This window comes from Bidens hawaiensis, unplaced genomic scaffold (genome assembly GCF_021521415.1).
Source record: "Bidens hawaiensis isolate Kalapana, Puna unplaced genomic scaffold, B.hawaiensis_p1.1 tig00067080_1, whole genome shotgun sequence".
In the NCBI taxonomy this organism is placed as follows: Eukaryota; Viridiplantae; Streptophyta; class Magnoliopsida; order Asterales; family Asteraceae; genus Bidens; species Bidens hawaiensis.
The window spans coordinates 1-67,619 of record NW_027501884.1 but is presented as its reverse complement, the minus strand read 5'-3'; the positions used below and the strand labels follow the sequence as shown (position 1 = coordinate 67,619).

Below are 67,619 nucleotides of genomic sequence, written 5' to 3'. Positions count from 1 at the left end.
CAGGCTATGTAGTGTTAGACATAGCTACCGGGGCATGTTGTGGGCGGAAGGGGAGCCACAGTGGTTGATTTAGCGTGGGAAATGGAGGCACGCAGCACGAACAGTCCAGGCTTTACTGCAGCTTAGCATAATTACATCACATCATCATTTACATACATACATACTTATTTCATAATTACAAGTGTTGACTTGTGAACACTCATTGTTGTTTTCTTGAAACTCGTGAAATTCACCAACTCTAGTAGTTGACCCCGTTTTAAACTGCTTTTCAGGTGTACCTGAATCGGAATGATTGGGTGATCTGTTACTTGCCTGAACGTGTGGTTGATGCTATGTGAATAAAAGCAAGGGCGTTATTAGTAAGAATGTATAGTTAACGAACTAGTTTTGTTTGTATCGCTTAGACTGTTAAACAATGATAGAACAAAGAAATGTAATATATTGTAAATTAGTTTGTAATGTTTCTTTATAAACAATGTATTGATATCAGAGGTGTCTGTTACATTCCCATTTTACGCTTCCGCATTGTGCTAGTCGGGGTGTGACAGAAGTTGGTATCAGAGCCATTGGTTATAAAGTATTAGGTTATCCCTTAGGGTACCTAAAATATAACTGTAGGCTTGATTAACTCTGGGAATTAATTAAATAATAAACTAATATTATATACTGATGGATGTCGGGATGAACTTGTAGGGCAAGTGAGTTATTGTGGTCCGGAACATAATAACAGACTTGCTTGTACGAGGGAATTCTGGGAGAAATCGCGGAACGTGTGGTTAGGTAAAAGTGGCAACATATGTGTATAAAATGTAATGGGAAAGTATATATATATATGTAACACTCATATGTGTTTATGTGGAACAAGGTGTATGAATACGTGTACGTACGATACTGTTGATAATGATACATTTTACTATGAATATTATAATCATTTATATTCAATATTGATTTAAATAATAATAATAATTAAAATCTTGATAAAGCTAATATTATATTCTAATATAATTAATATTAAATTTGGTTTAATTAATTAATCTCCTCAACAATAGTTAGTCATAGCAATAGATATTATTCTTATAACTAACCTTTGTGCAGAGTCATGTCAAGGAATAACGACTACGTACCGGAAGAAGAACCGGTGATATCTATAGAGGAGGATCCCGAAGAAGAATCAGAGGAGGATCCAGAGGAGGAGGATCCAGAAGGGGAGGACCCAGAAGAGGAACCGGAGGAGGAGGAGGAAGAGGTGGAAGAAGAAGTTATATGTAGAGAACTACCCAGGAATGTGCCTGATCTATCCGGTTACAGATGCGATAGTTATCCACCCAGGTCACCACGTAGGGATCAAGGCGAAGTTAACAGTCAGTATCGTTCACCAGCTAGAGTAGCCAAATTACCCACTCCACCTATACACCTGTCGCCGACGACTTCAGCCACTGCACGAGTCCGGCAGACTGCTCGTATTCGGGTAACCCCGATTGACCCTACCTTTATTCCATTCAGATCTACCCATGACCGGGGAGGACCTTCACGCCCTAGGGTAGATACTTCATCTTCTCGTTCATTGAGTATACCTACCCCTCGTCCTGACCTCCCAAACGCAGGAAACAACTCTTGGATGGCTATCTTGACTGACCGTGTGATAGACCACTCGATAGCCATAGCTAACATTAACCGGGAGAGGAGGGACGTGACTCAGTGCCTATCGACATTACAGAAGACGGTACTGAACTTGCAGCAGTCAGATGCCTACCACCACTGGTGTTTGGATAGGGTGACAGTTCGGCTGTGGAACTGTTACTGGGTGATTACGGTGCTGTTATTTTTATGTTTGTGGCTAGCCTATCGTCTGTATGGATAGATGCGGAATATTACAACTATGTGAACATGATCTTTTGATACCCCATGTATGTATATAGTAATATGTTATGTTAATATGGGGCACAACTTTGTACATTATTACAAGCACTGACCCTTATAGGGTTAAGTCTAACAGTTACTTAGTGACAGATTTTGATATATACATGCAAGCACTGGCCTTTATCAGGCTAAGTCTATGTACCTTTTATTATCAATGTACATAACAATTTGTAAAATGTCAGTATGTTATTTGGTTTACCTGTACAACATTTATTGTGATTATTATTACACAGTGCCATAGACTGGAATTAGTACTAGTTGGCTTATATTTGTTTATCATTATAGAATGGCCCCAAAGAAAGCAAACCCTATGACTGAGGCAGAAATAGCCGAGATGATTGCTCGGCAAATGCAGGCAGTAATCCAGCTTATTGTAACACAAGTAACTGCCGGCGTAAACGCAAATATGCAAACAAACCAACAACAAAACAATAATGCTCCCCCAACCAACAATGAAACAGTTGCAAATAACAATCCCCCACCTAATGCAAATACCCCTACCAATGCAAATAATCCCCCACCGAACCCAAGCAATGACAATAACAACCCTAATCCCCCTCGAAGGGAATATTCGATCAAAAACTTCTTGGCCTGTAAACCGATTGATTTCAAGGGCACTGAAGAGCCAAACGGGTTAATCAAATGGATCGAAAAGACTGAATCTGTTCTCAATATTAGCAATTGTCCACCCGAAAACATTGTCAAGTATGTTGCTTCTACTTTCACTGATCACGCATTAATGTGGCGGAACACTACGGTACAGATAAAAGGTCAAAATACGGTGAATCGCATGACATGGGCTGAACTCAAAACACTGATGCTGGAACATTTCTGCCCAAGGAACGAAATTCAGAGATTAGAACACGAACTCTGGAGTTTGGAGATGAGAGGAGCGGATCATTTGGGATACACGAACCGCTTCAATGAATTGGCCCGCTTAGTACCATGGTTAGTAACTCCTGAAAATAAACGAGTTGAACGTTATATTTGGGGTTTAGCCCCGGGAGTGAGGAGTTTGGTGAACTCTGTGGGTCACACTTCGTTCGAGAATGCCGTGACTCAGGCCGGCATCGTAACTTTCGACTTGGTAAGAAGCGGAGTGTTGAGAATGGTCGGGGAATCATCAGGTATGAAACGAACTGACTATGGGACGAGAGCACAAGGAGGACAATCAAGCAAACGTGCACGTCCGACAATCATAAATTATGCTATAACTGGTTCCGATACGAAGCAAGACAGGTATAAGGAACCCTTGCCAAAGTGTGACAAATGTAATTACCATCATATGGGAGAGTGCAGATTACCGGTATGCCAAAAATGTGGTCGAACTGGGCATTATGCCCCTAATTGCAGAGCAGGTGTAGAGATTGTGAGCCGACCAGCCCAGACAACCCAACCCCGTCGTCCCCAACTACCGAGACCACAACCAATTCGTCAACAACCAGCTCAGCAAAACTCAACTGTATGCTTGTTTTGAATGTGGGAGCACGGAACATTTTAGAAGGGACTGCCCCAAGCTGAATCGAGGAGCAATCACCGGTCGAAACCAAGCATCGACTTCAGGTGCGTCTCGGGGACGCGCGTTTGTTATTGGGTCAGGAGAAGCACGACAAGACCCGAACGTAGTAACAGGTACATTTACTGTTTCTGATCAATATGCTTCTGTGTTATTTGATACTGGTGCCGATAGAAGCTTTGTTTCCACTAGTTTTGTATCCTTGGGTAACATGCCAGCTAGTGAACTAACAAATCCCTATACTATAGAGCTCGCTAACGGTAATTCTATAACTGTCAACCAAATAATCCAAAACTGTTCCATTATTCTTAATGACCACCCATTCCTTATTGACCTACTCCCAGTAGAGTTAGGAAGTTTTGATAGTATTGTCGGCATGGACTGGTTAACCAAGAATAAGGCAGAGATTGTGTGTAACGACAAGACAGTTAAAATTCCCTTTTCGAATGGTGTGGTGGTGATTGTAGTACAGAGAGAGAAGTCTGGTTCGATGTTACCTCTCGTGTCTCATCTCAAAGTATTGAATGTTTACGCCAAGGTTGTATGGCATTTTGGGCAAACGTGACTATAAAGAACCCTGATGAGAAACACATAGAAGAAATTCCCGTTGTACGTGAATACCCCGATGTCTTTCCTGACGATTTACCTGGATTACCACCGAACCAACATGTTGAATTTCGTATTGACTTAATCCCATGATCAGCCCCTATTGCTAAGGCACCTTACCGGTTGGCACCTTCTGAAACGCAAGAATTATCCAATCAGTTGCAGGAATTGTTAGATAAGGGTTTCATTCGTCCCAGTTATTCTCCTTGGGGAGCACCGGTATTATTCGTAAAGAAGAAAGACGGAAGTTTTAGAATGTGCATCGATTACCGAGAATTAAACAAAGTTACCATCAAGAACCGATACCCTCTTCCACGAATAGATGACTTGTTTGACCAACTCCAAGGGGCAAACTACTTCTCGAAAATTGACCTTCGATCCGGTTACCATCAAGTTAAAACCCAAGAGGAAGAAGTGTCTAAAACGGCGTTCCGAACTCGTTATGGCCACTACGAATTCTTAGTTATGCCGTTCGGACTGACTAATGCTCCCGCAGTTTTCATGGACCTTATGAACCGAGTTTGTAAACCGTACCTCGACAAATTCGTTATCGTGTTTATTGATGACATTTTGATATATTCGAAAACCAAGGAGGAACACGAGCAGCAATTGCGAACTATCTTGGAGCTGTTGAAGCAGGAAAGGTTGTATGCCAAGTTGTCAAAATGTGAATTTTGGCTACAAGAAGTACAATTTCTAGGTCACTTTGTTAATCGACACGGTATCCATGTACACCCGAGTAAGATTGAAGCCATCAAAAATTGGCAAGCCCCAAAGTCACCGAAAGAGATCCGCCAATTTTTGGGTTTAGCTGGGTATTATCGGCATTTTATTGCTAACTTTTCCAGCATAGCCCAACCTTTAACTCTTTTGACTCAAAAAGATCGCGCTTACGTGTGGGGAGAAGAACAATAAGCGGCTTTTCAATTGCTGAAACAGAAACTATGCCAAGCCCCGATACTGAGTCTTCCAGAGGGAACTGATGATCTGGTAGTTTATTGTGATGCGTCCCGGAAAGGTTTAGGGTGCGTACTTATGCAAAGAAACAAAGTCATAGAATACGTTTCTCGACAATTAAAGGTGCACGAGAAGAATTATACCACCCATGATTTGGAACTAGGCGCGGTTATTTTTGCACTCAAGATCTGGAGGCACTATTTGTATGGCACCAAGTGTACAGTATACACCGACCACAAAAGCCTACAACATATTTTCGATCAGAAAGAACTAAATATGAGGCAGAGGAGATGGGTAGAATTGTTGAATGATTACGACTGTGAGATTCGATACCATCTGGGCAAGGCTAATATAGTAGCAGATGCTTTGAGCAGAAAAGACAGGATCAAACCACTACGGGTCCGAGCACTTTGAATGATCGTCCAAACCAGCCTCACCAAGCAAATTCGTATTGCTCAAAACGAAGCTCTGAAAGAATATCACTTGGAAAATGAAAACTTGCATGGAACCGAACAAAACTTTGAAGAAAGAACTGACGAAATTCTATACTACAAAAACCGAGTTTGGATTCCCACTTTCAGTAATCTGCGTGACCTGATCATGGACGAAGCCCATAAGTCCACATACTCCATTCACCCAGGAACAGATAAGATGTACAAGGACTTGAAGGAGTATTATTGGTGGCCCGGTATGAAGAAGGATATAGCCACGTACGTCAGTAAATGTTTAACGTGTGCGAGAGTTAAGGCTGAATATCAAAAACCTTCGAGAATGTTGCACCAACCGGAAATACCACAATGGAAATGGGAACAGATTACCATGGATTTTGTAACACATCTCCCAAAAACTTCCCGAGGAAACGATGCAATATGGGTGATAGTTGACCGACTAACCAAATCCGCACACTTCCTTCCAATCCGAACCACTTATACAACCGAAAAACTTGCTCACATTTACATCAATGAAATTGTATCCCGACACGGCGTACCCGTTTCAATTATTTCTGATCGCGATAGCCATTTCACCTCTCGTTTTTGGCAAGCCGTACAAGAAGCTTTGGGAACCCGAATTGACCTAAGTACCGCCTACCACCCCCAAACTGACGGTCAATCTGAACGAACCATTCAAACCTTAGAAGATCTGCTTCGCGCTTGTGTACTAGACTTTGGTGGAAATTGGGATCAACATCTTCCACTAGTTGAATTCTCATACAATAACAGCTATCACAGTAGCATTCAAGCGGCACCGTATGAAGCGCTGTACGGACGGAAATGTAGATCACCCTTGTGTTAGACTAAGGTTGGAGATACCCAAATTACACGATCTGACTTGATTCAAGAAACCACCGACAAAATCCGTAAAATCACAAGCAAATTGAAAATCGCTAGAGATCGACAGAAAAGCTACGCTGATGTTCGTAGAAAGTCGTTATCCTTTGAAATAGGCGACAAAGTTTTTCTGAAAGTATCCCCGTGGAAAGGCGTCATTTGATTCGGAAAAACCGGTAAACTAGCCCCGCGATACATTGGGCCATATGAAGTCATTTCTAAGATAGGTCCGGTAGCTTACCGACTGAAACTTCCTGTGGAGTTGAGTTCTATTCACGATGTCTTTCATGTTTCGAACCTGAAAAAGTGTCTTACTAATGAAACCGAAATCGTGCCATTAAAAGACTTAAACATAAACGAAAAACTGAATTTCATTGAAGAACCGGTGGAAATATTAGAGGAAAAAATAAAACAATTAAGACACAACAAAATCTCTCTAGTAAAAGTTCGGTGGAATTCACAAAGGGGACCCGAATTCACGTGGGAGCGGAAATCTGAATTCAAAAAGAAATACCCGCACCTGTTTCCAAACAAAGACAAAGTTGAATAATCGAATTTCGGGGACAAAATTTTCTAACGGGGGGAGAATGTGACATTTGAGCCAAAACAAGGTACACCTCAGTACGTATTTACTGATTAAACAAATAAACGCCTTTTGCGTAACAAGCGAACGATTAACCGAACGGGTCTGGTTATGACCCAGATATCTCGGGGGGGCCATTTATAAGTGATATACGATCTATACAAGCAATATTAGAAATATGGTCTTAGTTTGATAGCAAACAAGTTAAACGAAAACATGCTCGTTTAACCACCCGCCAAAGAATTAAACGTGAAAGATAGTTACAAACCAAACATTGTGTCATCCGTTAAGCCGAAAAAGACTTACCAAACACTTATTTGAAATGTTTTAAGTGATCCGTGAAAATATTTTTGATTTTTACAAACATATAGTATGTTTTTATAATTTTACACAAAACTAGCCGAAAAACACTCGTTTTCGCGTTGTTTAACGCACCCGATAAGTTTTTCGCGCCAAAAAACCGAACCCGAACTAAATTTGGACCGGGATTTTCGTATTTGGGCTTGAGAAATCAAAAACTTGGGCCAAAATGGGCCCAAGGTGGGCCCATGATGATCCGATCGCAATCAGCAACCCCCCCCCCCTGTTTATTCTTTCACATTTAAACTAGGTTCAAGCCATTTTAACATCATTTCTTGGAAAACTCTGGACACCCCTTCTGTTTCAGCCAGAAAACTTCCAAAACCCTAAGGTAAGAGCTTAAATAACTAGCTTTTTTACTTGTTTGAACTTGTTTAATATCATAAAAACATGTCTTGGTTACTAAAAATCATTCCTAACCGTGTAAAAATCCTAAAAATGGTCCATAAACATTTTTTGATCATACACATGGTAAGGAACCTGTTTTGATAATTTTTTTGGCCATAAACACGGATTAAAGGGTTGAAACGACGTTTTTACGGTTCAAAAGTTCGTTTTTGTGTACTAGCCGAAACCCTAACTTAAGGGCTGTTATGTTGATGAAATATTGCTTGGTTTGTGATATAGGACTTGTACCTAGCTTTCTTAGAAGCACCAGAACCTGAAAACTTGATTAAAAGTCGGAAACGAGCCAAACCCGCTGAGGTAATACAGAAACACTCGCTTACGGGCTATTTAGGTTAAGGTTGTGATGTGCATATTTTTAGGACCTGAAATTTTTCAGGGACATCAGGGACCATGTCAATGAGTCCTTGTTTAAATTTGGTAATTTTTCGACCATCCGAGAATATTTGGCGAATTTATTACCGAATTGGGACGTTTATTTGGGAAAAATAGTTAAAATACTTCAAAAATTATGAAATTTTTTTGGGAACTCAGATTTGATGTAGTTTGGTCACATGTGAATTTTGGGATCATTTGGAGAAGTTTAAAGGTGTTTTGTTTATTTGCGTTCGTGTGAATTTTTACAGCCGAATTTGGGCCGAAAAGAATATCGCACGAGCTTTTTACATTCTGGAATTGATACAGGTTGTTTTGGGACATGATTTGAGTATTCAGGAATTTTTGGTGAATTTTTGGAAATTGTTTGGGGCAAACGGACGATTTTCAGACGAAATATAGCTGATAAAATGAATTTTTATAAATTAATAAATCAGTAAATAAATTCCAGAAATATTTTTATTAAAATCTACATATTTTAATTGATAAGTGGTTAATTTTCATAATTTAATGATTAACGATTAATTAATTATGCTAATCTGAATATTAAACAAATTCAGTTTTTATAAAAACCGGCAAGTTCGCCTAGTGAATCTGCGGGAATATCAAAACACCAAGAGTGATCAAAAATCATATTTTTGGACTAGTTAAGTGAAAATGAACCTTTCTATGAGAAACCTGGACAATCCGGGTGGATTGTGCGCGTTTCTTCTAAAATCAAACTGAATAAGCGGAAACGGGCCCCGTGGCTAATCCGGGACCCCAATATGTGATCTTTCGTTATAACTTAATCATTTTATTAACCAATACATTTACCCAAGCTTATTTTCCCATAACTGTTTTCTGAACGCGTAAACGAACAACTTGGTCCAGCTGGGAAAACGGGAATCTGAGCCAAGTTCAGTTTTAAGTATTAGACATTGAACAACATCACAACCTAAGCCTATTGCCACTTTCTGGGCGTTCCAGCTACACCCAGATTAGTTATACAGCCCAGTTTAGTATTGAGATTATAATAATATTAAAATATTAATATTATTATAATATTAATTATAGGAACTACTGATAGCGGACTGAACAAACCACGAGTTGATACAGTACGGAATATCTACAAAACCGTGAGTTTCATGACCCCACTTTTAAACTGTTTTACGAACTTTTGGGGTGAAAAGCATGTTTGCTTATATCTATATACTTATCTGAAACATGTGATGATGTGAATTATCTAAGTGCTAACACACGAAAGTCCCCACAATCACAGTGATTAATTTCGAGCCGGTGGCTTGTGAATAGTACTATTGGTTTGACAAATCCAAACGGAATCGGCCTGGTTGCCGTGTCACATAGCGCCGTTTGCACATGACCATATTTAAACATACAGGCTATGTAGTGTTAGACATAGCTACCGGGGCATGTTGTGGGCGGAAGGGGAGCCACAGTGGTTGATTGAGCGTGGGAAATGGAGGCACGCAGCACGAACAGTCCAGGCTTCAATGTAGCTTAGCATAATTACATCACATACATCATTTACATACATACATACTTATTTCATAATTACAAGTGTTGACTTGTGAACACTCATTACTGTTTCTTGAAACTCGTGAAATTCACCAACTCTAGTAGTTGACCCGTTTTAAACTGCTTTTCAGGTGTACCTAAATCGGAATGATTGGGTGATCTGTTACTTGCCTGAACGTGTGGTTGATGCTATATGAATAGAAGCAAGGGCGTTATTAATAAGAATGTATAGTTAACGAACTAGTTTTGTTTGTATCGCTTAGACTATTAAACAATGATAGAACAAAGAAATGTAATATATTGTAAATTAGTTTGTAATGTTTCTTTATAAACAATGTATTGATATCAGAGGTGTCTGTTACATTCCCGTTTTACGCTTCCGCATTGTGCTAGTCGGGGTGTGACATATATATATATATATAGAATATTTATTTTTTTTAAATATATGTGGAATATTATTTCTTTTATTTTTAATTATTAAATTATGTAAATTTACAAAACTACCCTCATGTGCAGGGCATGTGACCAGATTTAACGAGAAAACTTAACTGGGTTAGGGTCAAAGGACAAAACGTGATAGAGTTTTTGAATACAAAGGATGTTTTTTGCCATTAAATTTGCGAAAGGACAACCATTGAAAAAACGTGCAAACATAAAGGACTAGTTTTTATGTTTTGTCTATTAAATTAAAAAAATATTTTAATAAATAAACAAAAACATTGTCTAGCCCTATTGGAAACGTATTCAGGCTGTCGGAGCCGATCCAGTGTGTTGTCTCTGGGCCGGCCATCTAGAGTTTACAGATCCATAATTTTTGAATTCACTTAGTTTTCACCTTTAGCATAAATTAGGGCGGAAAATATGAAATTAACATCTGAATATGGTTAGATTTGGGGGTGAACGTTAGTGGTGGCTGATTTGGTGAAAGGGGAGGTGAAATGGCGATGGTTTCAGGCGATGCTGGTTGCGGAAACAATGGTGGTTACTGGAGGTTGGATAGGAGCTGGTGTGGGGTGGTTGCCGGGATGGTTTCACACACCCCAACCCCCTCGCTTTTCTCTCTGTTTCAACAAATCCGTCGCTGCCGGTTCATTCATGTGTAAAGTCACTCAGGTGGTTTCTAGTGGGAGTGGAGGTAGAGGTGGTTTTCTTTGTCGCAAAATACGACGGCAGTGGTGGCTGCCGAAGAGCTTGGTGATGGTTGCCAGAAAGCTTGGTGGGAGGAAGAAGAAGAAGAAGAAGAATAAGAAGAAGAAGAAGAAGAAGAAGGGGGAGAGAGAGAGAGAAAGAGAGAGAGAGAGAGTATAAATATATATTATTTTTTATTGTTTTTGTTTATTTATTAAAAAAAATTAATTTAATAGGTAAATGACCAATTTGTCCTCATGTGCAAGGCACATGACCCGACTTAACGAGAAAAATTAACTGGGTCAGGGCCAAAGGACAAACGCTGTTGGATTTATAAACGTAAAGGATAAAACAGATCAATTTTAAAGATAAAGGACCACGAATAAAATTTGAGGTAAAGATAAAGGACAGTTTCTGTAATTCTTTCATTAGAAAATTAGTTCCCTTGGTGCTTTGAAATTGGATTTTATAGAGAATTGAGCTTGTAAAAACCACGTCTATAATATATATAAATGAAACCCCTAAAATCTTATGTGTCGTGATGTGGTAGCTCTCTCATTTTATGAAAGCCACCGGATTGCTTGATTTTTAAATGGAGGCCTCTTATTAATTTAACTCAAATTCAAGGGTATGGATCTTACTAAAACTAGATAGCTCTTAAACGAGTTATAACATCTCATTAAATTAAAAATTAATCTTACCAATTATTTGATATGAAAATCCTATAAAATAAGGATATAAAATTTAATATCTAATTTAAAAAAAATAATAATAAACAATTTTATAGTAAAAAACAGAAGCAGGTCATGGGTCACCAAATCCAGATAGCTTTTAAATATGTTATAACATATCATTTATTTATGAAACACTTTCATCATCAAACCCTAAGTATATTATTAACTTTCTTACAATAAAGAAAATTAAAATCCAAAAAATAAATATTAAAAAATAAAAAATTGTAAAACAACCTTTTTCAAGCCATCAGATTGCTTTATTTGTAAATGAAGGCTTCTCACGCATTTGACCCGAACTCACATGTAAAGGTCTCACCAAACTTAGATATCTCTTAAACGGGTTATAACATCTCATTTTATTAAAAATTAATCTTATCAAATATTTGATATGAAAATCCTATAAAATAGGGATATACTAAAAATTAATATCATATTTTATTTAAAAAAAGATACTATTTATAATTAAGAAACAATTTTATAATAAAGAAAATAAACAGGTAATGGGTATCACCAAACCCAGATAGCTTTTAAACCGGATTACAACATATCATTATTTGTGAAACCATTTTATCATCAAACCTCAAGTATATAGATTATTAACTTTCTTACCATAAATAAAATTAAAATCCAAATATATATATAAATATTAAAAATGAATAATGTAAAACAACCCATGAAATAATTAAGAAACAATTTTATTATAAAGAAAATAAACGGGTAATGGGTATCACCAAACCCATATAGCTATTAAACCGGATTATAACATATCATTTATTTATTTGTGAAACCATTTTATTATCAAAGCTCAAGTATATTAATTATTAACTTTTTTAAAATAAATAAAATTAAAATCCAAATATACATATTATTATATATATTAATTTGTAATGTCGGTTCATACTCTCAATGTTACTGTTCATTGCCTTTTTTGCTTTGTTTTGTTATACTGATGGTTCTATGACTATTACATTCACTGGGTTCCACGTATCTCCCACCTCTTGCATTTGCTTCCACCTGTTACATTCATCTAATTGTATATTATGATGTAATGATTGTGGTCAGGTTTCAATTTGGAACCCTAGGCACCGCGGTGGCGGATTCGTTTATTGCTTGAATTTCCTGTCTAGGCTGTGATGACGCTCCGTTATCTGGATGGCAACTTATGTTGCAACATGACGGAGCTCTGAGCCTCACGTAATTCAATAATTTCATCGAGGTTTTGATATGTTTGGGTCGTTTTTTTCCGGTTTAGTACGTTGTTGTTAGTTTAGAGGAATGCGTTGCATTTGAGGTTCTCGGGTTTGAGTTTTTCGGGACTGCAGTTCAGGTTTCAGGGCTTTTTTGTTTGGTATTAGGTTGGACTCATTGAGGTTGCCACAAATATCTTATTGTTGATCGTATATTCTGTTTATTAAAATTGTAGATAAATTGATCTCCAAAGGTTTAGAACACTGAATAGTTAAAAGTGTTTGGGTTCAATTGGCTATGGCAAGTCTTACGTTTTAGTAAAGTTTATGACTGTTATTATGTTAGTTTTGATCTAATTGCTTTAATGTGTCTGACTTATGCTTTGAACATGGTACCCTTTTCGTATTATGAAAACTCTTAGGTTATCTAAGATAACTCGAATCGAGCCGTCGTTCTGTACCGTTTGATTTATTTTAATTCATTTGGTGCTATGACGATGGTTTGAAACCAAACTTTGGATTACTTTTGTCACTTTCCAAGCTAGGATAATAAAAGCCAAGAAAATTCGATTAACTCTCGATCACTAAGATCCGAGCTTCACTTACGGTTTCACAACCTGCAGGGGGTCGAAATACTATTATAAATATTAAAAACGAATAATATAAAAAGCATATTTTGCTTTTATAGGATAAAACCAAGGAAATTTAGAATAAGCGTCCACAAAGCATATATTGTCTTCCAATTCTGTTAGTTTTCTCCTAATTTTTATTCTTTCCATTTTATTATTACGAAACAAAAATTTCGAATCCAAATAAATAAATAAAATAATATATCCATTAGCACAATTTGTTCCTAATTATTTAACTATTAATATTAATTTGTGTACTTATAATAGGTAAGTTCAATCATATCTAGGCTCAAAAGATATATATATATATATTTTTTTTACAATCTCTAATATTATTAAGTATACAGCATTACATTTTCAACTTGGTTAGAGCTTTCTAACCTAATATTATTATTATGAACTACTAGGTACATGCATGAAGTTTTGGCCGAATGGGTTTACCGTCAACAAACTCCTTTTTTCGAAAGGGAATTTATCAAACTAAATGTGGTGAAGAAGTATACAAAACTTAAAAATAAATAGGTTGCTAGCTCAATAGCTTATCATACCCAACACACACCCATTGTATATTTGTATACCATCTTTGTTCATACTCCAAAATAAACTTCATTCAGACTAATTTGTCCACGCTCCAAAATAGGTTTTGATATGTTCATACCAGAAGGGCTGTTAACGAGTCGAGCTAGGGTGATTCCAAGCTCGGGCTCGAAATTAAAAGAGGTAACTTAGCTAGGCTCTAGCTTGATTTCGAAGTTTAAGATCGAGCCAACGAGCCGAGCCATGACTCGAGTTGAGCATGGGTCGATTTTAGCTTGGTTACAAAAATGAGCCAACTCAGCTCAGAATGTTTCAAATCAAGTTTTTTTGCTAGTTTTGTTCGAGCTTTTATCAAGCGAGCCACGAGCCCGTGCCTCGAGCTTTTTGAACAGAGTGAGTCCAAAACCTAACCAAAAATATTGGTTAAAAAAACAAGCAGTTGGTTCAATCAGTTTGGTCTTATCGGTTTTTCCGGTTATCATTCGTTTTTCCGGTCTTATCGGTTTTTTCCGGTTTTATCGGTTTTGAACAGAGTGAGTCCATACATTTTAAGCAAAACCGATAATATATATAAATGCCTACAAAAAAAAAGATGATGTGTCGCGCTCCCCGCCCCCCCCCCCCCCCCCATATCAAGACACCCGATTGCTTGATTTCAAAATGGTGAGCTCATTGATTTTACCATATTTAGACCCATTTATCTTATAAATTTCACGGGTCTCGTGGGTCACCAAACACGGATAACCCTTAAACGGGTTATATCTCATTTATTTGAGAAAGTGTTTCATCATCAAACAATAATTTTCGTGAGTTGCGAGTCTCACCAACCCCGAATAGCCCTTAAATGGGTAATATCTCATTTAAGTTAACTAAAAAAACAAGCAGGTAATTGGTCTCAACAAATCCGAATAGCCCTTAAACGGGTTCTAACATCTCATTTATTTACAAACTCAGAGCATGGTTGGAATTGAGTTTGAAAAATGCTTATTGGCTTATTTGTGTTTTCAAAAAGCAAATAAGGGGCTGTTTGGCAAGTGCTGAACCATTAAGTGCTGAACCAGTAAGAGGTCTGAATGATTAAGAGAGTTTGAGCCAGTAAGTGCTGAATTAGTAAGTGTTGTTTGGTTGGACGTCTGAATGATAATGCAGAATGACTATTTTACCCCTCTGAATATTTTGTTATGAATAAAATGTATCTAAAATGTGTTGTTTCATCAGAGTTCTCTGAATGACTGTATTGAATGATAAATGATTATAAAAGGAAAATACAAAACATCATAGATATTTGAATACCTCATTTTCAGGTATTAAAAAAACCCATTTTTTGTTGTTGATTTTATATTTTCTAATCAAAACTCTATTTCTAGCATAAAAACTTCAATAAACAAGGGTATAAATATTGCATAGATGTAAAATAAAAACACATAAAAAAGTAGATTTATAAACCACTAAATCGTCTTCGATTAAGTTGATCATTTCATCGAGTGAGCTCGACATGAATTCATGTCTTTTCAAAATCGTCATGGAATCCGTCCTCAACATAGAACCACAATTAACGCATCGAGCTTTGCTTAGATAGATCATCATTTTACGTAACCCGAAATGAAGCCAAACAGGTGGTACTCGAGCTGTAGAACCCATGCCCGCAGAAGATGATGTTTTTTCTTTTACGTTTTTGATCTTTTTCAAGTGTTGTGATAAAAATTTAAAACCAAACATCAACCAACTTTTTATATCAAGTATAGGGGTGTAGCAGTACATTAAAACAAAATTAAAAAGGTCAAAAAATAGTATCTAACGGCTATAAATCTGTTCTAACGGACTGATTTTGAAAACCTACACATCCCAACGGTAATACCCGGTTTTGGTATTTATAGAACCTGGGATAGGGCATTAAAAATCCCGGTCTGGCCTGGCAAAACCTGTGCAATGCTGTTAGCTTTTTCGGGCTGCACTATTTTTTTTTTACTTCAAACTCAATATTTTTTGCATTAAAACAAGATGGTAATATATAATTAAATAACATAAAAGTGCATATATATTAGAAACTTAAAAATATTACAAAGAACCATCATAAAAACTAGAAAAAGTTAGATAAAAAATAAATAAAAACAAAGATAGTTCACTTCCGAATTTTAACTTTTTGACCCGTTAAGGCATTAAATCATCTTCATTTGGTAATTCATTGTCTTCGTTTAGCTTCCTCTAGTGGGCTCGACATTCCCATTTCGGAACTGATCCGTTTGAACTTTTAAGATTGTGACATGCTTGCAACTCGTAGATCCGGAACTGATCCGTTTGAACTTTTAATCATTAACTTTATGTTGTAATACCAAATATATCCTCATAAACCTGCTGCAAATAGCCCGTAAAAGGCAAAACTTGGCTTGTAGTTGTTGTCTAAACACAACAGCACTTAACTGCCATAATTTGATTTCCAAAACTAATCTGAACCTGCACTGCATGTCCAACCTGGAATGTAACCTGTTAACGAACAAATATGAAACTACCATCAATTCCATCGATAGAAAATTGCACTCTTAACTAATTCACAGCCTCTTTAGACTTATTATGCAACAAAACTTAACCCCTAATCGTTTCACATGCAATTTGATTCACAATTAACACAAAAATGCAGCCAAGAAAGTGATTTGACTTAGCCCGAAAATTGATTCCAATTATGCAACAAACTTAACCCGTAACCGTTTCACACGCAATCTGATTCGCAATTCACACAAAAAATGCAGCCCAGAAAGTGATTCGAATTAACCCGAAAATTGATTCAAATTATGCAACAAACTTGACCCGTACACAGCTCCAAAATCTCAATATCGCTACACATTCTTTTAACATATTTTTAATTTGAATTTGAAGTTGAAGTTGTCAGCATTCAAAACAGAAAGAAATTGTATTGATGAAAAACATTAAAAAATGTATCCAAATAAGATAATTCCTTAAACCGAAATACGTTTTTAAGAACATATGGAAGTACCATAAAAAGCATGAAAACACAAGCTACATTAGAAACATTTACGCAAATTAAAATTAAGGAGCACCTCTTAAAGATTGGAGACAGTAAATGATGCATATCTATCACGAAGGAGATAAATGATCCCTTTATAATTCATAAGTTACAAATAAAATAGCCATTTGAGGTAACAAAACTCACCAGGAAGATCAATTTTGTAGTCATGGACTCTAGTGAGTTCATCAGTAGTTACCACATATTACAGGGTTTTGAAAACCCCATATTGCTTTATAACTTGAACTAAAATTAGCATAATTTGAACTAAAAGTAGCATAATTTGACATGACCCAAATCCCCAATTACCAGTTACCACAAACATTCACTCCAAGGATTAGAAATTATATAAAAACCCTAAACACAGACTGAAGCTTGGCGAATAACAAGAACTCACCTCGTTATCAACAAGCTACTCCGGCAGTTCAGCGGTTGCCGTTCTTTACCTTCTCCCAATTCTACAAAAGAATCCGTAAATCAATGAACAAAATTACCAATTAATGAATATAGAAAGAAAAAACAAAAGAATCAATATAGGGCTTACCAATTAGGATTCTATTTAGAGGTAAGGGTAATCATTCAGCCTGGTTTTAAATGAAAAAGATGCTCGTTTAGCCATTCAGACCAAAGCTTTTGTTGAACCAAAGGCTGAGGGAACAGACCTGAATTCAAGAGGTCCATTTAGAGGTAAACAAAAACTTAAAATATGTTTAGCAATCATAAAAAAAATTTTATGTTAGCTTTTTAAAATGACTTTTTTGAAAAAGCTAGTAGACATTTTTCTAACTCAATCCCAAACATGCTCTCATTCATCATCAACCCCTAATTTAGGATCTCTCCTCACATATTCTCCCTCGCCAATCTATCCTCTTCGTCACCGGTTAACTTTCGATTATCACCCACTATCATCAACCTCCCCTCTCATACATCAACCATCATCGTCACCTACATCAACCGCCCCTTATTTGTTAGATCTCCTGAAGCGCCATTATGATCAGTTCATGGACATAAACGAGCATTATTGAACAAAGGTAAACAATCGTAAATGAACATATATGAACGAGCGTAAACCAACACAAATAATCATAAACGGACATAAATAAACACATTCAAATGAACACAAACGAGCAAATATAAAACATTAAATAGATGATTCATTCAATATTTCATCCAAAACGAAACATAAACGAGCATAACCAAACATAAAATGATCAAAATAGGTCTAAGTATATTACAAACTTTCTTACAATAAGTTAAACTAAAATGCAAAAAAAAGTATATTCATAATATTAGAAACGATAAATGTAAACAAATAACCCTTAATACGGGGCATAAAAGATAGTAAATACATATACAACTATTTAAGAAAAAAAACCCTTAACCGCATACCATAGTGATATTTAAAATCTACCTATTTTAATAAAAGAAAATAATTTGTGACACATGTCACTTTGAGATTCATTCCTAGCAAAATTTTCCGCTCAAAGTATTTTCTATTTTTAATGAAAACATACTTATGTCGTTGTAATCAAAACATATAATCCATTATTTAATTAAATACTAATTACCTAAATTATAGAGATTAAAAATATAAGGGTATTTATGTCAATATAATTAAAATATTTATATATTTAATGAAATTATATCTACTTTTTTTATTAAAACAATTTGTCAACACTTTTAAGTATAGGAGATGAATGTGGTAAAAATCAATGAACGGTATTTATAGTTCCAAGATGATAAGCCAAGAAGAAATTATGAATGAATACAATTTTATTCTCACATATTTAATCAACCTCTATAGATTCATGGAGTTTTCATTTATCTCTTTCGAAATTGTAATACAAAAGTGTGTTTTTATCATGTTAATTTTATATATGATGTTCTTTTTTTATGTCATTAATAATGAAACATATTATCATCTTTTGTTAGAATTCGCTGTTTTATTAAAAAATATATAATTACAACTTATAAAATCAATGGTTGCATCTTTTCGTGATTATAAAGAAATTACGTGAGAATGCACCACGTATTGTATGAATATTCCATTAGAAAATAAATTTTAACTTATTAAATTTTGTAATTTGATAAAATATAGGTTATTTGTTAATTTAATTATTTGATTTTATAGTTTAATTGTATTTCTTTTAAGAATCACATGTATCACACGGGTTCTAAAGCTTTAACCTTAGTGATATCCAAATGTACATGTAATATACATATCATGTAAACTTAAGTACCTAACTGATTTTGGAAAGATTTAGAGCATTTCCAGCAACTCCACTATCTCTACATCCATAATTACATTAAAAAATACGATATTTTCTCTTTTATATACAATTAAATAATACTCTTTTACATCTTTATCATTACATTTTTTCTCTCATCCACTTACATTCACTTTGAAATATATTAAAAAATAAATAGATGATGAACAGTTTTTCTTCAAATTTACTTATCTCTTAAAAATTCTCTCTCCGTTAGTCACAACCGTTTAAAAAAATTTTAAGATTTCTCTCACAATATTATAGAGGAGTTGTTGTGAATGCTCTTACAAGCACAACATATAACACGCTCATATATGTATGATTTTGAGCATACACAACACTCAGGTCCATAGCCAGCATGGCTGGTCTAAACTTACGAACCAAACCCCATTTGCACCGTTGTGTAATTCTGTAGAGTTGGTCTATGTTTCCAAACCTCATTTGGACAAAGTGGCGGGGACTTCCTCTCTCACATACAAATATTAAATATATAATTTTAATATTTTTAGTGATGGTTTGTGAAAATTTATTTTGTAGAAAAACTAGAGAATTGCGATTGATGTTTGAATTTGATGTGATACATTGAGAACGCATTGTAAATGCTCTAAGAGCGTGCGAGTATTTACAAAGACACGCTTATGTAAATAAAAAGTATGGTTGGTCTTAAATTGGAATAATCACTTTGATCTTTAAAAGTATAAACAAACTTCCCGCCAAACACTCCAAATGATATACATTACAGCTCTAGTAATTTAAACCAAGTCTGAAAGCTTAGACCTACAAATTACAAATCACATATTCACCCAAAAGGAAGCATGCTGTCTATTTTACAAGCAAACCCAAGTGTTGATCCAAATCAAATACAAGACAAAAAAAACAAAACAAATGTGCAACACTTTGTTCTTTCATTCCTTCTACAAACCAAAACTGTATGTTTAACCACTAACCACATCACGATAGTCACGATCTAAGACGCCTAATCCTATCACAATCAACACCTCAATCGCAACGAGGCCACATTTATACGCTCATACAAAGTTTAATGAAAAAACCATGATTTGATAAAGATAGACAGAGCAAATTGCAAGACGCATGCAGCAACCAAAACAATGGTCAGGTCATTCAACTCTACATGAGACTTCAAGTTCAACCCTACGAAAGCAGCTGATGCAACACCTGCGATGAGTGTGATGGTCCATCGAATAAAATCCACAGGGATAACCAATAAAAGCTGGATGAATTCACAAACCAAAACTATATCAGATATGAACTATAATTTTTTTTAAAATATGAAATAATCATGCGTGATAATACGTATTACATGGAGTTGTAATAATAAGATAATCTTATATATACATTGTTAAAACACTTATATTTAAAATATGACAATTAGTTAAAAAGCACAAGCATGACGGATACTTACAGAGCTTATGATGAAAATGAAGAGAGAGTAACCCCACATGCACCAAAAGTGGATAAGGCCAACTTTTGAACCAAAGTACTGAAGCAACAAGTAAAATCCCAGTGGAACTATAAAAGCATAACCATAAATTACCATTGCTGAAACCTGGAAGTAGTTCACATCAAAGCTCCAAGAAATGCTAGAATCGGATTTTCTACTCGTCAAATATGTGGCACAATTACCAAACGAAGCTATCACAAATACTAATGTGGTGGAGATCCAGATAAGCCCATATCTAAATACAAACATTAACAAACAATAAAAGAAATCAAAATTCTCAACACAACTTGTGAATAATATTAGGAAACGTGTAAAAAAGGAACATTACAGATCTGGGTTAGCTTCGATTTTCCTAAAAAAGTCACCAGTGGGATACAACGAACTTGTTAATCTGTTGACAACATCATCTGTGTCAACATTAAAATATTGTGCATAAGATGAGACACTAAATGTTCCATTCGAGTTATTGCCAGGTGGTGTTCCATTTCCATCTGTAGATATAAGAAAACAAAAAGAGCATTCCCAGTAAAGATTAATGGTGTTTAGAATAAGAAAAAGATCAAGATCATAATATGGGTTGAAACCAAATATAAAAATAAATCCAACAATAACTTAACACCACACTGCCTATTATCGATTAACTAACATTAGTTACTTAGCTACACAAAAATTCTTCTATTTGGCCTTTATATGTAGCTACTTAGCAATAGTTATTATTAAAAGCATAATATCTTATTATGAATGCTATCTAAGCATCTTTTTAACATAAAATCATGCATTGATATAATTGCGGTCAAAAGACTTTTAAGATTTTATGGTAGTGTTTGAACCAATGACATGGAAGTCATCTATCAAAGACAAAATTGTTAAAAACTGCAAGAACTCCCCAACATGTGCCAAAAGTGTAACTTGCTCATCATGCATGATAAGGTATCATGTGGTATGGATATAGCACCTGGAAGCTATCTCTCAATACCACAGGGACCTAAGAACTTGGACAGGTTTAGACATAAATACAACCCGCGTTTACATTAAAGGCATCTGAAAGTGTTAAAATGTTGGCACGGATAATCAAGATATCAAAAAGCACTTGTGATGTAGAAAGCAAGTGGAACAAAACTATTCACCAACTTAAAACTCGATTTGCCAATGATTTCTCTTTGTTATCAACATGCCCAATTTGATTCTCTATAGACAGTGTCAGTAATTGACACGTCACTTCTTAGAGCCAACATTTGTATGTTAGCACAATAGGGTATCTCACGAGTTATACGATAAAAAAATATGAAAAAGGTTTCATAGGCATACACACTAGACACTGACACGGAATTCCACTTCCACAAGTACCTAAGAATTACCACATTAAAAGATAAAGTGGAAAAATGAGATGTCTTAAGATGAGCAATCTAGAATAATAATCGTCATACAGGAAAGGGTTAGCTATACAATGCATTTCCCTTTTGCTTGTCTCTATTTGCAAAAAAATAAAAGTTGTATAGAACTAAAAGATTAATAGATGCTGTAGATACAGACAGTTAAATAACTACTTTTTCCCGCATGGTTCAGTCAAATATTTTCTCATGACATGCACAGAGTGTCAAAGTATGATTTAACATACCACTTGGAATAGTGAGAGTCTGGTATCCCTGCCCACCACTACCACCACCACCACCACTACTGTTAGGAGGAAAGATTTACATATTTGCTTCAGGATCTGCAGAGCATTCAAACAATAGAAAAATATAGTACACGCTCTGAATTCAACTACAGTTCAAAAAAGGCTCCAACAGCAAGAATACTATATTGTAAAAGAGTCATATACCATGTTGTATAGCGGAAGCCCGTTCTTCAGTTATGACAGCCTGAACATAATGTTAGTTGTATTTAGTTATAATTAGGGTTTTAGCCCATATAGTTGACTAAAGCCCATGGGCCTTTTATGGGTTGATAGCTAGGGTTTATTTGTGTATAAATAGATGTAGTTGTTTATGTATTTCTCACACCTTCAAGTAATAAACATTACTTTCACTACAACCATCTTCTTTACATGGTATCAGAGCTACGGCTCTCGATCCAAACCCTAGCCACGATCTGACCAGAACCCGAGTCTGACCAGTCGTCACCAGCAGCCTTCAGATCTGAAACAAGCCCCTGCCCTGTTGTTCTGTCCTGTTACGAAATCTTTTTTTTTTCCGACCGTGAAAGTACTGTTCACCGACGAGCACTGTTCATGCCGGAATCACTGTTCATCGGAATACTGTTCACGCCGGAATCACTGTTCATCGGAATCACTGTTCATCGGAATACTGTTCACTGCCGGAAGTTACTGTTCATTTTGCCGGAATTTCTGTTCACTGCCGGAATTACTGTTCGCTGCCGGGATTAACTGTTCACGACGATTAACTGTTTACGCCGGAATCTGTTCCCGCCCTCCACCCGCACTTGTTACTGTTCACAGTCAATTTTCAGTTTCGTGTATCACTATGGGCGAAAATACATACATGTATACATTTACTAAAGAGGAGCATGATCTTATTCAACGGTTTCTTACCTCCCAGTTGCCTCATCCTCAAACCAGCTCGGCACATTTAGGTAAACCTTCTAGCCTTGACTTATCATGGGTGATTGATTCTGGAGCCACACATCACATGACTGGGAATCGGGGTATTTTTTCTAGTCTTCAAAATGTTTCCCATGCACCGGTACGTCTTGCCGATGAATCTTCATGTCCCGTTCTCGGCATAGGATCCATCAGTAACTCGGAAAACCTAAAACTGTCTTCTATCCTATTTGTTCCTAAATTTCCTACCAGTCTTTGTTCAGTGAGTCAGATTACCAAACAAAACAACTGTTCTGTGACCTTTTACCCAACTCACTGCGTTTTTCATGAACTAGGAACAAACCGGGTAATTGGTACTGGTTTTGAATCAGGAGGTCTCTATCGTATATCCCCGTTTTCGCATCCTGTAGCAAACTTATGTGATTCCGCTGTCAGGGAGGCTCACTGTCGGTTTAGGTCATCCCTCTACAGCGGTTCTGAGGCAAATGCGACCAGATTTACCACTTTCGTCTTTTAATTTTCATTGTGAGTCGTGTCAACTTGGTAAACATACCAGGCGTCCCTATCCCCCTAGGGTGCCCAATCGAGTCAGTTCTTGTTTTGAACTGTTGCATTCTGATGTATGGGGTCCTTGCCCTATCAAATCTACGTTGGGTTTTGAATATTTTATTACCTTTACTGATGACTATTCTCGCACTACTTGGGTTTATTTGTTGAAATCTCGTAGTGAGGTATTTTCCATATTTCGAGAATTTAATGCTTATGTTCAAAACCAATTTAACACCACCATTAAAACTTTTCGATCTGATAATGCTAAAGAATATTTTTCCACCGACTTTTCTTCATACTTAAAAACCAACGGCATTATTCATGAATCATCGTGTGCTTATACATCTCAACAAAATGGTGTGTCCGAACGCAAAAATCGTCACATATTGGATGTTGCTCGCACAATCATGATCCAATCACGTGTTCCTCATCGTTTTTGGGGAGATGCTGTTCTCACTGCAACATATCTGATTAACCGCATGCCCTCAACCGTTCTTCATGGTAAAACACCGTTTTCTGTACTATTTCCCAACGATGATCCATTTCCTCTCGCACCTAAAGTATTTGGTTGCGTCGCCTATGTTCATGACCATAGTCCAAAAACCATCAAACTTGATCCCCGAGCCATTCGTTGTGTCTTTCTTGGTTACTCACGGGTTCAAAAAGGGTATCGATGCTATAGCCCATCACTTCACCGATACTTTACCAGTGCCGATGTCACTTTTCACGAGTCTCCTTACTTTCTCGAGTGTTCCACTCCTGTTTCTGACCCGTTTCCCGACCTCGATATACCCACATCTCCCTTCATCCCCACCATTCCTGTGTCAATTCCTTCTACCGATCCAATCTCTACTGATTCTGACCCACCGACAGAATCTCCGCCACTGCTTTTCACATATGCTAGGCGGGGTAGGGGTCAAACATCAGCGACTCTTGATTCACACCCTGGCCACGACCCCGAAATACCCTCCGATACTCCGTCTACATCTGAGCAATCCACACCTCTCACTAATACATCCTTACCCGATCCAACAACTTCTGTTACACCCGTTTATGATCCTCCTGGTGCCCCACTTCCCGATATACCTATTTCCTTTCGCAAGGAACCCCGGAAATGTACTCGTTACCCAATTCAGAACTATGTTGCCTACACCCACCTATCTCCTGAATCTCATGCGTACACCACTACCCTTGATTCCTACCCGATTCCCAAGAATGTGACGAGCGCTCTCGCTCACCTAGGATGGAGACAGGCTATGGAAGATGAAATTGGGGCTCTAAAGTCCAATCATACATGGGATCTTGAAACACTTCCTAAAGGGAAGCGTATTGTTGGTTGTCGTTGGGTGTTTACAGTTAAACTACACCCGGATGGCTCTTTACACCGCTTAAAGGCTCGGTTGGTTGCAAAAGGGTATTCTCAGGCATATGGCATTGATTACGATGAAACCTTCTCTCTGGTTGCTAAAATGCCATCTGTCCGTATTTGTATCGCTCTTGCTGCCATTAATCATTGGCCGCTCCATCAGCTTGATGTCAAGAACGCCTTTCTTAATGGTGTTCTAGAGGAGGAGGTATATATGGAGCAGCCCCCAGGGTTCGTTGTTGAGGAGGAGGCCTCGAAAGTTTGCAGACTACGTCGTTCTCTATATGGTCTTAAACAGTCTCCCAGGGCATGGTTTGGTCGATTCTCTAGTGTTATGGGACAGTTGGGATGACTCGGAGTGCCTACGATCACTCTGTCTTCTTTAGACACCAGAAAGGAAAGAGGATTATCGTAGTTGTTTATGTGGATGACATTATAATCACAGGTGATGACGAGGTCGGGATTATCGAACTCAAGCAGTTTCTTCAGTCTCAGTTTCAGGTCAGCGACTTAGGTCGATTGAGGTATTTCCTTGGCATAGAAGTATCCCGCTCTCCACAAGGAATACTTCTCTCCCAACGAAAGTATGTTCTTGATATGTTAACTGAATGTGGCTTACTGGGTTGTAAACATGTTGATACCCCAATGCTTCCTACAAAGAAACTCCTCCCAAAGGAAGGAGATCCAATGAAAGATCCTGAGCGATACAGACGGTTGGTTGGTAAACTTAATTATTTAACCGTCACACGACCGGATATCTCCTTTACTGTCAGTGTTCTGAGCCAATTTATGGCTACACCATACACCGGTCACTGGGATGCTGCCATTCGTGTCTTAAGATATCTTAAGACCTCACCTGGCTTGGGTATATTATACTTCGATCAGGGTCATTGTCGTGTAGGTGCCTTCACAGAAGGAGATGGTCGGATATCAGGGTTCTCAGATGCAGATTGGGCAGGTTGTCCGATTTCTCGACGATCTACCACTGGATATTGTGTGTTTGTTGGGAGGAAATCTTGTATCATGGAAGAGTAAGAAGCAACACACGGTTTCCCGGTCGAGTGCCGAATCGGAATATAGAGCCATGGCAGATGTAACATCAGAGATGACATGGGTCCGTCGTCTTCTCAGAGAGCTCGGGGTTGTTTCTAATGACTTGATGAGGTTATACTGTGATAGTCAGTCAGCCATTCACATAGCCAAGAATCAAGTATTTCATGAGAGGACAAAACATATTGAGGTCGACTGCCACCTTATCAGAGATCGAGTAGTAGGCACACAAACTGATCCTCCTTCCATTCAACCAGTTCATGTGAAGACAAATTTTCAGCTAGCAGACATTCTAACTAAACCGCTCCGGAAAGCTCAGATAGATTTTATTTGTAACAAGTTGGGCATGATTAACATCTATGCTCCAACTTGAGGAGGAGTGTTAGTTGTATTTAGTTATAATTAGGGTTTTAGCCCATATAGTTGACTAAAGCCCATGGGCCTTTTATGGGTTGATAGCTAGGGTTTATTTGTGTATAAATAGATGTAGTTGTTTATGTATTTCTCACACCTTCAAGTAATAAACATTACTTTCACTACAACCATCTTCTTTACACATAACAAAGAAATCACATAATTACTTTATAATTATAATTAGTGACAAATAACTTCTTCATGCTTATACGTTAACAAAAAAAGAAAGACACATTTACTTTTCATATTCAAACTTAACAAGTGAGCTTTAGCACATCCTAAATCAGGCAATACATGTTTCAAATAAGATGCATTTAGTAAATCAAACAGTCCAACCAGTGTTGCACAACTTGCTATGCGCTAGTCGGACAAGCGATCAATCAGATTGGAATTTATATGTAATTTTTCAAGTATATATATATGTGTGTGTGTCTGTGTGTGTATACAAAATTTTATATATGTGTGTGTGTGTATGTATACAAAATTTTATATATAAACTTTTCAATTTGGATCAAATAGCGCGAGCGATTAATCGCCGTTAGTTTTACAAGCATGAGCCGAAGATAAAGGGTCCAGTAAGCAAATAAAGTATACAACAAGCACCGCCATATCATTAATTCAGTTATAGATCAACGTGATGGGACGGAGTGCATTGGTATCTCCGACTAAGAAATAAAAATAAAAAAAAAATCAAACAAAACAAAAGAAAGGAAAGTTGAGAAGCATAAACTAGAGAAGGATGATAATATTGTTTGACTGTCTAATTACTAGGGTAACAAATTAAACTAATGATTGTTTTGTTACAGTGATGGTTAACTTAAAGTCAATTAATTTATAGTGAATTAAAATTAAGAAGATGAATACGTACCGGAACGGAACCAGGCAAGTGGCTAGTAGGAAGGCTGGTGTAAGACGGTTCCGCCATCGAATCAGTAGTGTATTGTATGTATTTGTCAGGAAGAAGATGATGAAATGAGGGTTTCAGCAAAGCATACCAGTGGCTATGGAATTTGGTGGAGATTGGAGTTTGGTTGTGAAGCCCTAATTTAATTAATTAATTAATTAATTAGGAAGCAAGCAACTGACTGAACCAAGGTGTCGATGGCCACGCACGTTCCCTCTTACTGTTATCATCATTACTCTTTTTTTAACAAAAACCAACTTGGCTAAAAAACTTATAACTTGTCACATAAATAAATATTAAATTAATCTTCAATAAACAAATTTATTTAGTTTAGGTATTATATAATAGGAAATACACAATTATCTTTCTGTTAAATTAGGATTTAACGGGTTGTGCATCGGCAAACCTAAAGTTTTGTTTTAAACAGAATCGGTTTTGTTATTCAGGGTGTGTTTGGCCTAGCTTTTATTTTTTGGCTTATGCTTATATTTTAAAGTAGCTTATAGCATATTTTCTATTATTATTTGATAAGTTTTTTTTAAGTGTTTGGATTAACTTATATTCAAGAAATTGATAATAAGTTGTTACATCCATCATTCTTTAATTTGTTATAGTAATAAGTTGCTTATAATTATTAATCCACCACCATTTGAAGGCAAATGCGTAACTTATACCATTACACAAATAAGTTTTTTCAAATAAGCTAAAAAAACCATCTTCAAATTAGCTTATATAAGCTTATAAGCATAAGCTTAAAAGGCTAAACCAAACACCAAGTTAAGCTTATTTTGTATAAAAAAAAAGCTAAAAAAGCTAAGCCAAACACCCCCTCAAATAGGTTACAGCACGGCTTATTACTCGCTTATATGTCATTTAATATTTCATTTTATTGTAATTGTTTGTGTCACACCCCGACCAAAGGCGGCGGAACATGCCGAGGTGTAACGATTGTCCATAAGCACGACTAATTAAAGTGACAGTATTTAATAAACTCATTTCATTTCACAACATCGAAAATGTCACATAACAATTATCCATAAAATAATCATAAACAAGATATCACAAAATATGACAAATTTGATATTGTTCATTTTTACTAATATCCTAAGGTCTTTGATGTCGTTTTCTTCACAATCATAAATCAACCAAGATGCAAACCTGCAACATTTCATAAAATAAAGTTTGTCAACACAAAGGTTGGTGAGCAATTCATAAGTTTAATCATATTAGTATATAATAAAGATAGCCACAATACTTGCATACGAAACGATAAATAAAAGTGGTAATTTGGATAAATAGATATCGCTAAACACATTAGCGACACCTAGCTATAAGGGGATGCCAAATAGTCTAGGATTTTATAGTTATCGTTAATTGCATTACGTTAACGACACCTTGCTATAAGGGGATGCCAAATAGTCTAGGATTTTATAGTTCCACCAACCAAAAGCGATAAACACATAGGCATATAAGCATAGAACACTAAATCGAGCAATTATTTAGGTAAAGTATATAACTACGTTTGTGGTTTAAGATTCAAATATAAAGCATTTTGTTGAATAAGTATGAAATGTCACCCCCAAAATAAAAGATGGAAAATGGGGTATGAAGTACTCACCCTCAAGTAGTAAACTTGAAAGATGATAGTTTGGAGATTTGTCGGAACGACGAGTTTAACGCACAATGCCTAAAAAAGAAAAGAAGTATTGAATTTAGAAATGTTGTCTTGAAGGTCTTTAAACAAAATAAATGTTGAGAAATGTAAATAATTAAAGTTCAAGGTTTAAAATGTAACTATTTAAGAATTTATAATAATAACCCTTTAAAAATGTAAGTTTGCTCGAAACCGGGTTAAAGTATCTAACCTTAATATTTACTCGACCTATGTTAAGTAATAAGGTGGGTAAAATGCAAGAATGCAAATCCCTTTGGAATAAAGATACTAAAACGGTTTTTTTTATCGAGTGTTCGGGTTGTCGGTTCGGGTCTTGATAATTGGTCAAACCCAAAGTCAACTTTCCAAAATATTGAATGTTATGAGATAACTCAATAAAATTTAATAAGACTTAACCAAGTATGTAGTTTCATTGTTTTAGAACTAACAACGCACGTTAAGCGAGTGTTCGGTTTTGTCGGTCCAAACTTTGTTATGAGATCAAGTTGGATCCAACATTTCCAAGTACTTAAGAAAATATTTGAAAATCAAATTGTAACTTTTTATTAAAGAAATATACAAGTCTTGATGGCTAAAAAAACACACTTGTGTGTCTTAAGCGAGTAAGAATCGGTTTGGTTTCCACATGTCCAACCACTAAAGAACGTGTATAATAATGTACAAATAAAAAAAAATACTTTAAGTTTTACAACCAAAAGTTAACAATAAAGTCTTTAAATAAAAGTTTGGTTTTCGGTTCGGATCGTGTTTCGGGTTAAGACCGAGGTAAGATTCTACAAACCCATATCCATAGAATTTGTAAAAATGATTTTAGAAACTTAGATCTAACAATAAGTATGTTTAAACAATTATTTAACAAAACTAGTAACAAAGTTCGGTTTACGGTTTAGAGCTATTTACGGTTAAACCGAAGCATAGACTCTTAAAAACCCATAACCATGGAACTTGTAAACATGACCAACAAACTAAAATAAGCAAGATTAATATGTATGAACAAGTTATATAGATGTATATATATCAAAGACACGAAATCCTCCATGAAGCCTTGCCTTATGAGGTCCGAAACCTCACCGACCGGAATCGGAGAAGTAACTACCAAAGGTAAACAAGGGGTGTATATTATATATATATATTGCACAACCATAAACAAGTATTAATAAGGCTACATAAACTAATTAAGATGAAAGACTACAAACCTTCAAGAACACTTAAGAAGATAACCTTGAATCTTTGATGTTTGAGAGAGTTTTTTTTTTTTTTGAGTTGTAGCAAGGGAAAATGAAGAGGAAAGGTGGTGTATATATAGGGTAATGTTGGTGGTCAAATATGGGTGTGAGACACAAGAGTTTTCATGCAAAATGGATCAAGACAAAAACACAAAACAAAAAAAATAATAATAAAATAAATAAATAAATAAATAAAAATAAAAATAAAGGTAGGATGTTTTCAAGACCCAACAAGTGTGAAACAATATTGTAACATAAATTCATCATTTTGATTATAACATAAGTTTCAGTTTACAAATCGGGTCGGTTTACATAATAAACAAATACAAAAACGAATACAAATAAGACCCGAAATTGACGAATGTCACAGTATCCCCTACTTTAGGAAATTTCGTCCCGAAATTAAGACGAAGACGATGCTGCGAACAAATGTGGATACTTCTCTTTCATTTTGTCTTCTCACTCCCAAGTGAATTCCGCGCCGCGCCGTGATTCCCATCGAACTTTGACTAACCGAATACGGCTACGCTTGGTTATCTTCTCGTTGCGATCCATGATCTCAACGGGTCGTTCAATCAAGACCATCGACTCATCGACATGTACTTCGTCGAGAAGTATTTGGAGATTACCCTCAGCTAAGCACTTTTTAAGATTTGAAACATGAAATGTCGGATGAACAACGGTAAGTTCTTCCGATAGTTTGAGTCGATAAGCTACTTTTCCAACACGCTCAAGGATTTTAAAAGGACCAACGAAACGAGGAGCTAGTTTACCCTTCTTTCCGAAACGGGTTACCCCCTTCCAAGGAGATACTTTTAGAAGGACAAGATCGCCAACATTAAATTCGATTGGTTTTCGCCGTTTGTCGGCGTAACTCTTTTGACGACTTCTAGCGGCTAGGAGGTTCTTACGGATTCGATCAATAACGTCGATGGCTTCTTGAACCATTTCGGGTCCCGTGATTTGAGCTTCACCGACTTCGTTCCAACTAATTGGAGAACGACATTTACGACCGTAAAGAGCTTCGAAAAGAGCCATCTCAATGCTCGAATGGTAGCTATTGTTATAAGAAAACTCAATGAACGGAATGTGAGAATCCCAATTCCCACCGAAATCAAGAACACATGCTCGAAGCATATCCTCGAGAGTTTGTATTGTACGTTCGGATTGACAGTCCGTTTGAGGATGATAAGCGGTGCTAAGATCGAGACGTGTTCCCAAAACTTCTTGAAGTGAACGCCAAAAATGAGAGGTATAACGAGCATCACGGTCAGAGATAATAGTCAATGGTAAACCGTGTCGGCACACGATTTCTCGAACATAGATTTGAGCAAGCTGCTCGACAGAATACTTCTCGCGGATCGGAATGAAATGAGCAGATTTGGTCAAACGATCGATGATCACCCAAATGCTATCGTTGCCCTTTTGGGTGTTGGGTAATTTAGTGATAAAGTCCATAGCAATGTCTTCCCATTTCCAAACGGGAATCGGTGGTTGCTCGAGTAGACCAAAAGGTCTTTGATGTTCGGCTTTAACTTTTGAGCAAGTAAGACATTTAGATATGAATAACGCTACGTCCTTTTTCATACCCGGCCACCAAAAGGTAGCACGAAGATCGAAATACATCTTATCCGCACCGGGATGAACAGAATACCGCGAATTATGAGCTTCGTCGAGTATACAAGTACGAAGGTCATCGCGATTTGGAACCCACAAACAATTGAGAAAGTACAAAAGACCATCGGGTTTGGTTTCGAGTTGAAGTTCGGCTCCACATGACATTTCGTCGTACATGTTACCTTCTTCAACGGAGGTACGTTGAGCTTGGAAGATTCGAATTTGAAGATCGGTTTAAACGACAACGTTTAGAAGCAGAACGGATTTAACATTAACCTTTCGACTTAGGGCGTCGGCGACAACATTCGCTTTACCGGGATGGTAACGAATTTCGCAATCGTAATCACTAAGTAATTCGGCCCATCGTCGTTGTCTCATATTGAGATCTTTTTGGTCAAAAATGTGTTGAAGGCTTTTATGATCGGTAAAAGCCTCACATTTCGTACCATAAAGGTAATGTCTCCAGATTTTGAGAGCGAAAACAACGGCACCAAGTTCGAGATCATGAGTCGTGTAGTTCTTCTCGTTGACCTTAAGTTTCCTTGATGCGTAAGCGATGACTTGACCTTGTTGCATGAGGACACAACCAAGACCTTGATGAGAGGCATCACAAAATACCACGAAATCGTCGTTTTCATCGGGAAGGGTTAAAATGGGAGCATTGCAAAGCATGTCCTTGAGAGTACAAAAGGCTTTTTCTTGCTTCGAACCCCAATCAAATGGTTTTCCTTTATGAGTGAGGGAGGTAAGAGGCAAAGAGATCTTGGAAAAGTTTCGAATGAAACGTCGATAATATCCGGCTAAACTGAGGAAGGATCTAATTTCCGTGGGTGTCGTTGGAGTTTTCCAATCCTTAACGGCCTCAATTTTAGCAGGATCAACATGAATACCTTTTTTGTTTACGATATGTCCCAAAAATTGAACTTGCTCGAGCCAAAATTCGCATTTGGAGAACTTGGCTTAAAGTCGTTCGTTTCTAAGAAGTTCGAGAATGGAACGCAAATGATGCTCATGTTCGGCTTTGGATTTGGAAAAGATGAGAATGTCATCAATAAAGACAATAACGAATTTATCGAGGAATGGTTTGCAAACGCGGTTCAGGAGGTCCATAAACACCGCGGGTGCATTTGTTAACCCGAAGGGCATAACCAAAAATTCGAAATGTCCATATCGAGTACTGAAAGCGGTTTTTGGAATGTCTTCTTCGCGAACACGCAATTGATGATAACCTGATCGAAGATCGATTTTGGAGAAGCAAGTTGCGCCTTGAAGTTGGTCGAATAGGTCGTCGATTCGTGGCAAGGGATAACGATTTTTAATGGTGAGTTTGTTAAGTTCCCTATAATCGATGCACATACGAAACGAACCATCCTTCTTTTTCACGAAGAGAACAGGAGCGCCCTAAGGAGAAGAGCTAGGACGAATGAAACCTTTATTGGAAAGTTCTTCGAGTTGGTTCGATAATTCTTGCATTTCTGACGGGGCTAAACGGTAAGGAGCCTTGGCCACGGGCATCGCTTCGGGCACAAGATCGATTCGAAATTCAATCGGACGAACGGGTGGAAGACCGGTGACATCGTCGGGAAAGACATCGAGGAAATCACGAACAATAGAAATATCTTTGATTTTCCTTTCCTTTTCGTCTTTTGTCGCCAAGAGAGCTAGGAGCGGAGCATACTTTTGGCGTAAGTATTTTTGCGATTGAAAGCACGACATGAGATTAAGCCTTCTCGAAGTAGCTTTTCCGAAGACCTTAAGGATTTTACCGTTGACAAGCGGAATGCGAATGAATTTATCGAAGCAAACAACTTCGGCACGGTGCAAAGATAACCAATCCATGCTTACTATGACATCGAAACTTCCCATTTGCATCGGGATGAGATCGATGGAGAATTTATGGTTAGCAAGAACGAGAGTACAATCGCAGACGACGGAATTTATGGTGATGGAGTTCCCATTGGCGACTTCAATAGAAAACGACCGGGAAAGCTTGGTTCGAGACACGGCAATTTTCGACTCAAATTTCAAAGAAATGAAACTTCTATCGGCACCCGTATCAAATAAAATGGAAGCCAAATGTTGGTTCACTAAAAACATACCGTTCACAATATCGTTTGCCGCATGAGCTTGATTAACATTCATCATGAAAGCTCATCCTTGATTTCCTTGGTTGACTTGAGGTGCTTGCGGTGGTGGAGGAGGTGGTGCGTGTATGGCTTGGATGGGTTGGATGAGTGGTGCATTGTGTTGGGAAAGTTGAGGTTGGTAGGTTTGAACTTTGGTAAGCTTGATTTTGGTAGTAAGGTGCGGTCATGGTTTGGTTAGTAAGGATGAGGCGAGGACAATTGTTGCGGAAATGGTTAGGGTCACCCCAATTGTAGCAAGCTTGGGGTTGTTGAGGTTGGTTTGGTAGGTAGGGTGCATATCGGTGTTGAGTATTATGGGGAAAAGTTCTTGATTGGTTTGGTTGGTTAGGTTGGGTTCGTTGTGCGGATCGGCATGTGGTGTTGAGATGACCAAGTCGTTTACAAACATTAATAAAAAACATGTGGTTGAGAATGGGTTTCTAGAGTTTTCACAACTCAAGTGGGTTTTCATTTTATACTTAGCCTATATATATATATATATATATATATATATATATAGGCTAAGTATAAAATGAAAACCCACTTGAGTTGTGAAAACTCTAGAAACCCATTCTCAACCACATGTTTTTGATTAATGTTTAAATCTTGTGGTCCACAATTAAAGTGAATAAAAAATGTAAATATAAATATAATTTTTTCTCTCTCCTAAAAACATATATAAAAATTAGAAAAAATGTTAAAAAATAGCAAAACATTTTTTTTTATGTTTCGATGTTTTGTATTAAATGTTACAACATATATTACATATAACAAAAAAAAACAATGTTACATTGGGTTTTCGTGGGTTTTCATTTTAACCTTACCCTATATATATGTGTGTGTGTGTGTGTGTGAGAGAGAGAGAGAGAGAAATGAGAGACAGAGCCCCATCACCGCGACCGTCGTCACAACGGCCGTTCCCCCTTCCGCGCCCGTTTTAACCGCGCCCCTCCGCGGTGTTCCACGCCCTCATCACCCCATCCACCGCGCCCATAGCGGATAGCCTTAGGGACCAAGGGGTAACAACTAACAAATAATTGTTTGTTTCGTATAATCATAAAGAGAAAATTACTGTTTGCGTCCCTGTGGTTTTAGGGCGTAGGCACAATGAGTCCCCGAAATGTTTTTTGAACTGGTTGAGTCCCTGTGGTTTTAAAAATGAACCATTTGAGTCCCTGTCATAGTGTCACTAACTAAAAATGTGAGATACTATTTTACCCTTATTTTTGTGATCCGTATGAGTCCTTGTGGTTAAGTGATTGTTTAGTTTTAGTCCTTCTTTAAAAGTTTCCTCCAAATTAAAGATTGATCACCAAACATAACCAATCAACCAACCAAACAATAATCAAACAAAAATAAATGAATCGAATTTTTTTTAACAAAAATAAAAAACCAAACTTTTTTTAACAAAAATAAATGAACCAAACTAATTTTTTTAACAAAAATAAACGAACCACAACTTTTTTAACAAAAAATGCGAACCAAACTATTTTTTTTAACAAAAATAAATGAATCGAACTACTTTTTAATAAAAATAAATGAACCAGACTACTTTTTTTAACAAAAATAAATGAACCGAACTATCTTTTTAACATAAATAAACAAACTGAACTACTTTTTTTACTAAACTAAACGAACGTAACTACTTCTAAAATAAGTAATCGAATCGAACTCCATCTTATTACAAGCTACGACGATATTTTTGTTAAACATAAGTTTGGTTAGCTTATTTTTGTTTTAAAAATATTTAGGTTCATTTATTTTTGTTAAAAAAAGTAGTTCGTTTTTTTTTGTTGTTAAAAATAAGTTTGTTTCATTTTTTCTTAAAGTAGTTCGATGTTTGTTTTTGTTAAAGCGAATTGTTCAGTTCGTTTAGTTTAGTAAAAAAAGAAGTTTGTTTGTTTATTTGTATTGAAAAAAGAAACTTCGTTATTTTATTTTTGTTAAAAAATGTTGTTCGATTTGTTTATTTTTGATAAAAAAATAAGCTTGATTTGTTTTTCTTTTTTTTTTTGGTTAAAATGTAGTTGGATTCATTTATTTTTGTTAAACTACATGAACTAAACCGCTTGTTAAAAAAGTGGTGCAATTCGTTTAGTTTAGTAAAAAAAGTAGTTCGATTCGTTTATTTTTTTTAAAAGATAAGTTTGGCTTGTTTATTTTTGTTAAAAACATAAGTTCGGTTCGTTTATTTTTGTTAGAAAGGTAGTTTGATTCGTTTATTTTTGTTAAAAAATAAGTTAAGTTCGTTTATTTTTGTTTAAAAAGTAGTTCGATTCGTTTATTTTGGCTAAACGAAATGAACTACTTGTTAAAAAAAAGTGATTCGCTTCATTTAGTTTGATAAAAAAATTGGTTTGGTCCATTTATTTTTGTTAAAAAGTAGTATGGTCCGTTAATTTTTGTTGAAAAGGTGGTTCGGTTTTTTTTTTTTGTTAAAAAAAGTTAGTCTAGTTCATTTATTTTTGTTAAAGGGGAATGGGACTCAACGTGACCAATTATAAAGTTCAAGGTGAAAGAGCTTGGTTGAGCACGGAAAGGATCTAGAACTTATGATTACGACGATACATGATGTTTGGTTATACGATTAAAGTTGATATACGTTATGATCGATATGAATGATGTGAGAGAGTGAATTGGCAGAGTAACGAGAGAGGATTCATAAACAAACTGAAAAACTTACATTAATGAATAATTTACAGCCTATAAATAGGGGATGACCACATTCGTTAACTTAACAGTTAACGAATGTGTCATTCGTTACATTAAACCATACGAATGAACTCTTCATTCATTAATACATTTACCATATAACGAATAGCCCTCATTCGTTATCTCATTTATTAATCTGGGTTAACAAATGAGCTTACAGATTAGACGAATGTGTTACATTCGTTACGGGATAACGAATGTAACTTACATTAGAGCGAATGGTCAATTTAGCCATATTTACCTTAAGATCCCTATACTTTAAACTAATTACATTAATGCCCTGATAAAGACTGAGACGTACAAAACGTGTATCAACAAACTCCCCCTCGTCTCGAGCTCTTTATCATACGTTAGCGTTGAAACATCTTTGTCTTCCAATCAACGCATCTATGAATCTTGTATGCGTAGCAGACACGAACAACCCTCTGAAACTGCATTGCAAGATCATAATCCTTTACATTAGCAAATATGATCTGACTTGTGAATAACGCATCGTTGTCAGACTCAGATAGATTGACCAGCCACATCGGATCAATTACACGTAACGTCTTCGTGCGTGAACCCTGGCCATAAATAATAACCGCTTCACCTATACGATTATCATAATACCAATAATTAAATGAGGTGAAGAGACTCTGAGGGAATATCTTCATCGGAACCCTCTTCATCGTCTTCGGCGGCTTCACTATTAAGATTAACTTCCTCCATCCCGTGCGTGCATCTATCTCGTCAATATATTTGTGTGTCGGCACCTGAGGCTAAAAGAATTTGAAACCAAAGCGGGTTTCATGCAATAACTGCCCGTAGAACCAGCTAGCCCATTTATCGTCTCCACGATTAACAAACGGACGATTAGCTAAGATTCGTACATCCCATCGAGGCATAGATAAAATATCGTGTGGGCGTTTGAAATAATAAATACCGTGCTCCCACTTAACGATATATACCTTAAGATCTTAATCGTACTGCCAGGCCGCTATATCACCTTTAACATCTTTAGCAGGCTTGTACTTCTTCATCTGGTATGCAGATTCCTGAGCTTTCTCAACTTTCACATCTTCTCGGTCATAATATCGAAAAGTCTTAATCATCTTATTCATCTTCTCAACGTTATGCTCAAACATACCATCAAAAGCACGTTTCCGCTTCTTCTCTATAGTGGACACACGGCTCGATTCTGCAGCTTTTAACTTATCTTTTTCTTCATGTAATCGACGCTCTACCGCATTGAAATGCTCAGTTTTAAAGAACGGAATACCCGAGTCATTGTTATTATATATGTAAAACTCCGGATATTCTTCAGCAGTAACATCTTCCACTTCCACTTCTTCAAAATCAGGTACATTTCCGTGAGGAATACCTATATCAGTACTATCTTCCATCTCCACATCCACATTCTTACCCAATTCCTCAATCTCATCATCATTTAGATCCAGAAGCAAGGCAATTTGTTCTTTTGTTAAATAATGATCAACAAATTCACCTTCTTCGATCTCATCAGCATTCACCATACTGTATAAAATCCCATCCATTCCTACAAACAGAAGCATTTTAGCCGAAATAACATCTATTGGCTTGGCTCTCGTGTAATCTTTATATGGAACAATCTGTAGATTACTAGCTTCAGATCCACCACCAACACTCGCATCAGTCTTATTACCCGCCGACGGTGTGGAACTTCTGCCCGGTTGCTGATCTACCCCACCCCCTGCACCATCCTGATCGTCTTCATTATTCTTCAACTTCTTTAATTCATCGTCTTTGCATGTCAGTTGAAGAATAATCTCATCCTGTTTGTCTAACCTCCCCCCTGAGCAGTAACTAGGGCTCGAAGTTCCTTATTATCACGCTGAGCCGATAGAAAATGCCTCAGCAAATTCCGTTGCGCTAGCTCATTTGCAGCTCGATCTGCTTGCACTTGAGTGTATTGTAAATGCAACAGATTCATCATGTGAAACCATTGAGCATGAGGAGCCATGTGATAGAAATTAGGATGCACTGGTTGCATAGGACCCTGAGGACGACTGAATGACATAAAAGAGTGCTCAGGCCTCGGCAACGGTGTTGGAGTAACAGGAGTAACAGATGTCGTTGGCTGTGGTGTAGGCATCTTAGCCAATACAGTATGTAATATGTCTCCAAAATGAGGATCAGGCCTCACAGTAGTAGCCAAAGTCAGAGTTGGAGGCATTGGAGACGTAGGCATCTGCACAGGTGTTGGAGAACGAGGAAAATCTGTCATTATAGTAGGAGTAGGAGATCGTGGAATCTGTGGAACTTGAACTGGAGCAGTAGAAGAAATAATAGGAGTAGAAACAGCAGTAGCAGGCACAAACGGCTGACTCGGTATCTCAATACCCGAACCCCTTCTGACTCATTGTTTCTTGAGTTTCTCCTCTTTTTCCATCATCGGTTCTTTACCTTTACGCTTACGCTTCTGTTCATAACTTAACTCGGCTTGTGGTCTTGGATCACCATCACCATCACCACCTTCACGTTCTGAATCGGAATTGTCATGAGCCCAACAATCATTAGGTGGCGCGACATAATCAATATTCGCTAGATGACCAATCAAACATTTATACCTTGGTCGATCTGCCAAACTCTGACCTCTGTACGATCTCAAACGTCGCATCGTCTCTTCATTCATATGATCTAGCTTCATCACGTCTGCTTGATCTTTTTCCAAGTCAAGCACCAGATCATTTATCATCATTTTCAAAAATCTGGGATACATTAAGAACTTATGTCTGCTGGTGATGTTTTCTTTCAAATGATAAAACACCAATTCGGAGAAATTGAATGGTTTATTCAGCACTAGAGCCACGAATGCAGGTTGTAGCATCACCCTGAACTCGTCGAAACCTCCTTTCCGACCACCCAGGCAATGAATAAGAACATGAAGCAGATACTTGTATTGTTCACACAAGTTCGCTTTGTTGTACATTGATTTGCCTAAATCTCCATTATACTTTACTCAGCCGAATAATCCTCTGATCAACGCTCGATCAAACTCACACCTATCATCAATAGTATCGTGAAAACCCAGTGAGTCTCATATAACCCCAACATCTATCACTACCCGCCTGTTCTGAACAACCACTTCAATCTGATTTTTCGCTTCATTAATTCTGGCTATATTCCAGAATTCCCTGATTATTTTCTGATAAATGACTGTTCGGGTAGAGATGGCCTTGTAGATTCTTGAGCGGATGAGAAAACTAATCATACCCCCAAAGATAGGAGTATCTTCAAAGTTCGGCTCTAAAAACGCACATATGTTGTGGCTCTTATTCCAAGACAGTGCCATTTCTGTTAAGAACAAACATACATTAGTAAAATATTCCAAAATAATCAAACTGTTTAACAAATAACAATCACATTCGTTAAAAACTGTAAACGAATGGGACATTCGTTATACATTAAAAGGTTCATTCGTTATCTTTAATGAATTATCCTTAATCGTTAACCTATTCGTTACAAGTAACGAATCACTCCGATTCGTTATACTTTAACGAATCCAATCTGATTCGTTATGAATTTAAACAATCCATTCGTTACCTTAACGAATCAGACAGTCACTCGTTAACTGTCTTAACGAATCAAGCTACATTCATTATAAAGATAACGAATCATGCTTCATTCGTTATGAAAATAACGAATCAGTCTAGAATATCTGTTTGACTAACCTGAGAGTCAAAATACAAATAATTTTGACTATTTATAGTCAAAACCGTCGTGTTTATATCAGAATATGTTAAAATTCCAAACAATCTGTACGATTAACCATTGAGTTTGTGTTCGAAAACCAAATGCATGTAATAATCCATCAATTATCGATTCAAAGGTAATCTCATATATGAATATTATCGATTTCTAATTATTCAATTAAGTTTCACGTATTTAATGAATCAGTTTGACACTTAAACCACCGATAAATCTTCGTGAAACACATATGACGATTATCGTATTTACCTGCTGATCACAAAGATAACAATCAATTAAGCAAATATGCAAGTAATGGATTCTGATGAAATTTTGGCAGAGTTTCGTTTAGAGAAGGCAATGGAATAGGAAGTAGGTGAATGAATCGTCATTCGTCTAACCTTGGGATAATATCCAATAATTTCATGCGAATCGAGGTCATTCGTTCAAAATTTGAACTAACGAATGGCCTCATTCGTTAACTGTTGAATCTCATTCGTTAAAATTTTTAACAAATCTTCTCTCATTCGTTAAATTGTTAACAAATAACTAAGTCATTCGTTAATCTTTAACAAATAATACATTAACCATTCTCATTTGTTAAATGTTTAAACGAATGTCTTCCATTCGTTATGCACAACGGAAGCGAATGTCTATATAGCAAATGAGATAACTCATTCGTTATATTTAAATAACGAATGGCTTTACATTCGTTAAACATGTTAACGAATCACCAAACCTCCTTAACAAATGAGAAAAATAATTTCTCATTTAAGGAATTAAATAATCATTAAAAACCAAATTAGGGTGTTCAATGAATTAAATTAATCAATTAAATCCAAATTAGGTTTTAATTGTATACATTAAAATTCCCGATCAACAAGTATCGGTACTGATTAACTTAAACGGATTTTTACGTTAAAACATCAATTGTTACCAATTGAAAATACGTTAAGCACGATTTAACTTAAATTTTTTCCGGGGTTTAACTCTTTTTCCTTTTCTCAATGATTAATTCGCTAGCTTAGCAAATCAAACTAAAGCAGAAAAATAAAAAGAATATAAAATCTTTTTGTATATTTTGAAAATTTTCAAGTAGCAAAGAACTAAACACAGTAAATGAAAAGCAGTACATATTTTTGTGAGTTGAGCAAAGAATTATATTGACGAAAATGTCACTAAGTAACACTTCAATTTCAATGGTTATTATACACGTAACCCAACGATAATTGCAGATATAATTGTCCTTTTAAACTTTACACAGACTTGTCGGAAACCTTACGATGTGCTTTAATTTGGTTCAATTAGACACAAACCATTTATGGACCCCATCAATCAGATATAACATTTCTATCTCTTATACAGTGAATATCACATGTACGTTTTTCTTTTGATTTTCCAAATTTTGATTAACTGTGACTCATGCAAAAATAATAAAAAGAAAATAACGCAGAAGGTTAAAATTTTCCCTTAAGGTCGGTACGACTACACGCAAATAAGGTTCCATTTTAACAAAATAAAAAGTTAAAAATAAGCTGAAATTGCATAAAATCTTAACTCTCAATTCGGATAATACCGTATTATCGCGCGGAAAAAGTCCAAGATTTTATACGAAACACCAAGTAAAATAAAGCAGAATACCCAAATATTAACCCTCAGGTCGGATAATCTTATCGCGCAGGTGAGGATCCAATATTTGAATAAAAATAAAAAAAAAATAAAGTTGAATTTCTTTGCAAAATAAAATAAAAACAAAGCAGAATTTTCTTCAAAAATGAAAGCATGCACACACAGTAATCATTTTGACTTTTGAGTTTTCTTTAAATCAGATATAGTATCAATCTTTCAAGATGTACTTCCACTAGGTTCGGCATTCATTATCTTTATATCTTATTAGTTCCTATATAGTCTGTCAAGCCTATCTTTGCATATCATATTGATGGCCTTACGGTAATTTTTAATCTAGTTTATCCATGTACTAGATCAATCCCGTCAATGTACTATCATTTTCCCTTTTTGCTTCATAACTCAATTTTGAGGAGCATTTTTCAATGTTTTTGAATTTTTTCAATATTTGAATGTTTTTGGAGTTTATAGAATTTTTCTATGCAAACGAAAACACAATATTTTTGTATTTTTCTATTTTCTCCCCCTAAACAGTAAAAATTGAAATAACATAAAAAAAAGGATCTAACCAAGCTTTTGAATTTCTATGAAAGATTTTAAACCATTTATACTTAGCAGATATGTAAAACGTGTTTTGTCAAATGCCTTAGTATAAAGGTCAACCTTTTGAAAATCCGTATGAATTTTATCAATGGATATTAATTTCTTTTCAAAACAATCATGTATAAAGTGATAACGGATTTCAATATGTTTAGTTTTTGAATGTTGAACCAGATTTTTGGTGATAGAGATTGCAGCAGAATTATCAATAAAAATAGGAGTAGTAAGAAACTTCAAACCATAATCCCGCAAATGTTGCTGGATCCAGAGAACCTGTGAACAGCAACTCGAGGCCACCACATACTCCGCTTCGGGTGTTGAAGTTGAGACCGTTGTCTGCTTCTTTGTAACATCCCGAAATTTCAAGATAATATTAATTATATTACTTAATAATAGAGGGAAAGTTTACTCGGGTTATCAGGAAATAAATAAAAGAATAGGAGTTGGTATGGGTCGGGCTAGTGTCGGGTAATGGACGTTGGTTATGGATTTGGATTAATTGAGATGGGTTAAATGAGAATGGGCCTCGGGTCCGTGGGCTTAGAGGGATATAAATATCCCATCCCAAACCCAATCTTTCATTTCCACCTTCTTTCTTCACACACTCAAAACACACACATTCTAACCGATCAAGATTCAAAGCCGAGACCCGAGATTTTGTTGATAGATCTGAGTTGGTAAGGTAAGAACAAATCCAACAAAGCTAATATTACTGAAAATGGTTAGGATTGGATGGGTTAACCGGACCCGAAACCCAAACTGCCCAAATCGGACCCCTAAAACGTCGATTTTAGGCCGATTTGATGGTTGGGATTTGTAGGCGCCGATCATACGATTCCGTGGGTACCAAAATCGAGTTATTTGGCTAAGAAACGAAGGAGTTATGGGCAAACAGATCTGCAGCGCGATAACTTCGCCTGCAAGATCAAGTTCGCCTGATGAACTTCGCCTTCAAGCGTAACTTCGCCTAAGGTTTAACTTCGCCTGAAGCCAAGTTCGCCTAAGGTTTAACTTCGCCTGAAGCCAAGTTCGCCTAAGGATAACTTCGCCTGAAGCCAAGTTCGCCTAAGGTTTAACTTCGCCTGAAGCCAAGTTCGCCTAAGGTTTAACTTCGCCTGAAGCCAAGTTCGCCCGAGGTTTAACTTCGCCTATAGTGAAGTTTGATTAGAAAATAAATTATAAAGCGATAAGTTAAAGTAAGCTAATACTAGGCCACCAGATTAGGTCAGGCGAGTATTGATACGTGTAACTTGTACAGTTAGCCGAGCTCAGTTAAAGAGGGGATTTACAGCTACCAGAGAAAGAAGTAGAATTCAGGTGAGTTTCTAGCCCCATTCCTTGTTATGTTTTCGGGGCTGTGTGCATACTCGATGTGTTGTTAATACATTTATCCTAAGTGATAAGTGTATGTCATATGTGATATGTGTGATAGATATGAATGATTGTTTGTCGGTACGCGAACGATCTTCGGATATTGCGCGTACTGTCAGGTTAAAAATAAAGGTACGAATATTATATATCGTAGATGTATGAATATTTCAAATGAATACTTGTCGGGGCGTGAACGATCTTCGGATATTGCACGTAACGACAAGGGGTATGGTTGTTAAATGAATGAGGTAAAGAATGCCTAGAGTGTTCTTATGTTATAATGTAAGTATGTGTGTATAGGTACACGAATGGCATGTGAGTTCCACGTGTGATATGTATGAATGATTGCTTGATGGTACGTGAACGATCTTCGGATATTGCACGTACTGTCAGGTTGTAACGTTATAAATATGGTAAGTATGATATGTATGTTTATGTGTATGACGTAATAAAGTTAATAAAAGAAGGAAATGACGGTTGTATGGTTGTATGGTTACGAAAAGGGTACCGAGCCCTAATAATACTCGAGGTATGATGTATGGTTGTATGGTAACGAAGAGGGAATCGAACCCTACTAATATTCGAAAACCAAGGGACCAGACCCTTATAATATCTGTGATGTTAGGGACCAGACCCTTATAATATCTGTGATGTTAGGGACCAGACCCTCATAATATCTGTGATGTTAGGGACCAGACCCTTATAATATCTGTGATGTTAGGGACCAGACCCTTATAATATCTGTGATGTTAGGGACCAGACCCTTACAATATCTGTGAGGATAGGGACCAGACCCTCATAATATCTGTGATGTTAGGGACCAGACCCTTATAATATCTGTGATGTTAGGGACCAGACCCTTATAATATCTGTGAGGTTATAGGGCGAAAGGCTCTTTAAAACGTATGATTATGAATGTAAAGAAAGTATGTAAGTAAGAAAGAAAGTATGTAAGTAAGAATGAAGGTATGAGTACTTATGTGTGTATGAAAGAAAGTTATGAGGTTAAGTACGTATGTATGTAATAAGGTATTGTATGGTATTGTATGATTAACTAGAACTCACTCAGCGTAGCTGACTTTTAGTATGCACGCAGGTGAGTAGGATGAGACAGTTGGCTTGAGTGGAGGACACATGGCAGAAGACTAAAGCCTGGCATCTGAAGATCTGATATGTTTTATAAGTTATGTTTTGATTTTGAAAGACTAGAGGAATGTTTTAAGACATGATTATGAATTGATATGTAATGTTTTATGAAAGTTTTATATTCCGCGAAAAGTTTTAATAAACTCTGATTTGAAGAACTGTGTTTATGAGTAAATCCGACGTTAAAGTAGGGCCACCGGGTTCGGGGCCTTACATTCTTACACTGCCAGGAAACAAGCCGGTTTCCTAAGAATTGATATCTTGTCGTTGTCGATTTGAAATTGATCTTGCAACCTCCATAGTCCGAGTCAGTAAAGGCGGTGAGATCGAACTTATCGTCTTTGGGGTACCATAACCCGATGTCTGGAGTTCCCCTCAGATAATGTAAAATACGCCTTACTGCCGCCAGGTGAGTCACTCGGGGACTTGATTGATACCTAGCGCACAAACAGACAGCAAACATACTGTCCGGTCGAGAAGCAGTCAAATACATGAGTGATCCAATCATAGCTCGATATAGGGTTGGATCTACGGTATCCTCCAATTCATCCGGTGATAAATTGTGTCCCACGGGAAGAGGAGAAGAGGGTATTTTGCCATCGGATATCTTGAATCGGCTCAAGACATCGTTCACATATTTTGTCTGATGGATAAAGATCTCGGCGTCAGACTGGTGAACTTGCAAACCCAGAAAGAAATCATTTCTCCCATCGAACTCATCTCGAATTTTGTCTGCATCGTTTTCTCGAATTCTTTGCATAAACTATCGTTTGTCGAACCAAAAATAATATCATCCACGTAAATTTGGACGAGGAGCAGATCATCACCCATATTCTTGTAAAATAACGTACAATCCACAGTTCCCCTCTTGAATCCACTTTCAATCAGATGGTCAGCCAACGTGTTGTACCAGGCTCTCGGGGCCTGATGCAAACCATACAGAGCTTTGTTTAAACAGTAAACATGCTCAGGAAAGTCTTGATCTTCGAAGCCAGGAGGCTATTTCACGTACACTTCTTCATGAATTGCTCCATTCAAGAATGCCGATTTCACATCCATTTGATAAATTTTGAAGTTTTTGTAGGCTGCATTGGCAAGAAAGATTCGTATAGCCTCCAGTCGTGCCACCGGAGCATACACTTCAATATAATCTATGCCTTCCTGTTGATTGTAACCAAGAACGACCAATCGCGCCTTATTTCACACGATAATCCCACGGTCGTCCTTCTTGCACTTAAAAACCCGCCGGTTGTATGCCGAGAACATCCGCTATCCAATATCCATTTTTGACTTGATACGAACCTAGATGTACCCTGCACAAACAAGTAAAATGATTAGTCCAAAAAGGCAGCCCAAGCCTCAGTCTTGGGCTCTCCCTTTGAAACTTTTGGAGAACTTAATAATTTAACACACGTATTCGGTACTTGAGAATAAGTGGCAGTTTTCTTAGTTTTCTTCTTAAGATAACCATCACGGATTCTTCCCGAATCTGTGTTTGAACAGATGGGTTGAGCACGATCAACACATGTGTTCAATACATTAAGTGCATCAACCCGAATTACTTTCCTCGGATTGATGTTTGAATACATTATCATAGAATCATCAACTTGATTTTCCTTTGTGTTTGAAAAAGGTTTAGTCTTGCAAGTTGAATAATCTTTGATATTGTTGATCTTTGCTTTGCATAGTCTTGAAACATGACCCGGTTCACCACACTTGAAACACAATCGAGAGTCTAAACTTTGTGGTGATGATGTACCGGTCGGTTGTGATATCAAAGTTTTAAGATCATCAGATTTAGGTGTCTCAAAAGTGGTCTTCTTCGGTGACTCATGTTTTAAACCTTTCTTCGTTTTGTAAAATTCAAGATTTGTCAAATTCGATGAATTTTCCAAACCTGACGATTTTATGAATTTTATAGGTTTGAAAACATTTGTTTTTTGTTTTTGAACATTACTAGTTTTTAATTGAAAGAATTCCTTCTCAAGTTCAGTCATTTTAGTAGTTTCATCTTGAAATACACTTTCAATCAATTATGGTTTAAGAAGATTCAATGGAACTTCTTTGTCTGAGAACACTTTTGAGAGACCTTTTAATTTAAATACTTTTCAAGTTGAAGTTTTCAATGGAGGATTAATGAATCGCATTAATTCCTCATCAGACATTGAAAGCTTGTCTGTGGAAGTTACATTAACATGTTCCTTTGGAATTACTTTAGGAATATCCTTAGGAACACGTGAATTGTTTGAAGAAACACTTGAGGATTTTGCACCATAAACAGCTTTTTCAAAATCTTCTGGTTCACACAGAATGTGATTGTCAATTGGAATGTCCTTATTTTTAACAATCACATCTGTTTCAGTCAGCTCCTCAATTGAATCGTCCATTTCATTTTTGGTAAACACCTTTTTGCTTTCAATATTAACTGGTTCACGAGTCGGTTCAAATGAATCAACATTTTCAGGTTTCTCAGTAGGCATATTTAAAGAATTTTCTACCTTAGGAATGCTACTGTAATCCTGATTAAATGGAGGAGGAATTTCGACATATCCCAAACCTGCTTTTCCGTTCTTTTTATGTGAATGATTAACCTCGATTATTTCGTTCAACAGAAAAGAAAAATCTCTGAATTTACTAAGTTTATGATTTAATTCCATTTTTTCTTGTTCGAGATTGGAAATGCAAGTTCGGAGACGAAGAATCTCCTTTAAATGTTGATCCACTTCAATAATTTCACAATGTACCTTTGCTTTAAGATCATGATTACTATCTGATAATTTTTTAATTTTCAGATTAGCTTGCTCAAGAAATTTTGTCTTTTGCTTATAGCATTCCTTGATCGTAAAGTAATCATTAGTAAATGTATTGTTTTGAGTTAATGTTGTTTCAAGTTTGGCTTTTAACACAGCACACTCAGAAAAATCCACCATTATTGATGCAGGTTCATTTACATTAATTTGAGGTGTAGGACATACCTCATCAATCTTAGCCATGCAGGCATAAGATTCAGTTTTCTCAGGAGTTGATTCTGGTTGAGATGACAGAGATTGATCACTGTCAGTCTCCGAGTCAGATGAATCACTACTCTTCAATACATTATCGCTACTGGCATCCTCAAAATTCTTCACAGGCTCAACGATAGCAATGTTTTCCTGGTTTCCCAATAAACGTTGAGACCAATCAACTCCGTCATTTACCAATAAAGCTTGAGTAACAGGAGATTTGTCTTGATCACCAGAGCCAGCAGTGTTACTTTTATCTCCTCCAGATGAAGACTTTGTAGAAGAACGGTCAGAATTACGTGAGCCAGAATAATCTTTCCTCGGCTTGTCACACTATTTGGCAAAGTGGCCAAATTCACTGCAATTATAACACTTGACTTTTAACTTATCAAATCCAACCCTTTTGTTCAACGTGGGAAGATCTTTTCCCGTTCGTTGCATGAATCTTTTAACCTTTCGAACAATCATGGCAATGTTCCACTTCAAATCCATAAGCTCAAGATCATCTGGGTCGATTTGATCGTAATCCTCATCTGTGAGATCGCTCGTAGCAATCTTACTTCCCGCCAGTTGTTCATATGAAGTCATGAATGCACATACAAAAGCGAACTGTTGTTCAGCTTCTTGTAAATTAACCTTGGGTAAGCTTGAAGTATGAGCATTTGAGTTGCCAGTTACACCACTCGCCATGAAACATACATTATGGGGACTGTTTACGTTAGGATCTTCTTGGGATTGAGCAAAAAATGCATTAATAGGCACTGAGCTTGTCGCATTATTTGCTGGTAATGCACCACCATAAAGTAACGGGTTTTGAGTTGACGACTGCTGATTTTGATTTTCTTTCAAAGTAGATTGACATTTAAGATCGAATTCCCTTTATTCGATCTTGTTAATGAATTGTACAGGAGTCAGTTCAGGTTTCTGAAAGAATCCGTTCTCTTTAAGCACAAACAGGAAAGTCGAATAGTCTGTAGGTAAAGCATTCTTCAAAGTATCAATCTTGTCTTGTTCTGTTGGCTCAAGATCAACAGAAGACATCTCAACAATCAAGTGGCTGAAACGGTTGATCATTTCTTCTATAGTTTCATTTTTCATCAGAATAAAGTTTCTGAAACGGAATTTCACTAAAGTTTTCTTGCTTTCGAGAGTATTGCCCAAACTTCTCGTTTTCAAGGTAGTAAACAGTGAAGCACAGATTTTGATCGTACTATATTGATGAAAAATATGTTCTGGTAAAGCCATAGTGAGTGTAGAATATGCTTTCGTCTCACTTTCAAAGTCCTTCAACTCATGTGTCTCATACTCTTTAAAAGATTTTGGAGTCCAACTCGTGTTGCCATAGTGAGTGCAGCATAAACATCATCAAGAAAACGAACACTGCTAGGATGCACGGATCCCAGATGTGCACGGAATCTTGGTTCCCAACGGGCAAAGTCCGATAGTTTCAACAGCCTGGGACATTTATTATGACTGCCTATCTCGTTATCCATCGTCAGCATCTGTTGCAATAAGACGTTATGTGACGCTAACGCATAATAAGATGAATTCTGAGCAGCCATGATAAACCAACTGATAAACTTCAGGGATTAACAAAGTTTACTGTTCACACGAATGAAGCTTTTCACATTCGTTACCCCTTTAACGAAAGAGCTAGTCACGAATGATTTTTAACGAATGGGATATTCGTTAAAACTTAGATACTTTAACGAATGGGATATTCGTTAAAAGTTGATTACTTTAGCGAATGTCTAAGATATTCGTTAACAAATGAAAGTTAACGAATATGGCTTAACGAATCAGGCTTAACGAAGAAGGTTGAACGAATAAGATTTGATCTTAGCGAATAAGGTGACGAATGAAATTGAAATTGTAACGAATGAGCGGTTAGGTCTTAGCGAATGAGGGTAACGAATCAGTCTTCATCCTAACGAATAAGACTTCATCTTAACGAATAAGTCTTCAACGATTCAAACTTCCAATTTCAAATTCGAACTCATCCGAATCTTACTGAAACTACTTAAAACTTATATCAAAACAATCCAATACCAAATCCGAACCTATCTAGCCATGTCCGAAGTCACAAACATTCTTCAATAAGGTTCAATTTAACGAATAACCAGTCTCTGGTTTTGAACTTCAATTAACTCACAAAATCAATCAATTCATATTCGAAATTGATCAATTGATTACGGTTTTAACTCGATTATGTATGAAGATCAGATCCAAGGCTCTGATACCACTTGAAAGAACTTGGTTGAGCACGGAAAGGATCTAGAACTTATGATTACGACGATACATGATGTTTGGTTATACGATTAAAGTTAATATACGTTATGATCGATATGAATGATGTGAGAGAGTGAATTGGTAGAGTAACGAGAAGGGATTCATAAACAAACTGAAAAACTTACATTAATGAATAATTTACAGCCTATAAATAGGGGATGACCACATTCGTTAACTTAACAGTTAACGAATGTGTCATTCGTTACATTAAACCATACGAATGAACTCTTCATTCGTTAATACATTTACCATATAACAAATAGCCCTCATTCGTTATCTTATTCGTTAATCTGGGTTAACGAATGAGCTTACATATTAGACGAATGTGTTAAATTCTTTATGGGGTAACAAATGTAACTTACATTAGAGCGAATGGCCCATTTAGCCATATTTACCTTAAGATCCCTATACTTTAAACTAATTACATTAATGCCCTGATAAAGATTGAGACGTACAAAACGTGTATCAACACAAGGACTCAGAGTGACAATGTGTGTGTGTGTGTGTGTGTATAGGGGATGGATCATGCGAGAAGTGATATTATAGCGAGAAGTGCGAGAAATGAATCTAGACCATTGATTATGTTTAATCAATGGTCAACAATAGAAATGGCATTCTCGTAAATAAAGACACATATTTATGACATATTTTTAATTAAAAAGGGCATGCATGTCTTTTATGGTATTAGCCTAATTAAACCAGGCATTAATGAATTCGTCAGTTATTTTTTCTAGCATAATTAATGCTCATAAGATGATTAATACTAGTTAAATACATATACATGATACATAAAAACATACTCCAACTTGTCTCAAGTGACTACACGACATTATTTTTACCTACACTACATTAGATATTTCTACACGACATTAGTTATGACAACACAGCATTTGAAAGTGTCCCTACACTACATTAAATATGTCCAAAATACATTAGTTATGACTACATAACATTTGAAAGTGTGCCTACACTACGCTACATTAGTTTTGCCTACACAACACTATATATATCTACACTACATTAGTTATGACTATACGACACTTGAAAGTGTGCCTACACTACATTTGAAAGTGAGCCCACGCTACATCAGTTTTGCCTACACAACATATGATATTTCTACACCACATTAGTTATGACTATATAACACTTGAAAGTGTACCTACCCTATATTAGTTTTGCCTACACTACATTTGATATATCTACACAACATTAGTTATGACTACACAACATTTGAAAGCAAGCCTACATTACATTAGTTTTTCCAAGACTATATATGATATGTCTACACTACATTAGTTAAGACTATACAAAATTTGAAAAGTGTGTATACACTAGATTACGTAACTTTATCTACATTACATAAGATAAGCCTACACTTCACATTAGATATCAAATAAAAAAAATTAATTAGCCATGTATTAGAATAAAATGATTTTAGATCAAATGAATTTTAATTATTCGAATTTTAGATGAAATAAATAACAACAACAACAATAATAATAATAATAACAACTTATCATTTGTTAGTAACTTAACATTAATTAAACCATTAATGAGTATTAGTTACAAAACAAAACATTTTAAATTTTACTAGCACACCCTTTTATTTAAATAATAAGAAATTTAAAAAGAAATCACGTGATTGGTTATAATCACTTCTCGCACTTCTCGCTCTAAGAAACACTTCTGAAAAAAACCAAATCCTATATATATATATATATAAGTGAAATGTTGAATCTACCCCTGAAGCTAACACTAGTAGGGACTCAAATGGTTCATTTTTAAAACCACCGAGACTCAACCAATTCAAAAAAATTTTCAAGGATTCTTTGTGGCTTCATCCGGAAACCATAAGGACGCAAACAGTAATCTTCTCAATCATAAATAAACTCCACGCATAAGGGGTATTTGGTTTTGTAAGAAGGTACAAATCATTCTTTTTAAAAATTACTCATTGTCACTTCCAAACACAACCATTTGATACTCTAAAACCAAGAGTCTTCTTTAAAACTCTAGATGGCACATTAGCCAGGCGTGTATGTGTTCTTATTCAAATTTGTAGAAATACAAGATTTCTTGCAAAACCAACATTAACACGCCTAATTATTAGATGAGGGTGGGCTTTTAGCACTTTCAAAGTGAAAGCTACCATTGTTTAAAAAGACATAATCCCACTATTATAAAAACGTCTACTAACACTGGTCTAAAAAATGATTTAAAACGGTGTGAGTCCAACCGTTGAATACAATGCAGAGCACCGTTTTATTTTGAACGTTATCCAAACCCGTTGTAGATAAGCAGGAAACTAGCGTTGTTTTATAGACAAAACCTTTAACAACGGGTTTTAACCATTATTTTAAAACGGTTAACATCTTCACAATAGATTCCATTAATATATTCACTACTTGCAACGGTTCTACAAAGACCCGTTCAAAAAACTTAAAATGTTTTGCTTATAACAACGACTATAATACTAAACCGTGGAAATACTAAACACTTTCTTTTTTTTAATAAAAAAAGACGTAATTTCACACCGGCTATGATGTAAACCATTTCATAAGTTTAAAATAGTTGGAAGTTGAAACAAATGTATTTATAGTAGTGATTTAAAATTGAAAGAGAAATGCATTTATAATAAATGGTTTTTAATAAGGTAGGTGGTCCATCTGTCAAGTAATAAGAATTAATATCAATTAAATAAGTTAGGTATAATCATAATAAATCATATCAATAAATAGAAGATCGATCACTTTGCAAATTTCAACTTGCAAACATACTCCTACATTATGTATAATTTCAACTTGCAAATTTCAACTTGCAAATTTCTACCCGGCCACTTTCAAAATTCTTCAATAATTTCCTCATGCAAAATCCTGCCTTCACCACATTATGTATAACATTGTGTTATGTCCTCTTCCAAAGCCACCTCACTATAGGTTCTTGAAGTTTTGTTGGAATTGGTGGTCTCGAAAATATAATACCTTTTGAACGACCTCTTGTCTTTTTCGATTTGAGATTGATTCCAGACAACGAGAAATGGAAGGCTATGCACATTGGTGGGTGGATACAATGTGTTGACCTGCCATGTTTCCTGGATCTCTAGTAGATCTGGAGTTTTATGCTTCCAATGGTGTCCGAAGGTTTGACTTTAAGAGGGTACTTGGCTACGCTTTTGAAATTTCTTAAGGTTAAGTTTAGCCTAACACCTTCTAAGACTGATGACTGTAACATTTTCTATTTTTCAAATCCGAAAACCCGGCTCGTTTAAATTTTCATATTTTCATTTATATTCGTTTGCGTTAAATTTTATTAAAAATTAGGTTTATCTATATTTTTGAAATATTTTACAAACTCAATTTCGTGTATTTTATGCTATAATTACAACTAAATAAAGTCCTTGGACAGCTTATGTAAAAAAATCAAAGTTTTGAATTCTCCCACCCGTCGCACTACGCAACGAGGATTCCTCAAGTCGGTCGCGTTACGCGACTGTGCGTCAGATTAGCAAGCGTATTATTGGTTCATTTCGTGTCGGTTTCATTTATTTTGGCAACCCGATTTTGGGTATCTTCTTCCTAGCATTATTGGAATATTCCTTGGCATCATGCAAAAGGATATTCCCTTGATTCTGAGTAAGAAACAAGAAATGATTTAATTTATTAAAAATTAATTTCTTTGACCATTTTAGTTATTATGCAATTAATACACATTTATGGCGCTTTCTTCCCCTCAAAGCTCAATCAAACTTATATAAACGACCCTTAGCTTCTGCTAAATGATTGCTCCAACTCAATTTACCTCCAATTCATGTTTTTGGTGCTCAATTGCTTAAGTTCTAGACAGTTTGACTTTCATAAGTTCTCAAAGTTTGACTTCTCTGGTTCTAACCATTCCATCCACTTTTCGGGTAAGTGTTGAATATAAAGATGTTCATTTTAATATTCTAAACAAAAGTCCTCAATCAAGGCGATTTAATAACTCAATTTTGTTTTGGTCCTTAGGGTTAATAAAAAAGTAACTAAAATTGAGGATTTTCAATTTCATCACTTTCTAATTAAAATTAGCTTTCGCTCCAGAAGAGTTTTAACTTTGTTTTCACATTTTACAAGTGACGGACTAGAACATGAACCCTAATGCACTATTCGGATTGTGACCCATCTCAACTCGCTTAAATCTTGTTTTATTCATAACTTGAGAACCGTATGGAGTTTTCACGTGATTTCAGTTGCTAAATGCTCGTTTTTAATTATATTGTCATTTGTAAAAGTTTTGGGTTTATTTTATTGAGATGGCTGAGCTCATTTATTTCCACATCCTCATTTTATTTAACTCGCCTACCACTTTAAGATGAGTAATCACACTCCCCTTTTTCTATTTTTGTTTTAGGGACTTTATGTGTACACAACTTTATTATTTATTTATTATACAAGTATATACACAAACACGATTCCACTATTTGCATATTGTGATATTACTTGATTAGTTGCTAAATGTTATATGACTATGCGTTTACAGTTTTTATGGTTGGTTGGTATATCATCCTCATCCTTATCCTTATAGTATGATAATACATCGTCCGAGTAAGCATGTTCGAATCTAGTGGCATGCTGAAAAGAAACTTTTATTTTCATGTTTCGCTAGTTAATGTAATACACATTATCGCAAGGAATTGTCATTTTTATTATTATATATAACTCAAAACTTATGTTTTGCTGGAGATTCGTATATATCGTCATGTAAGTAATGATATATAATGTTAGATTGCTCATCGGAAACAGATCGTTGATCTTATCGTTAGCATCACAGATGAATGCTAATATGCATTAGTGAAATCATGTAGATAAACACATACCAGCGCAAAATTCCAAAGACTATTTTTGTTTAGAAATTCTTCCCAACACTAAACCTTTGTTATACTAAATCCTTTGTACCATTGAACTAATTTTGTTAGTTTTAGAAATATTGTTTATTTATATTGAATTATTATGTTGTATATAACCAAATAATAAAATAATTAAACACATTAAAAATTGTTTGTGTTTTACTTTAGTTAACTGGTCTCACAAGTATCATATCTAATATTGTTTGTTCGTTTATATTGTAACAATTACTAACAACTATCTAAAAGCACGCATAAATATTATAAAGAAATTATCATAATTATAACTAATAATAATATTAATAAAGATAGAATATTTACAAGTAAAAAAATAAAGAGTATATATGTTAATCAATAGCTGTCAATTAATCAACGTTACAGAAAATAAATAAAAATTGGCATGTGAATGAGTTTAACAAAGCGGTCCTTTGGGTAGCGACCAGTTGTATCCCACAAATGAACAGAACCACCATCGCCAGCGGCCCAGCTGTCACTAAAAGGTGTTGGCTAGCCCGTGAATAATCAAGCACCCTCAAGACATGAGCTTGAACCATCATACAAGCATCTAGCACATCGGAAAACAGAAGTATATAAATTGCAAACACCAATATGAACTAAAAAATAGATAAGAACACACACCTGCCCATTAGGATCCTTGAGTTCCGTAGCCCTTGCACCCGATCCAAGATTGTGAATAATAAGATCGCCAGACAGACTAATAGAAGCTAAATGTTCATCTCTGCAGTTATACTTCAGGTCTGTTATTGTGTCTGTATGACCTTTTAACCACTTTATACATCTCTTTCTTTGCACGCATGTCATAAAATACCACCTGTCCAGTTGTTGTGCCAGCTGCCAGTGTTTCCATAATCTTGAAACGCCACTGATGAAAAAGGTAACTCGTATGGTACGCAAAATGAGTGTCTTCTTGATCCCGAGTCAAAAGTGTACAACTTTTTATCAAGTCCAGCACTAGCAATTATCTATCTGCAAAACCTCCAAAACATCATCGTATATTATATCTTTTTGATTAATACATAATATTATTTTCATTATTTTCTATCATTGAAAGCAAACTAGTAAACGAACCAACATTCACTTAGCTGTTCACAAACAATTCGACAGCAAGTTCATTTATTTAATAAATGAACAAACATGAACGTATGTCATGTTAGATCATTTATATTCGTAAATGTTCGTTCATTTAAACATGTTTATGCTTGTTCGGTTGGATTCATTTATGTTCGTGAATATGTTTATTATAGTTTCTAGGCCCATTACAATTTTGTCTAGTGTTAATAAGTTTTTAGGCCCATTAAAATTTTGTCTAGTTTGAAGTTTGAACAACTTTTTTAGGCCCATTACAAATTAGTCTAGTTTTAATAACTTTTTAGGCCTAATAGATTGTTGCTGAAATTTACTTTTAACTGGTTTGACGAATTAATTTATTGCCAACCAAATAAGCATCGTTTTTTAAGTATTTTATTTTCTTGTATGTTAATATTTTTATATGCTAATTTGACGAATTAATTTTTTGGGTTTTACCCTCAAATTTTACCAGTGGTGTCTATATCGTAACGAACGCAGTCGGTACTGACCGAATTCATGTCGACTCATCGTCATAACGCTCGGGTTTTACTAACGTCCGGTTTTCAACGCTGGGATTTTGCCAGCTGCCCCGATACAACAGGCCGAGTAGAAAAACTAGTTAGAAATAATTAAGAATTAACATGTGACAATTTGAAGACACCTGATTAAATATAAAGGGAGAATTTATTATATAAGTAGGTAGATTAATAATAATAATAATAATAATCATAATAATAATAATAAAAGAATTCAAAAAGCATCTTTCCAAGGCAGCAACGGAAGCCTATGATGCACGAAGCTCTTTCACTTGCTGCTGCTAATATTATTATTATATTCCTCTGATTCAGCTTCTTCAATGACACAAGGTACTAGCTCTTTTTTCAATTCGTGATTGTTTCTTACATGAAGTGAAATTGACTTGTGGATTGGTCTTCTATTGATGAATGAATAAGGATATGATGAAGCCATGGAACAACACAAAGCTTGGTGATTTTCTTTACACGTATGTTAAGGCACTTATTTGCTATATTTGTAGCTTATACATAGATGCTATATCAAAATATCAAATACATGATCATCCGCTCATTATGTTGATTATAATCTTTTATCATACCTTGCATATGGTGATACGCTCAACCCACCATGAGCGCAACTAGAGAGAGAACCAGCCACCAGAGGCCCATATTTTTCACTCTATTAGACAATTTTTGCATCTACGGTGACACTTCTAACAAAAGAGTTTTGTACTCCGATTCTTTTTTTTTTTTTTGGTATCTCGGGCTGTATTTGCATGAAGCAATCTAGGTATAGAGACAACTCTGTGTGTGCATTCTTATTTCTATCATAATCTGGTTGGTTACAGGGATCAACATGTGTGTTCACAGAAGCTATACTGCATAATTACGGCTTTCACACAGGGCTCTTCACGTCTCCTCACCTCATTGATGTTAGAGAAAGATTTCGCTTGGATGGGTCAGTAGCCTTACAACTCTAAATCATACATCTTATCATGATATTTGTTTATTTTTTCAAAATGTTTCATTTTATTATATGCCCAAAACTCTGTAAAGTCCAATCAAAGAAATTTCAACTTTAGAAGGTGATTTCAGTTGATATCTTTTCTTCTGTTTCAGAGAGGACATTTGCATAGACAAGTTTCTGGAATACTTCTGGTGGTGTTGGGATAGACTTAAGGCATGCTTTCTAATCTATGCACTATATGCATGTTACTTGTATAGTTGTATTAGCTCTTCTCATGTTTCTAGAAGGCTCACTATTTTGTTTGAATTTTAGAAAGCTTGTCAGTCTTCATATTTGATTTACTAATTCTTATTTGTTCATGTTTCTGTGTGCAGTAATGATATGCCAATGCCAACTTTATTCCACTTCCTTTCTTTACTTGCTTTCAAAATTTTTGCAACCGAGCAAGTACAGACCATATTTTCTGTTACAGAATTCAAATCCAGCATTCATCATCATTCTTTTACTGACAAATACATAACATGTGATTACAGGTAGACGTTGCTATTATTGAGGTTGGATTAGGAGGAAAAAGGGATGCAACTAATGTGGTATGCAGATCTACTAAAACAAAATTCATCATTTGTTACATACAAATATATTTGTCTAATATAGCGCACACGTTTTTTACAGATTCAATCGCCTATAGTATGTGGTATCACACCACTGGGGTATGACCATACAGAAATTCTTGGTATGTCCATTCATCAATTTATTTTATATTAATTTGTTTTTTTTCCAGAAATCAGTTATTTTTATCTTTGTAGCATTTACATTGTATAGCTGAAGTTTGAATATTATAATATTCATATTTATATTTATATTTATATTTATATTTATATTTATATTTATATTTATATTTATATTTAGGCTTGTAAACAAACTGCACGAACGCGAACAGAGTATGTTTGTGTTTGTTCGATTTAACTTTAACTGAACAAACAATCGAACCCCGAGCAACTAAACAAACAGGGTTGTTCTGTTCATGTTCGCTTGTTAAGAAAATGAGCGTGTTCGTTTATGTTCATTAGTGAACAATATAAACAAACAGTTTACGAACGTATATGGACAAACATAACTAAAACATAGATGAACGAACAAATGAGCTAAAAACCAATTAAAAGTGAATGTGAACAACAATTTGTTGGACTTAAAAAGTTATTAGAGCTAGACTAAATTGTAGTGGGTCTAAAAAGTTCAAATTAATAATATTAACGCACGTAACTGAACGAAGTTAAACAAGCATAAAGTAATAAAACATAAATGAATGCGAATGAATCAACATAAATGAATTCAAACGAACGTTCACAAACATAAGTGAACGAACGAGACATGTATTCATGTTCATTCGTTTAACTAAATTAACAAAAACTTTTGTTCATTTTCTTTTATTAAATAAACTAACGTATACGAACTTCTCGCTGAACAGTTCAGTGAACATTTGGTTCGTGTATACAGGACTATTCATATATTGTATAATTATGCATGACCAGGAAATACTCTTGAAGAGATTGCATGGCAGAAGGCTGGTATCTTTAAGGTAGTATTCAAAAATAACAATTGTTGCATTTTCTCTTTGTAAAAATTATTATAATTATTACAGAAAGGTGTTCCTGCATTTACTGTTTCTCAACCACCTGAAGCTATGAAGGTACTTAAAGAAACAGCTTCCCAGTTAGATGTAAGTTAAGTTTCTCTTAACAGTTAAAAGTCACTTAACTGCATATTTACCAAACTACCCTTTTGCAGGTGTGCCTTCAAACTGCAAACCAGTTGGATGGTAATTTGTTAAATGGGTTACATCTTGGGCTTGCAGGGGAGCATCAATATGTTAATGCTGGGCTTGCTATCATGTTAAGCTATACGTGGCTTCAGAAGACCGGTCAACTTGAAGACAAACCCTTGGATTTGACTGTAAGCACCATAAAAGGGAAACGGGTCAAACATTTAACTTTTAGTTTGGGTGAAATGGGTCGGGTCGGTGGGCTGACCGATGAACGCTTTTCTTTTTCTTCTTTGGTTTTATAAATAATTAGTGTTAGTTATTAAATATCACTAAGAAACTATATTGTAGTATTTAGCCTTGTAAACGAACTGAACTAACATGAACAACTAAGCTGGCGAGTTTTCTTGTCCGTGTCTGTTCGTTAAGAAAATGAACGTGTTCGTTCGTTAACAATATAAACGAATGAACATAACTTAGCTAAAACAGTAAAGTAAATGTGAACAGCAATGCCTTGGTCCTAAAAACTTATTAAAACTTGACTAAATGATAACGGGCCTAAAAAAATTAGATGAATATATGTAAGAACGAACTTGAACAAATGCAAAGTAACAAACGTAAATGAATGCATACAAATGAATTTAGATGAACGAACATTCACGAAGAAGGCGCGTTCATGTTCGTATGTTTATTAATATTTGATTTGTTTTGAGAAGTTCTATAATTTATGGTTGGATACAGAGTTGTTTGCCTGAGCCGTTTATTAAAGGGCTAACAACCGCAAGTCTACAAGGACGGGCCCAGATTATTGTTGATCGGCCTTGTGATAGTCAAAGTCAACGAGATCTGGTGTTTTATTTGGATGGAGCACATAGTCCTGAAAGCATGGAAGTTTGTGCAAATTGGTTTTCTCATGCAATTAAAGATCACAGGCCAGAATCATGCTCCAAAAAAGGAATCCAAACAGGTTAGAAGCAACAAGAAAATGCCTTTGATTGTAAAATTTAATTTATGTTTTTTAATGATTAGGAGTAAATTACATGGATAGTCTCGGTGATTTGGTCCAAACTTTGGATTTCATCCCAAAAGTTTTTACGAGCTTAGTCCCCAACCACTTAGTTTGCTTTTCATAAATGGTCACTGGGTCAGATTATTATTTTGCCCTTTTTAAAAGTTACACGTTGACCCTTTACCATTCTACTCTATTGTAATTATTAAAAGAGTACATCATAAAGGGTTAAAGTGTAACTTTTAAAAAGGGCGTGTAGTGCAGTAATTATTTGCTAACCGGTTTAGATTGGCGTGTAGTGCAGTAATTGGGGAGTAATTTCCCAAAATTGTTTACGGTTTTTTCACATTGTCCGCATATGATGCCCATGCAAAAAGTGCAGCTACTGCTGATAATACAAATGCAAAGGTAAAAACATGTTGAATTTGCATATTAAATTTGTTTAGCCAAATCGTAACTATAATCGAATTTCTGGTTAATCGAACCATCATAATTGCTTGATTCAGTTTAAGTCAGTTTCGGTTAATCAGTTTTTCATATTGGTTCGGGTCAAAAATGGGTCGTTTTAAAAAGGTATTGGTTTGGTTAGTGTCAAAATTGGGTGTCTTAAGAAGTTGTTGGTTTGGTTCTGGTTAAAATGAGAAATTTTAAAGTGGTATCGGTTCGGTTCGTATCAAAAGGAACCATTTTAAAAAGGCGTCTGTTTGGTTCGGGTAAAAACGGGCCATTTCCAAAAGGTATCGGTTTGGTTTGGGTCAACCCGGGTTGATCGGGAGGTCTGTCAAAACGTAAATTAGTGATTCACCGCAAACCGAACTGTTTTCTACCATTGGGAAATTTTGAAACCTTGCGACCGAAAGTAAAAAAAAAAAATGGTTTCGGTTATGAAAATCACCCCCCCCCCCCCCTATTTTGTTAGGTTCTTACTAACACGTTTAAAAAATTATGAAGTTGCTAATTTCATTTTCTGCAATCTGTTTTAACTTTTTTTTTACTAAAATTATATTATATTTTGTTTTGGTTGGAGCTTTGATTAGACTTTTAAATCAAATTTCATGAAGATTAACTTAAAAATATGATAAATGGTTAAATACTGCATGTATGGAGCTCTAAAGGAATTCATGGAGTGCATATGCCATCATAAGTGATATGTTAGTGAAATAAGTTTGGTTAATAATTTGTATGCGATTTGTGATTCAACTTGAACCGAGATTGCCATTATTTTATTGTGTTTTTGAATCCCGCCGCATAGCGCAGGTTTCTACTAGTAAGATTAAATGTAAATTAGGTGATTTAAAACCGAGAAAGTTTTATGGATTTTTAGAACGGGGGATTATAAAAAGATGTGAAATAGGTTCATGGTTATAACTTTCACTATCAATCAACAAGTAAAGTATCACAGCGAACACTTTCATTGGAAATTTATCAATGAAATTGGTTGCAGGGATCAACATGTGGCTATACTACGAAATCATGTCTTTCACATCTCTTCACCTCATTGATGTTAGAGAAAGATTTCGATTGGATGGGTGAGTAGCCTTAAAACTCTGTTAAATCTAACCCGAGTGACTATTTCTTCTTCTTCTGTTTCAGAGAGGACATTTGCATAGAAACACTTCTGGTGGTGTTGTTGGGATAGACTGAAGTAGGGTTGTGCAGAATACAAAACCCGACCCGACCCGATATAACAGAAATCCAGAGACCGAATACTGAACTGATGGGAATTATCGGGTATCGGTCTTAAGTATAGTCGGTCTCTCGGTGCTTTGCATACGGACCGAAAACCGAAATTTACATTCACTGTTTCAATCAATTGTATTATGAATCATGCATAGAAGACCGGGATACGACAAACTCCATTCAATTGACAAATGATTTACACATACAACAACAACAACAGGGGTCTTTATCAGGTGAATATTGTTCATTTATCTTCATGCTAGATTATCATTTTTTTCAAGAATTTTGAAGTATATGTTGAATTTGGCCCATGATTCTTCAATTTTAATTGATTAGTACAATATGACTTCTCAATTTTGGTGCTTAATTGATCACCATAGGCTTGATTTATTGTTTGATTTAGCATACCCTCCAACTGTTTGATGAAATGTCTTAATGAAAATGTGGTTGATTATGTTTCCTGATTATTTGATTAACAATTTCTTTTATATAGAGATGTAATGAACTAATTACTAATATAATCAATTCAGTAACGAAACTAATGAAAATTGAAATTCTTGTAAGATGTAATGAACTTTCACAATATTATAGTTAACCAAAATGTTAAATGGTTATATTAGAATCATTTGACATATATATTTATGTCTTAATAGTGTATCTAGGATGTCTAACTATATCAGAGAGTAGAGAGCATAAATTCAAATAGATGATTAAGCAATCAAAAGGTGTTCTTTAAGACGTTCGCAGCCACTGATTAATTGATCTCTGGATTACTCTGGCGTGTTGAACATCTTTTATGATATCTTATCAATGAACATATTCCATTCTTCTTCACGTCTGCATTGAAAACTGAAGAACAGTGCTTGCGTCTTGCCTTTTACATCTCGTCCTCATCAATAAATTGCTCAAAGTCGGTCCAAACATTATAACTTGATCTTTGTTTAACGTTCATTTGGATCCTTCTAAGTAAGATCAACAAGAAAAACAGAAAATCGATTAAATTTGAAAGAAAGATTCAAAGAAAGAATTGTTAATATGTAATATAGCATACCCTTTATATCTTTGCAAATATGTGATTGTAGAATGAATGAATGATAATACTTAAGCTTATTCGATGACTTCATCTACGGTTAGCAATTGAATTTTCTATTGATCTAATACAGTACATATTTACAAAGGAAAGATTTTAAGAAAAGTTGATGTCTTTTAAGGAGTAGTAGAGCATTATTATAGTTTCATGTCAAATTGATACATGTGTTGAAGATGATGTCGGTTTCCTAAATTTTACCAGCAAGGATGAACTAACTGTGTTGATCAATAGCATGTATTCACATCATTTAAAATCATTACACACATAACTAACTAAAACAGTTTACTTAATATCTTGTAAAACCAATAGTTGAGTACCTTTGCTCAAAATCAAACTTTGATTCCAGCATCTGTTTTTTATTTATTTATTTATTTATTTTTTGTTGTGTTAATTTGATTTTTAAGCATGCATTTTGATAATTATCAGTTTCTATTTTTAATAGGTTAGAGGATTAAAGTCTAAAAGGAAACGAGATAAGCAGCAAGGACTAATATGGAAACCAAATGCAAATATGGAAACCAAATAAGAATGGAAACCAAAGAAGTGTTTTATTATAATTGATGATGATTACACAATTTCGGGTCAGTCCTTAAATAGTTCGGTCAACCCCGGATCTTGGCCCGATACACGACCCGAAACCGAATTGCCATGGATATCTGACCCGATGAAAAACCGAATTTTAAAGTGCAGGTCCAGGTTTCGGGCTTTTTTCGGTTCGACTTGTCGGGTTTTTCGGTTCGGCCCTATTTATGCACACCCCTAGACTGAAGGCATGGTTTGTAATCAAGGTATATTATATAATAAATGTTATTTACACATGAACTCTTTTCATGCTTCTAAAAGGTTCACTATTTTTTATGAATTTAAGAAAGTTTGTCAGTCACACTTGAGAATATATTTCTGTAAATACTTTTGTTATTCAAATATTTGAATTACATCTGAACCTTGACTATTTTCAACCTTTTGATACAAGTTAGATGATATAAATGTTACATAATAAATGTAATAAATGTTACATAATAAACATTTGATACCAGTTAGATGATATTAAATGTTACCTAATAGCTTTTGTTATTTTATTTAAGAATAATATTGTTTTTCTTATACATAATATATTTTTATCTTTTTATTTAAGTACGTTTCATTTTTTCTCATGCCCCTCCGCTTTTTGTGCACCTAGACTAGACACCAGGTGAGGCTTATGCGTCTTGAGTGCACCTAGCACATTTTATAACTATGATTACAACCACAAAAGACAATACTCTACATTCTTACTAGTAAAAACAATATAATTCACACTAACAATAGTTAATAGAATAACATATTCAGCAATCTTCAATTGAATTGAGGTCAACATTTCCTATACATGCTCTATGACTCAGCTGAATAAAGTCAAAGTTGACTTTTCTCACCCCACCCACAACTACAACTTCAAGTACATAACCAAAATCAAAAACTGAGTCATCCAAACAAGCTGTATCAACTTTCAAGTTAAAACCACGCCACTTGACTTTTCTTACCACAAAAACCATCGGGTTCTCGTAATATTACAAAGAAAACCATACTGTTATGCGAATATAGTGTGTTCCTTTCTAGTATTTCACAAGAAAAATGGTTAAATTGCACCCAAAAACCAAATAAAATGATTAAAACCTTTAAAAATAAATCGACACACGAGTAATTAGCTAATGTTCACAGCAGCTGGCGGAGTTCTTGGTTTTCTTTGCGTAACGATTTGATTTCCTTCATAAGTTCTGCTTGTGTTTCCAAAATCGAGCTCATTTGATTTGACATTTGCACCTACATGAAGAACATTTAAACAAGTGACAAAAATAACATAAAGTGTTAATAGTAAAGATTTGCATACCTCCTGCATATGAAATTGCCTTAAAACTTCAATGTGAAGGTTTCTAACATCTTCATGAACAGATTTCTGGAAAGAAGCAAGAGCTTCATCAAGAGTGCCTTGAAATAGTTGAAGTGAGAAAGAAGAAGATCCCGGTTGCTGTGGTGAATTAGAATGCACAGGTGATTTCTGGGGTTGTGTGTCAATACCCTGTCAGTAATATGAACACTATAAAAAACTAAAATAATAATAACAAATGGCTTTCAATAAAAGGAAAATCAAGTAGTTGAGCCGATGTATGTCAGCCCATGAAGCATGATCATTAGGGATGTAAACGAACCAAACGGGGCATGCTCATGTCCGTTTAACTTTAATCAAACATAACGATCACATACAAACAAGTAAACGGATGGAATTTTCTTGTCCGTGTCCGTTCATTAGCAGTATACATGAACGGTCCACAAACATGATCAAACAAACATAACAAAACAATGATGAGCAAAACATAAACGAATATAACTGAGTGAAAACCATTTAAAAGTGAGTGTGATCTATCTGTAAAGACCTAAAAAATAATAAATCTAGACTAAATTGTAATGAGTGATATTTTAATTTCATAAAAGTAAATTAAATATTAACAAACATAAAAAAAGTGTAAAAAGAAATATGAACGAACATAGATAAAAAAACATAAATGAATGTAACGGACATTCGCAAAATTAAATGAGCGAATGAGACATGTGTTATATTCATTTGTTTAACTAAATGAATAAACAATGTTCGTGTTCGATCATTTATCATATAAACGAATGTCCCGCCAAACGGTTCGCGAATAGTTCATTGAATGTTCGAGTTCGTTTACAGGCCTAACAATCACAGCAAATGACATCTTTTTTTTGTGAAGACGAGATTAGTTTTTGTGAAATAAGAGTATTAAAAGAAAGGGTAAATTGGTAAATTTACATTCACAGCCGGAGGAATTCCCAATTCTGTGGCAATCGACGCCTCATGCCTCGGTGTAAAGCTATTCAAAATCTCTTCTCCGCGTTTCAGACCCATTTTTCTTCATTTTAGGGGACCCCACAGCAATAGCCGTCCCGTCACTAAAAGACGGGTTAGTACTTATCCTCTCAGCATAACTTGTAAACCTTCGGGTTTGACCCGACACAGGTCCTGAAGATTCTAGATTCCCCTTCAAACCAAGCGAAAGAGAAGTCGACCCAAACGGGATATCAGGATAAGCTAACAGACTCTCTTGACTTGAAGATGTATCTTTGACCCGAAAATTCAAACCCGTTTGACTCGAAGGGAAACTCAGATCCTGAAGTCCAGTCATCATTGACCCTGAAGATAAACCAGAAGAAGACGCCAACGTGGCAAAACGAGAGGCTACCGATCCTTGCTGACGTAAACGATGCACTCCACCACCCCATGCTTCAGGAGGCGTTATCGACGACGGTTCATCTGGTTTTAATGATAATGATTGAGACAGGTGTGTGGTTGTCATCCTGAAATTACTAATTATTAGGTTCTAACAATATGCCATATATTAGAGTCGTTAAATACTGATTAACGAAATGTACCGAAGTCGAGCTCGGTTTCCAATCAAAAATCGGGTGAGAATCACCAGCATCGACTGGAGGCGGAAATCTTTTCGATGAAGGAAACAACAATAATTTATCAAAAGGTGTTGTCATTGGTTGAACTTCCACAAGTGGGGAAAAGACATCCATTTCATCCTTCAAATTAAAGCCACGTGGCGCCTGTAATCTCCCCAATCCACCAACCCTTAAGCTTCTCAATGGCGTTTCCACACCTGCTGCAGATATATCAGTACCACCAGAAATTGCAGACGTGGTAGAGTTTCGGGAACCGGAAATTGAAGTTGTAGATGTTGCTGATGAAGGAAGCGGGTCCGGCATCACAATTGAATCGTCCACTGTACCCGCCCATGAGAACCGTATTGGGTGTGCAAGTTTTTTCGTTTACAAAAATCGGTTTTGATCTTTGCCAGCATAAACTTGTGACAGCCTATTTAAACAAGATAACATCAAAACTTATCATTACATGTAAATTAAATAATAATAAAAGGTAATCCATTTACCTCAGAATTAGCATAAGCGCGAAGGACAGTAATCGGTTGAGGCTTTGCACGCACGTCATAAAATACCACCTGCCCAGTTGTTGTGCCAGCTGCCAGTGTGTTTCCATCATCATGAAACGCCACTGATGAAAAAGGTGACTCGTATGGTACGCAAAATGAGTGTCTTCTTGACCCCGAGTCAAAAGTGTACAACTTTTTATCAAGTC

General features: G+C 35.8%; 2 protein-coding genes, 1 long non-coding RNA gene and 1 pseudogene across 4 annotated transcripts; 1 reads left to right on the top strand and 3 right to left on the bottom strand.

Annotated features, from left to right (window-relative positions):
- Nucleotides 1–19,852: 19,852 nt before the first annotated feature.
- On the bottom strand, nucleotides 19,853–21,458 carry LOC143604843 (uncharacterized). The gene is made up of 4 exons (XM_077081199.1): nucleotides 21,365–21,458; nucleotides 20,863–21,145; nucleotides 20,496–20,769; nucleotides 19,853–20,303 (listed from the first exon to the last, which is right to left on the bottom strand). The coding sequence occupies exons 1-4, from the start codon at nucleotides 21,456–21,458 to the stop codon at nucleotides 20,112–20,114; spliced, it is 843 nt and encodes a 280-aa protein (XP_076937314.1). The 3' UTR covers nucleotides 19,853–20,111.
- A 735-nt stretch (nucleotides 21,459–22,193) lies between these two features.
- Nucleotides 22,194–27,445, bottom strand: LOC143604841 (uncharacterized). The gene is made up of 3 exons (XR_013148368.1): nucleotides 27,342–27,445; nucleotides 22,357–22,396; nucleotides 22,194–22,248 (listed from the first exon to the last, which is right to left on the bottom strand). It is a non-coding gene; the product is annotated as an uncharacterized LOC143604841 (long non-coding RNA).
- A 30,343-nt stretch (nucleotides 27,446–57,788) lies between these two features.
- Nucleotides 57,789–63,989, top strand: LOC143604840 (folylpolyglutamate synthase-like; the record flags this gene model as incomplete). The annotated part of the gene is made up of 12 exons (XM_077081198.1): nucleotides 57,789–57,913; nucleotides 58,075–58,139; nucleotides 58,239–58,245; nucleotides 58,297–58,369; nucleotides 58,456–58,512; nucleotides 58,595–58,655; nucleotides 59,455–59,501; nucleotides 59,565–59,642; nucleotides 59,711–59,875; nucleotides 60,426–60,651; nucleotides 60,714–60,772; nucleotides 63,906–63,989. Coding segments are annotated over 12 exons (1,047 nt in total), but the record flags the coding sequence as incomplete, so codon positions are not given.
- Nucleotides 63,990–64,979: 990 nt separating this feature from the next.
- On the bottom strand, nucleotides 64,980–67,611 carry LOC143604842 (protein NEDD1-like; annotated as a pseudogene). Its single transcript, XR_013148369.1, has 5 exons — nucleotides 67,414–67,611; nucleotides 66,876–67,340; nucleotides 66,273–66,826; nucleotides 65,331–65,519; nucleotides 64,980–65,263 (listed from the first exon to the last, which is right to left on the bottom strand). The product of XR_013148369.1 is annotated as a protein NEDD1-like (transcript).
- Nucleotides 67,612–67,619: the final 8 nt, after the last annotated feature.

Coding starts and splice junctions, on each gene's coding strand:
- LOC143604843 (XM_077081199.1), bottom strand. CDS start 21,458: ATGCATGATGAGCAAGTTACACTTTTGGCACATGTTGGGGAGTTCTTG. Junction 21,146..21,364: donor AGATGACTTCCATGTCATTG/GTTCAAACACTA, acceptor TGTGGTGTTAAG/TTATTGTTGGATTTATTTTT. Junction 20,304..20,495: donor TCATTTTCATCATAAGCTCT/GTAAGTATCCGT, acceptor GAATTCATCCAG/CTTTTATTGGTTATCCCTGT.